The sequence below is a fragment of the Papaver somniferum genome, unplaced genomic scaffold (genome assembly GCF_003573695.1).
Source record: "Papaver somniferum cultivar HN1 unplaced genomic scaffold, ASM357369v1 unplaced-scaffold_29, whole genome shotgun sequence".
In the NCBI taxonomy this organism is placed as follows: domain Eukaryota; kingdom Viridiplantae; phylum Streptophyta; class Magnoliopsida; order Ranunculales; family Papaveraceae; genus Papaver; species Papaver somniferum.
Window position 1 is genome coordinate 634,343 of NW_020639929.1, and position 72,089 is coordinate 706,431.

The 72,089-nt window shown below is 34.7% G+C and overlaps 5 protein-coding genes and 1 long non-coding RNA gene across 8 annotated transcripts; all 6 read right to left on the reverse strand.

Annotated features, from left to right (window-relative positions):
• Positions 1-474: 474 nt before the first annotated feature.
• LOC113341352 (uncharacterized mitochondrial protein AtMg00810-like) lies at positions 475-1,629 on the reverse strand. Its single transcript, XM_026586260.1, has one exon. The coding sequence runs from the start codon at positions 1,627-1,629 to the stop codon at positions 475-477; it is 1,155 nt and encodes a 384-aa protein (XP_026442045.1).
• A 63-nt stretch (positions 1,630-1,692) lies between these two features.
• LOC113341353 (uncharacterized mitochondrial protein AtMg00820-like) lies at positions 1,693-2,034 on the reverse strand. The gene has a single exon (XM_026586261.1). It carries the CDS (start codon positions 2,032-2,034, stop codon positions 1,693-1,695), a length of 342 nt encoding a protein of 113 aa, XP_026442046.1.
• An 11,851-nt stretch (positions 2,035-13,885) lies between these two features.
• On the reverse strand, positions 13,886-17,702 carry LOC113341304. 3 transcript variants are annotated; one of them, XR_003355867.1, is made up of 15 exons: positions 17,619-17,702; positions 17,476-17,519; positions 17,231-17,312; positions 16,988-17,136; positions 16,771-16,893; positions 16,566-16,650; positions 16,326-16,430; positions 16,161-16,225; positions 15,930-16,057; positions 15,762-15,843; positions 15,155-15,691; positions 14,950-15,079; positions 14,688-14,864; positions 14,392-14,590; positions 13,886-14,175 (listed from the first exon to the last, which is right to left on the reverse strand). It is a non-coding gene; the product is annotated as an uncharacterized LOC113341304 (long non-coding RNA). The 3 variants fall into 3 exon arrangements; XR_003355868.1 differs by having other exon boundaries at positions 13,886-14,128; positions 15,930-16,225; XR_003355866.1 differs by having other exon boundaries at positions 15,930-16,225.
• A 10,248-nt stretch (positions 17,703-27,950) lies between these two features.
• On the reverse strand, positions 27,951-30,614 carry LOC113341451 (MKI67 FHA domain-interacting nucleolar phosphoprotein-like). The gene is made up of 8 exons (XM_026586329.1): positions 30,442-30,614; positions 30,229-30,346; positions 30,084-30,139; positions 29,950-29,997; positions 29,761-29,858; positions 28,981-29,050; positions 28,745-28,855; positions 27,951-28,319 (listed from the first exon to the last, which is right to left on the reverse strand). Exons 1-8 carry the CDS (start codon positions 30,571-30,573, stop codon positions 28,269-28,271), a joined length of 684 nt encoding a protein of 227 aa, XP_026442114.1. The 5' UTR covers positions 30,574-30,614; the 3' UTR covers positions 27,951-28,268.
• Positions 30,615-30,757: 143 nt separating this feature from the next.
• Positions 30,758-60,593, reverse strand: LOC113341354 (pentatricopeptide repeat-containing protein At1g53600, mitochondrial-like). The gene is made up of 4 exons (XM_026586262.1): positions 60,521-60,593; positions 32,320-32,416; positions 31,277-32,142; positions 30,758-30,975 (listed from the first exon to the last, which is right to left on the reverse strand). The coding sequence occupies exons 1-4, from the start codon at positions 60,591-60,593 to the stop codon at positions 30,758-30,760; spliced, it is 1,254 nt and encodes a 417-aa protein (XP_026442047.1).
• Positions 60,594-65,896: 5,303 nt separating this feature from the next.
• LOC113341355 (F-box/kelch-repeat protein At3g23880-like) lies at positions 65,897-67,039 on the reverse strand. Its single transcript, XM_026586263.1, has one exon. The coding sequence runs from the start codon at positions 67,037-67,039 to the stop codon at positions 65,897-65,899; it is 1,143 nt and encodes a 380-aa protein (XP_026442048.1).
• Positions 67,040-72,089: the final 5,050 nt, after the last annotated feature.

Below are 72,089 nucleotides of genomic sequence, written 5' to 3' on the forward strand. Positions count from 1 at the left end.
GGTACGTTTTGAACCATTTACCACTCCGTAATTTCCTAACCAAATTTTCCACACAGGGGATCCGAATCATGCCAAACCAAGTGGTCTGGTGGTCTTATTCTGCCTCCCATGGCGGGGATAGGGGTTCAAACCCCGTAACCGAAAGAATGACACAGAAATGATATTCAATTATTTAGAAAATGTTTTCAGATAAACTGATACAAACTGTCTCAGACAGTATTAATATGAAAGAGAGAGACACAGCTGCACAGCTGTACTGGTGAGAACATACCAATCAAGTCAAGTCAGCAGACCTTGACTTGACAAACAATATTTCTAACACACCCCTGCAAACTGATACAGGCAGACTGTGAAGTTTGAAAGGCTAAAAACAAAAACAGCAAACAAGAAAGCAACAGCCCTGTGACCAGGAAGCAGTGTGCAGAAAACTTAAAAAAAAACAAAACAAAGAATCTTTCTCAAAAAATCAAAAAACTAAGTAACTGGAACATCCAAGAGTAAATGAAGCAATATGGAGTGAGATGGAAAGCACAGGCCTTTTGTGAATATATCAGCTATCTGCTCTTCACTTAAAACATGAGAAACAACCAGAAATACGGATTCAATTAGCTCCCTGACAGTGTGATATTTAATCTCTATGTGTTTTATCCTGGCATGAAAAACAGGATTAGCAGACAAAGCAATAGCACTGGTATTAACACAATGCAGCTGAACTGGTAATTGCAGAGGTACATGTAGATCATTCTGTACATAAGAAATCCATTTAAGCTCGGCAGTTGCAACAGATAAATCTTTATATTCGGCCTCAACAGATGACTTAGAGACTGTATGATGCTTTTTAGAGGACCAAGATATCAGAGATGAGCCTAAGAACACACCATACCCACTAATGGATCTTCTAGTGTCAGCGCATCCAGCCCAATCAGGATCAATGTATCCTTTCAGTGAGGTTACATCACCAGGATGAATAGTAAGACCTTGACCAATACTGCCTTTTAAGTACCTGAGAATTCTCTTGACAAGAAGAAGCTGACAGTCTGTAGGTGCATGCATAAATTGACTGACATAGTTAACACCAAAACAAATGTCAGGTCTATTATGAGTGAGATACTGCAATCCTCCTATAATGGTTCTAAACTCAATTGGATCCTCCAATAATGTATCATCATGAATGGAAGCTCTATGTGTCTTAGCTACTGGAGTGTCACAGGGTTTGCATTCTAACATCTTGTCCCTTTCCAAAAGTTCCAGAGTATACTTCTTTTGTTTTAAAACTAAAGAATCTGAATGTCTCACAGGTTCAATACCCAGAAAAAAATTCAGATTTCTCAAATATTTCATAGCAAATTCAGTCTTGAGAGAAGCAATAAGTTTTCCCATCAAGCACTTAGGATTACCAGGTAAATTTATGTCATCCACATAAAGAAGTAAAACTAAGATATCTGAAGCAGAATGAAGAAAAAACATAGAGTGATCATTCACAGACTTAACAAAAACCAGCAGACAGCGAAAAATGCTAAACTTGGCAAACCATTGTCTTGGTGCTTGTTTTAATCCATAAAGACTTTTCTTTAGATGACACACATGATCAGGAAAATTTGGATCCACAAATCCTGGAGGCTGTTGCATGTAGCCATTTTAATTTAACTCACCATGTAGAAAAGCATTTGACACATCTAATTGTTTGATGTGTCAATTGTAGGTGACAGCTAATGTAAAAACAATCCCGACATGACTGAATGTCTCTGTATAATCTATACCATCTAGCTGATTATACCCCTTTGCAACTAGCCTAGACTTAAATCTATCCACAGTTCCATCTGCCTTTAGCTTAACTCTATATACCCATTTATAACCCAAAATATTCATATCAGGTGTAGGCTTGACCAAATCCCATGTTCTAATATTATAAAAAGGATTTTTCTCTTCCTTCATAGAAACCAACCATTTTGGATTCTTAGCATCCTTTTTAAAGGTTTTGGGCTCAGGGTTACTAGTAAGAAGAGAAGCAAAGGCAGAACAGATTGGATGCATAACAGAGACATGAGCAATATAATCAGGAAATTATTTTGGTTTTGAAATTACATTCCTAGATCTAGTGATAATAGAATTAGAAGAAGATGATGTAGAAAATGGGGTGCATTCTTCAACAAGAGAAGCAGAAGACCTTGAAGATGAGAAATAAAAATTAGTCTCATCAAAAATGACACGGCGAGAAATATATGTTTTCCTAGAAATGGGATTGAAGCACTTATAGCCTTTATGAAGTAAGGTATAACCAATAAACACACATTTTACGGATTCAGGTGACAACTTATTTGCTCTAGAGTGACCTAAGAAAGGGTAACATAGAAAACCAAAAAAAATTAAGAGAGAATAATTTGGAGCAGAGTTAAACAAAACTTCAAAGGGACTTTTATAATTCAAGAGTTTAGTGGGAGTAGTATTAATGAGATGAGAAGCAGTAGAAAAAACATCAAACCAAAATTCCCTAGGACAAGAAGCTTTGAACAAAAGTGAATTGCCCATTCCAGTGATATGGCGATGCTTTCGTTTAACAAGTCCATTTTGTTCAGGTGTCTTAAGACAGGATATTCTAAGTTGAATTCCATGAGACACAAGAAAATATTTAAAAGGACCTTTCACTAACTCAGATGCACCATCAGTTTGAAAAGAAATATTTATTGTGGAAAATAGGTTCTCACTAAGGCTTTTAAAATGAGAGAAACATTATGCAGCATCAGACTTTTGTTGCATTGGATAGACCTTATTAAATCTACTATAGTCATGAATGAATACAATGTAATACCTATATCCAAGCAAAGAAGAAACAGGGGAAGGTCCCCACACATTACAGTGAATAAGTGAAAGTGGATTGAGAGATTGAGAGGTTGATGAAGAAAAGGGTAGTCTTTTACTTTTTGAAAGTTGACGGGATTCACACAAAAAGGATGAAGGAGATGAATTTTGAACAATATGATGTGAATCATGCAAAATTTTAATAATGTGATGATGGGTGACCTAATCTATCATGCCACACAATATGAGAAGCAGATAAAGTGGAGGTTAATGAATAATGAGGAGATGAAAATTTATGAAGATTTGAAATGGAATACAAATAATTGATCATAGATCCCTGTTCCAAAAGATTATCATGTTTTATATCCCTAATTTCATAGTCATATGGGTAAAATTCGAAGCAACAATTATTATCTCTAGTAGACCTAGCAACAGATATCAAATTATGCTTCATCATAGGAACATGTAGAACATTCTTCAACATGAAAGAAGCAGTTGGTGTAGATAAAGTTGAAGTTCCAGTCAAGGAGATTGATAAGGACTTACCATTTCCAACCACAACTCTTTCCTTGCCAGCATAAGGAGAAGCATTTTGCATTATGTTTTGATCTCCAATCATGTGCGTAGTAGCACCAGAATCATACAGCCAAGTAGAACCAGAAGCATCAGAACTTGAAGAAGGATCACTCATTGTAGGATTGTGCATTGTCATACTAGAAAAAGATTGATCCATAGTAGCTATATTTGCAGAAGAATCCATATAATGAAAACCATCTTCTTCAGAAGCAAGATGAGCAGAGTGATTGTTGTTTTGCTTCTTATCTGGAGCATATTTATAATAGCACTTGTTTGCAAAGTGACCAAATTTTCTACATATTTGACACTCAACTTTGGAAAAATCAATTTGAGTTCTTCGACCACCAAAATTTGGAGTACCACCCATGTTTGTAGATCCACCAGAATAGCCACCATGTAACCACCTTGTGAATGTGAATTGGAAGATGAACCAGATTAAAATTGACTATTCACAAAATTATTAGAATTGAATTTCGGTTTCTTTTTATTACCACCACCAAAGTTATTGCCATTTCGACTATAAAATGCTAAAGGATGTTGTGGATCAAAATTACTAGACATATCTTGTTCTTGATCAAGTAACCACTGCTCATGATTCAAAAGGCGAGGTTTTAGCTCAGCAAATGTGAAAGGTGTTTCCCTATTGTTTGCAGAGATGACAAATTTGTCATATGTTCTTCCTAAACCATTAAGAACATACATAGTAAGATCTGCTTCACTGACTCGTTCACCAATTACCGCAAGAGAATCAGCCAAAGTTTTAATAGTTTGCAGGTAAACAAGAATTGACAAATTTCCTTTTCTAATACCACTCAATTGATACTAAGCATATTTCTACGAGCAGAAAATTGATTTCTAAAGCTAGTCTCTAAGTAAATCCATATTTCCCTAGCTGAAGAGAGACCAAGAATATCACATGAGGTAGTATCTGTGAATGTAGCCTTGAAACAACTTGCAACAAAGCGATCAACCTTGCGCCAATATATCCATCTACGGTTGATAACGGAAGATCCATTAACAATTATTTCTCGAGCTGGTTCATGAATTTCACCATCAACATAACCAAGCAAATCGACTGATATTAAGACAGTTTCGAATTGATCTCTCCAGATCAAGTAATTATCAGGACCTAGTTTAGCAGAAACAAAATTATGTAATATTGGTGAAAGGTAGAGAGAATTGGATATGGGGATCTGATTGATTTGTAGCGGAAGAATTTGATTGTGCTCCCCATGGATTTTGAGTAAAGTTGTTGATGTTATTGTTGTTAACATTTTTGAGATTGTGTTGTGCCATACTTCGAGTAGTTTCTATTGAATAATGAGATGAAGAAACAAAGTATATTGATAAAGAAAAACCATATATAAATCAAGAACTGAATTTGTGAAAAAAATCATATGTTTAATTGATGAAAAACAACACAGGTATTGAATTGATGATAATGTTGAATTGATTTGATGATGTTTAATTTATTTATGAATGTGAAAATGATGAAAAATAATCGGATCGATCTTTGGTGTCTGATACCATGAAAGAATGGCACAGAAATGATTTTAATTATTTAGAAAATGTTTTCAGATAAACTGATACAAACTGTCTCAGACAGTATTAATATGAGAGAGAGAGAAAGAGAGAGATAAATAGTTGTCAGTTGTACTGGTGAGAACAGGCCAATCAAGTCAAGTCACCAGACCTTGACTTGACACATAATATTTTTAACAGTAACGTAACTGCCAAATCTAACTGTGTCTAACTGCCAAATCTACTTCCATTTGAAGGAGTTTGGATGTAGTCAAAGGAAAATTATATTACCGTATAGAAAAAGAAAAAAATATGAGTCATACCATAGTTTTTAGGTAAACTAGTTTGTCACCCGTGCGATGCACGAGTCTGTTCATTTTTTATGGAATATTGGATGCTAATGCTCTTTTTATATAGATAATATATTACAAAACCGAAGTAATTCCAATAAGCGTTCAAGAAAATAAAAATATTAAAATTTTATTAGCTTTATCAAAATTATCTTTCCTATAAACTATTGTCAAACCAAAACAAACTCTAAAGCACAAGCTAAAATTATTTATAGCAATAAAATTTTATTATTTTTTTAGTTATGCAGTGATTGACACAATTTTGTGTTTGAATTGTCCTCAGTGTCTGTATTGTTAGTGCTTGATTTTATACTTATTATAATGTTTTTATGTTGGCTTAGGTATTTTTGGAGAAGTACACTTGTGTGGAAAAAGTTGCTCGAAAAGTGCTTTTTGGACACTCGAAGAAAAATTACTAAAGACACCCTCTATTTGGATAAGGGGCACCTCAGTTGGACACCTGTTATTTGCACCCCGGTTTGGTTAGGGGGAGGTCACCTTTTTCACCTTTGAATGTGGAAATTGGCGGGAAAACTTGGTGTTTTAATGGAAGAATTAGGGTTCGAGTTTTGGTGCTCTTCCGAGGAGACTCGATGACTGAAACTGATGGAAAGCATCTGTTTGGGCATAACAGGGATAGTAAGAGTGAATTTGTCGATTCAATTTGGCTAGAACTCGAGTTGGAAGGAAACAGAGATGTGAACTTTTCACGGGTATTTCAGGCAAGATTTTGCTGGAGCTTTGGCCGGATTCAATGAGTTCTTTGGATTGCATATACCCTGTTTCGACTAAAAAGGGTTGGTAATCACTCCAGATTCGATAAAACAGGGTTTAATTCTTGTATGAAGCAAAACAGGGGAAGAATATTTGCTCGAGGATATCACGGGATTCCTGGTTATGTTTGGGAAGAGTTCATGTGGCCTGAGCGTGTTTGATACAGGCTGGGATGTGTGGAAGAGTGTTTGGATGGAGGTTGACTACAACAGACGCATGAAGAAGACAAGAATGTGAAGAAAACTTCTCGGGAATATTTTCATTGACTGCCGAGTAATGGGAAGATTTCTTGGATTAATGAGGAGTTATTCTTGGTCCAAAGGTGTATAAATAGGTTGCTGGGGTCGAGCAGAAGGGGGATGGAGAGTTAGGGAGACATTGAGCACATTACAGAGATAGGAATTTAGAGTTGCAGAGAATAGCCATTTTATGCTGTTGTGAAGAACATAAGACGCACATAGAACAGTCGTTGTTGCTACAGTGTCAGCGACAGTACTCATTTATCGTTCTTTGTAACAGCTGGTTTGTAACAGAAATAAGTGTTACAAACCCGTTTTTAATTATTTTCTCCCATATTATCATCCTTGTGAGCACCTTTTGAGCAATGAATTATCTTTTTGAGTGTGTTTGCATCATGAGAAGCTAAACCCATCACTGGGACGATGGAGGAAGCTGTTTTTCATCCACCTGGTAATTAAATTAAATCTTTTATAACTATGTGCATAGAATTTAATTTTTTTATGATTTCAATTAATTATTTGTTATTTTGTCTGATGTCGCGTGCTTAGTTTTGATTACTTTTGATGCGTCATGCTCACAACTTATAACTAATGTTTTATGAAATCTACTTTGGCAAAGAATAAAGTTATTATTTCTTTTATTTTGAGCTATATTTTTCTAGGATTAATTTCTGAACCACTTGAATATGAAAAGCAGTGAAATCCCGAGTCCCAGTAAGTTCTTTATCCCGTGACATATTTTGAATATATTTTCTTATTTTTAGTATTTATGCCTAGAATTAATCTCAACAAAGTCTGAGTGAACGACAACCTTTCTTACCACTTTATAAAATCCGATCAAATTTTGGCACCGCCGACGCGGATTTGTTTATAGATTTGTTTTTAGGTTTTATTTTATTTCTTCTTTTTACGCGTTTTGGTATTTTTGTTTGCTTTCAGATTTGGAGCTAAGCTAAAGGAAAAAGAGAAATTGTTGAAAAGAAATGAAAATCCCAAAAAGGAAAGAAAAGAGAAATCCAAAAGGAGTGAAGAAGAAGATTTTGTAAATAATTTTATTTTTTTATTTTTTTAGAAACTGTAATTAAGTTTTTTATTTTTGTAATATTTTATTTTTGGACATTTTTTTTCTTCTTTTCTTTTGGACATTGAACATTGGACTTTATCTTTAAAACCTTACGGAAGGGTAGTTTTAAATAAACTGTTTGCAGAGAAGGACGGCGATTACGATATCGATTCGGCCCCTCGGGTTCGTACATGACATAGGAGTCGTGCCCGAGTCGACTTCAATGGTTCATCCCCCGTCCGGAATGGGAGGTAAGAATTCTAAACACCCGTGAATCCCCTGTCAGCAGGTTTACTGGATGATTTTGTATGCATATATGTTGAGGACCTGAAATCGGATTTAATTTTATAGTAAAGGGCAAGGCCTGGCCAAATCAAGATAAGGACTCGGATTTCATCACCGTTTCCTTCTTGCGCGCCTTAGGAACACGTAACCTACGCGAACCTAAGCCTTAAAATTTGGACTAGAACGAGACCGATAGGGAAACGAACTTATTAGGAAAGTCGTTCGAAAAATATTGGTTACTATTTTGAGCATACTTTGAAGTTCATGATGGTTACTGTGAGTTGAATACGCCGCCTTGTAACGCCGGTGAGGCCTTGGGTATCGAAGCTCCACTGAGCTTCCCTCGTCTCTATTCAACTTACTTTAACTCGGATTGATTCCAGAGAGGTTTGCTCAGATTGTAGCGAATTCTTTTTCGAAATAATAGAAGCTAGTCTAGAAACAATCTAAGTGGAGCCATCATGCTTTTTTTTTGCTAGATAAAATAGGGTTGTTGTGGTCGAGTCAGCCTTGTTTGTGCTTGTTTAGAATTCCCTTGCAGTTAGGATGTCGAACCGGTATAGCCAATACAATGATTATCCAACTGAACAACATGGAAATTACTCTTTTTATGATCATAGTGTGAATAGTGGTTGGGAACGCCAACCTTTTCAAGGTTTCGGGTCATACCATGGTGAGCCCAATTACTATCCACACGCGCATCGGTCATACGGGAAAGAAGATTATAATACTGGTTCTTCGTCTTTAGAGGATACAATCAAACTATTGAAAAGTAGTCCTTTTTATGATCCTTCAGTTCCTATTCCTTCTCTAGAAGAGTCTCTCAGGAATTTAGCTGAGTCATCACGTAAGTTAGCTGAATCGACATACAAATTAGATGAGGTGAACCACATAGTTATTGACGAAAGAACTGCAGCAACGACTGAATCTTCTTTGGAAGATATCCTCAATAGGTTAAGTAAAAACTTAGATCCAACACTTAGGGAGCTTTCTTTAGAAGAGACCCTTGAGAGGATAGTTGAGTCGACAGGTAGACTTGAGTTAGAGACGAACGAAAGTATTGCTCGAAATGACTTGAATTTCCAATATAGTGTATCCAATAATACTCTTGAAAATGAGGATAGTTATTTGCATAATCAAGATGTCGAGGTCAGAATTGGTGACACTCCTTGTGTAGATGAGGTTCAGTTATTTCCATGTTATGATAATGATGAGTATGATGTGGACAATGTTGATGAAGAATCTGAAGTATTTAGGCATGGTGATCAGGAATTTGTTACTCCTATTGATCTTGATAATGATAATGATATTTCTGGTTCAAATCCCGATAATTGTAACTATTATCCACCTATTCAAAAGGACGGGGATTTGACTAGAGATAATACCGTTTTAGAAGAAGTTGTACTTCCTTTTGATTACGAAACCAATGATGGTTTAGAGGAACTAGTTTATCCTGAGAATATTTTTTTCGAGTCTAGAAATTTAGAAACTCTACTCTTAGAAGAAAATGAACTCGTAGGGATGAGTGAGGATGAACCTGACTTAGAAGAATCAATTGACCATTTCCAGGAATCTAATGATTTAGAAATTAGGTAAATTGTGACTAGTCTACCTAGAGACACTAAAAACTCTAAGTTTGAGGGTGATTATCACTTTCCAAGTGCCTTACCTTTAACTTTTAGAAAGTTCCCTTGTGTAGGACTTGACATTTGTTCCTCAACCATCTTACAAGATTATCTTCATACACTTTTTCATGAACCTAGTTGTGTCCATAAGAGAGCTCAGTTGTTAGAAACCCATCCTCTGGTGATGTGGTTAACTCAGGCTATGATACCAAGATTGACTTTGTTTTCCCACCAAAAACTTTTCTTCCAGTTGTAGGAACATATGATTTTCAGATGTGTCGGTTATTAAGTTTTGAGACTAAACCTAATTACTTTAGGAAAATAGGGTCGACACATTTTCTTAAGGAAGACCACCTCTTTTATTGTGGTCGGTTGTGTGAGTCAAATCTGATTGATTTAGAGGATCCCCAATTATTCAGGCTTTTGCTATGCGCTTCTAAGTTCTTAGTTGAGTATTTCCAGACTCTTCAGCCTGATCTTCGGAATGCCTTTGAGGAAATCCAACCGATGAAATCTTTTTATTTAGACCCTTTTATAGAGCCTGAACCTGAATCACAACTAGATGTAGTTGTCTTAAACAAGGGTATGTTCGATGTCTTCTTGGATTGTTGTAGTTTCCTCTTCTTGAGGTTAGCACTTTTTGATCCAGATGACCCACATTTATTACAGCTACTGCTTTATGATTCTATGAGGTGATTAATTCCTTCTGATGTCTGGCTGAAGACTTTAAAATTAGCACTTCTTGGGAGGTAACCCAATCTCATGCAACACGGTAATATCTTTCCTTAACTTTTTTGCTTCAAGTGGTAACAGTTTCTCCTTGTTCATGCTTTTAATTTTATCTTTAAAACATTGAGGACAATGTTAGATTTAAGTTTGGGGGTATGGAGAGACTTTTTAGTTTCCAATAAATAAACTCCAAAGCCTAGAAATTTATGTTTATTAAGGTTGGCACTAACCAATCTAAGTGGATGGGAACATCTTGGTTATAGGAGTTGAGGAACCAATCTGATTAGATGGAAACATCTAAAGAGTCTATTCATAAAAGCACAGAACTCAGGTGTTAGAATTAAAAAAAAAAAACATGGTAGTTTCGCCACATCTCGTTGAATCCTAATCCTTCTGTTTTTATTTTTTACGTGATTTGGTGGGGCACACGATTCAAGTTATTACCATTGCTATGGTGAAATAGAGTGATTGAGATACCACAAAAAAAAGACCAGACCATCATACCAACCGGAATAAATTCAATAAAGTCGACCACTGGTGCCCTTGTATATGCCAATTGTGTTGGCCTAGAGTTAGGTTTAACGACCACTGGTTCCCTTGTATTTGCCAGTTATGTTGATATTAGTCAGACAGGTATCTCAGTCCATTAGGATAGGTTCATCTTGGCAGAGGCTTTCAGACAGATATGGGAAACACCGTTCACTTTAAACCATATATTTTATCTTTATCCATCTTCTTAATCTTTCCATGTGATTGGTTGACTCTGGTTATGATGTCTAGAAACTATCTGAGTAGAGCTCTCTCACTTATATATGAATTATAGTATGCTGAGTGCAAACTCGTGTACAACAATTGGAATTTCGCATCAGGGTACTTCCTCCTATAGTCAATGTTTGTATGTCAACCAAGGAGATTCTTTAGTGCCTTCCATGGTTCCGCGTAGATAGCTAGGGTCTGGAGCAAAGGTTTTGTGGGTACACCTCTGGTAAACCCTCCGGAGACAACACTCCACCGCTAGGGCCACCTAGCGGTTTAACGGCTTGCTGCACGTGCTAAGTGTAGTCATTTTATTTTCTAGATTTTTTTTTGGTCGAGGACTAGTAAATAATAAGTTTGGGGGTATTTGATTGACACAATTTTGTGTCTGAATTGTTCTCATTGTCTGTATTGTTAGTGCTTGATTTTATACTTATTATAGTGTTTTTATGTTGGTTTAGGTGTTTTTGGAGAAGTACACTTGTGTGGAAAAAGTTGCTCGAAAAGTGCTTTTCGGACACCCGGAGAAAAATTACTAAAGGCACCCTCTATTTGGATAAGGGGCACCTCAGTTGCGCACCTGCTATTTGCGCCCCCGGTTTGGTTAGGGGGAGGTCACCTTCTTCACCTTTGAATTTGGAAATTGGCGGGAAAACTTGGTGTTTTAATGGCATAATTAGGGTTCGAGTTTTGGTGTTCTTCTGAGGAGACTCGACGGCTGAAACTGATGGCAAGCATCTGTTAGAGCATAACAGGGATAGTAGGAGTGAATTTGTCGATTGAATTTGGCTAGAACTCGAGTTGGAAGGAAACAAAGTTGTGAAATTTTCACGGGCATTTCAAGCAAGATTTTACTGGAGCTTTGGCCGGATTTAATGAGTTCTTTGGATTGGATATACCCTGTTTCGACTAAACAGGGTTGGTAATCACTCCAGATTCGATAAAACAGGGCTTAATTCTTGTGTCAAGCAAAACAGGGGAAGAATATTTACTCGAGGATATCACGTGATTCTTGGTTATGTTTGGGAAGAGTTCTTGTGGCCTGAGCGTGTTTGATACATGCTGGGATGTGTGGAAGAGTGTTTGGATGGAGGTTGACTACAACAAACGCATGAAGAAGACAAGAATGGGAAAAAAACTTATCGGGAATATTTTCATTGACTGCCGAGTAATGGGAAGATTTCTTGGATTGATGAGGAGTTATTCTTTGTCCAAAGGTGTATAAATAGGTTGCTGGGGTCGAGCAGAAGGGGGATGGAGAGTTAGGGAGACATTGAGAACATTACAGAGATAGGAATTTAGAGTTGCAGAGAATAGCCATTTTCTGCTTCTGTGAAGAACATAAGACGCACATAGAACAGTCGTTGTTGCTACAGTGTCAGCGACAGTACTCATTTATCGTTCTTTGTAACAGCTGGTTTGTAACAGAAACAAATGTTACAAACCCGTTTTTAATTATTTTCTCCCATATTATCATCCTTGTAAGCACCTTTTGAGCAATGAATTATCTTTTTGAGTGTCTTTGCATCATGAGAAGCTAAACCCATCACAAGGACGATGGAGGAAGCTGTTTTTCACCCATCTGGTAATTAAATTAATTTTTTTATAACTATATGCATAGAATTTAATTGTTTTATGATTTCAATTAATTATTTGTTATTTTGTCTGATGTCGCATGCTTAGTTTTGATTACTTTTGATGCGTCATGCTCACAACTTACAACTAATGTTTTATGAAATCTATGTTGGCAAAGAATAAAGTTAATATTTCTTTTATTTTGAGCTATAATTGCCTAGGATTAATTTCTGAACCACTTTAATATGAAAAACAGTGAAATCCTGAGTCCCAGTAAATTCTCCATCCGGTGACATATTTTGTATATATTTTCTTGTTTTTAGTATTTAAGCCTAGAATCAATCTCAACAAAGTCCGAGTGAACGACAACCTTTCTTACCACTATATAAAATTCGATCAAATTTTGGTGCCGCCGACGCGGGTTTGTTTATAGATTTGTTTTTAGGTTTTATTTTATTTGTTCTTTTTTACACGTTTTGGTATTTTTGTTTTCTTTCGGATTTGGAGCTAAGCTAAAGGAAAAAGAGAAAGTGCTGAAAAGAAAGAAAAAGCCCAAAAAGGAAAGAAAAGAGAAATCCAAAAGGAGTGAAGAAGAAGATTTTGTCAATAATTTTATTTTTATTTTTTTAGAAACTGTAATTAAGGTTTTTATTTTTGTAATATTTTATTTTTGGACAGTTTTTTTCTTCTTTTCTTTTGGATATTGAATATTGGACTTTATTTTTAAAACCCTACGGAAGGGTAGTTTTAAATAAAAACATACCATTCTTATCAAATCGAAGATTCACACCCCTTTCGCCTATGATTTCTTTGTCGTCTTTGTATGTCTTTTTTTTTTTTTTTTTTTTTTGTGAAGTTATTCAAGGTAGAGATAAGTATACTTTGTTTTTTCATATTGTTCCGCAAGTCTTCTTTGTTCTTCTTTTTGTGAATCTGGTGTTTTCTGCCATTTTTGCTATTTTTTTTGATTACCGCATGTAGGTTTTCTAGCTTCACTATGTGTATTTTTTTGTGCTAAAATGGCTTACATTTGGTTTATTTATATAGACTATAACTAAGGTGTAATTTTTCTTTTTTCCATATTTTGTTTCAATATTTTATTTAAATTCTGAATTATATTCTGAAGATATCTTATTTTGTTTCCATATTTTTATCTAAATTGAGGAACCCTAATTATTATTTAGGGTTTTTGTCGGAAAAAATTTTAGACAATATATTAACTCAAATTTACGGCAGCAAAAATCTAAATTCATATGGTAATAATCCCATACCATGTTGCTACTAAGATTTATATGGAAATAATCCAGAATTTATATAAATAGGAAATGCCTGATTAATCTTATGTCCAGTAGAGCTGCTTTTGCGGAAATATGCATCTACATAAAAAAAATTATTGTCTGGGAGGGTCATTTCACTGGGAGGGTTTTTCAGATGCGTTATTTCAAGAATAACCACTTCACAATAGCATATCAAGTAGAACAAATGATTCTGAAAATTGTAGCATAAATGCAAAATTATAAGAACCATAAAATTTACTAAAAGATAATCCATAACAAAGTTGGAATTGTTTGTGATTTACAAAAATCCCATCTAAACAAATCTATTCCTAAGAAAAATAAAACAAATTCATTCCTACGAAAAAATAAAAGAAAATCTCTAATTCAAGATATCTTAACCTTTCTGGAATCTGTTGATGGAAATTTTTTTTGGTATATCCATCTGGTAAATCATTCTTTCTAATGGTAATGATTTTTGTTTTTGATGGATCCTTAGCTGTATTTGAAATGCCAATGTATGTGGGATTGTCATTTTCATCGAAAGCCTCATCGATAGTCCCTGGTTTCAAGTAAAACCCAACACTGTGTAAGCTCTGTGCCTTGCATCTGTCAATGTGCATCGCAAAGGAAAGTTTTACTGGAAACTGACATCTAGTTAAAAATTCAGCATATACCACAGATTTGACAGTAAATTTAATAGTTGGAGTGATTTTAATAACCAAGCTTAACAATACTTCATAATAAATAGAGTATCATAATCCATAAAAAATGAATCGCATCTATTGAAATGAAATAACACAAACTTGTCAATAAAACCAATACCTAAATATAAGTAAATTTTAAACGCTCCAGATGAGCGTATTCCCAGATTTCTTATGCTAAGCGTCATCATTGTGTGCATGTTCTTGTGATCCTTTTTCCTGATGTGTTAGGTGAAATCCCGCTTGCATCCTTGCCCAACAACCTTTTTCCATCTTTTAGAAAGAGTGAACTCAAAGTCTGCTCTTGGATTCCATCACCACTTTTCCATTATATACTTATGATTAGTATTACTCAAAACACTAATCAATGAACATGCTTATGAACCAAAAAGTTAAAAAGTTATATGGTATCATTACCTTGTCCATGGATTTAAAGGATCCTTGCTTGGTCTCAACTTCGTTCTTGAATATTTTCATGACAGTGAAATTGTCGGATTGGTACTTTACATTGTAGTCTGTGATCATTAACTTGAAAACCATAGTCTTGCCCTTGATTCGGTCAAACATCTTCACTTCCTTTTCCTTATCGTTAAGCTGCAACTTGGAAAATATTATCTAATGAGAACAATGTTAGCACATAATATCATTACAGTAATTAATCTATGTAAGAATGTCCTACCTTATCTAGGTGTTCCACGCGCTGGAGTTGATCATCAGCACCATATTTCATCAACCTTTCTGCTGCCCATCCAGGGCTGTAAAAACTAAAGTTGTGCCCTTCTTGTCCCTTAATCTCATATTACATGTACCTGTAGTTACATAATTGTTCCGATTAAAAATACGGTGCACGTAACTAATTTCTCACAATAAACTATTTTACTCACTTTGCAACGGCTTCCAGTACCCATCCCGTGTTATAGTTTTTGTAGGAAGGATTTATGCATCAAGGATAATTGTCTTTATTATACTTGACTTTCTTATTACACTCTTGGCATGCCATATAATACCATTATCCATCGTCAACCAAACCGAGTATTGTGGCTTCGGAGGTGAGAGTCGTATCCTAATTAAAAATTTCCACATACACCACGATTTTAGCCACTAATAGTTCACTCCATTTCTTTGTATCTTATAATTCTCTGTCTTTTTTGTGGGCTTTTCGATCTTGGTTGTTGTATTCGCCCGCACAGGGCTTGTGTGCATTTTAATCTATTCTCTTTGATCGATCAAAAAAAAAATAATTCACCCCATTGCATACTAATGACAACTGAAACATGCATCGCGTACACAATCACTTATTTAACTTGCTTTCGTTGAATTCCACCTTATCCCGTTGCTTTTTGTATAGTAAGTCCATTTTCAATTGGATCATCCTCCTTGGATACTTCGATTGTTCGACTGGAGTATTTTTGGTGTCCAGCCTACATAAAAACATTCCACATTAATTACAATGCAAAAAATGTGTAGATACAACTACTATCATCCACTTACATTATTCGAAATTCCTGGATATCTAGTACATCCAAATTAACAAATATGCTCGACGCTGGTGATGTAGCAAGGAAAGTTCGCCCTATTAAGCCAAGGAGATGTTAGGAAAATACAATTTTGTCACCTCAAATTATTGATTTCATAAGGATTAATATTCATAGTACTTACCTAGGCGTTCTGTTATGAAGGTTCCTGTAACTATGACAATTATTGGCTCAGTACCATCACCTCCTATCATTCCATCATGTATTGCTTCGGTCAATTCATCCCATAAAGTCACATCCATAGTAATGTCACTGCATCAAAATTATACTGATTAGTCAGAGACTTCAAACAACATATAGAATATTCAACCTTAGATAGATCATCAGATTTTTCAGTTATCTCTTGACGCCAGACCATTGCTCCACAACCTGGGCATGTGTTGCACGGAGATCCGAGATCGTTTATTTTGATACCCAATTCTGGTGAAACACCAAAAAAATATGTTGTTTTGTGGATTGAAAATAGTATAAATACACAAAAAGAGGTTAAGAAATTCATGTCATAAAAAATCCAACTCACTGGTAGAATGCTCGATCACTTCAATCTCTATATGGCCACAAATATCTGAACCACCCTCGGAGTTTAGACTTCCACTCCCCATTACACCATTTCTCTTACGTACCCCTTGATTACAAAACACCAAAGATGAATGTGCATAGATTTCTTATTATTGTGCTATAAAAATAAACATTTGATTTAACACTGCATCCAAAAAATAGGTAAAATAAAGAATTGTAGTCCTAATGAATATTAACTAACCTGTAGAATGTTCAACAGTGTCCATTGAACCACTCTGGGGATCCAAGATCACTTTTCTCTAATGCCCTTTTCCTCTTAAGCACCCCTTGAGTACAAAACAACAAACATAAATTTCACGGATTAGTCGCCAACTCACACATAGCCATTAACAAATATAATTAAACAAAGGAAATAAATTACGTATATAATCATCGGTGGAAATAACCTGGACTTGAAATTGTTTTGAATTTCCTTTCCACCACTATAATTTTACGCCTATGGAGATTCACCCTAGCCTGTTCTGGTTCACAACTTGGTTGTCCTGGCATCACTTTCGACTGTAATCTTTCTGTGGGCATTAAAAATTACAATATTATAAAATCAAAAAACGTTTTGGAACATGGTCTTATTATGTGATGTTATTCGTTGAAACATGCATGTACCTGCATCTTTACTTTCGAACAATCGACATATTTTCTTGTTTCTTCTCTCTAGTATCATTCCCTTACGCTTCATACGATTCACCCTTGCCTTCTCGGGAGTCGTTGGACCTATATCCAAAGCGGGTTTCACAGTTCTACCCACGGATTTTCTTGTTGCATGGATGATACGTAAGAGTAAAAAATAACGATTATGTTTATAAACCCACAAAATATCAAAGCATGCAGAAAAACACAATTTAATACCTGTATTTTTTTCTCTTGCGCACTCCGCTCTCAATGTTGGCGCCCCATCTATCACCAAGTCTAAGGAACTCGACCCACTGTCCTGCATCACATTCTTATCTTATTTTAGATCATTTTAAATATGTATTTTGTGAATTGGATCCCACTGTATGGAATCAAAAGGATCTTCGAATCCCGTTTGATACATATACATGATCAATTTGCGATATTACGAATAGTAGATCAAAAGTATGGGTTTTTCTCACCGTGATGCAACCTGGAGTTGACGATCCAAAAAATAAACTTGTTTCTGAAATCAAATCAATGAAACAATGAAGACTTTCATCGCAAGAAAACCCAAGAAAAAACAATCGGTTCATCATGATTTCAAAAGTGTTGAGTTTCTTACCGTGATGTAGCCTGTAATTTACGATCATAAAAATAAACTTGTTTCCTGGAACCAAATAAATCAATCAATGACCGTGAGTTTTCATATTGAATGCAAAAAAAAAATGGGATTTTCGCGGCCTTAAATAGAGAGAGCTGATAAACCCAAAAAATTCCGGAAAAAAAACTTCTTTTTAGGAAATAATGTACGTATCATTCTATTTTGATATTCACATTTATTTCAATATCATATTCCAATATTTTGTTCCTTGTTATTTTGATATCCATATTTATTTTGGTATTTTTCAAAATTATATTCCCATTTATTTATTTTTTTGTTAATGATAACGTTTTTTTTAGATATCATTTTCTTCCTTGTTATTTTGATATCCATATTTATTTTGGTATCTTTCAAAATTATATTCTCATTTTTTTTCTTTTTGTTACTGATAACGATTTTTTTCCTTTGGAAATCACTCCTAATGATTATTTTTTTTTGCCGATTGTTTTTTTTCTTGGAATTCATACTCTTAATGGTTTTGTATTATTTTTATTTATACATGATTAACAAACCCTTCACTCTATGTGCGCGTGACTCCCTCAAATCAGGTATTTTCTTTTAATCGCTGATGTAAATTATTTTTTCTTTTATTCGGGTTCATGTTTATGATTTTGTTTAGGTATTTAATACCAACAGAAAGTGTAATTGCAATCATTTTTGTTTTACCCGTAGTTTGGAGATGTAATTAGGGGGATTTTATTACAAAAACTATAAATGGACGTTGGACACTGGTTTATTTATTTTTATTTTTCTTATGAATATTTTTTTTAATCATATGATTGATGATTGATTTAATTTTGATTTAATTTTGATTTAATTTTGATTTAATTTTATGATGAAATCATGATTAAACGTTTTATTTTATTTTATTTTATTTTGGTAATGTTTTATTTGCTTATATTTGTTTCTTAGATTAAATAACATTTAGTAATTTCAGAAAATTATGATTGTTCAAATAATATTTTGTGGGTCCAAAAGCTTCTCCTAGAATTCTATTGGATGAAATTTAGAATGGTGAGGCCAGAATCAACCAGAAGCTCCGATTAACCACGTCGCTTAAAAAAACTCAGTTTTTATATAGAGAATTCTTCCGATCTGACTTTGCATTTCATATGTAGAAATGCCATCGAGACCTCAATACCTCATAATCTCAAACTACCTTATCTAGTCGGTTTATTTATTTTCAAAAAAATTCTTCCATCTCGATTAGGTAATGTGATTTTGTTGATGTTTTTACAACAAAATCGATATCGAGCCACGATATTTTCTTTGGTGGCTTCGTAATCTTTTCTTTGTTTTGTTTGCTATCTACTATGTCCCACATCTAAAACTCAGATCTAGAAATCTTAAACGCTTTATGAAAAACGATGGTCCTGAATGGAATATGAATCCAACCATTTATTTGATCATCCAACGTCCCAAGAGCCGCTTAAACGGGAGGTCATGCTGCAAAGTTGTGCGCGATTTGTCAATCTAAAATATTTTTACACGGAACCAAGTATTAAAAATAAATGAATTGGAAATAAAAGAATCAAATACAAATTCGATAATTATATTGGAATGTTTTGTAACTCAACAAAATTACGTTTACACGATGCAGTCTTAAATTTCATGGACATGCATGATTATATTTTCGTAGGGATTTCAATGGTGTTTATCGAAACGAATATGGCCTCTACCGTATCCGTTACTGGTAAGGATTACCGAATATCTGATAGCATCCGACGGATATTCAAAAATATTTTTGTGTCCGTTCTGATGACAGTTTCGGATATCCGATAATATCCAATAATATCCGATAGTAATTCATTATCATTTAGTCTTTCTCTACATTTAATAAATTACCAAAAAAAAAAATCAAAGAAACGCTAAGGTAATTCAACTACATAAAACCAAATACCTTGATCAAATGCATAAAATTCACTTTATAAATTATTACATTAAATTAGATTTAAACAAAACTCAAATCTTCTCCACCAGAATTTAAAAATTCTTCGCTTTTCAACCAATAAAGTTGGTTGTGTTTTAATATTCTTGTTTCCACATTTTTCATATACTACCAAGTTAACAACTAAATAAATTGTTCAAAAAAAATAATACTTCAAAAGTTTCTGAAGTTGTTGATTTTCCACCATGCCTGCCATCATTGGTTAGCCATAATGTTAGTAGTTTTCTTTTTAAACATATCACCACAAACTAAATAAATTAAATTAAATCAAAGAGTACAATATAGAAATTGCAAATGAAGTGTTACATCAATTAAGAAAAAAAGAAGCAGTTCATACCATACAGATACCAGGATAAAGCTTGAAACCTTTGGTATATATGAATACGAAATTTGATATGAAACTTTTTTTGACAATGATACGCATCTCTTGTAAAACTTCTTTTTTTTCTTGAGCTTCACATATACGTTTGATATCAACTCTTCACTGCCAGGAGGCGTAAGTAACATCTATAAATCAAATCACCAAAAGTACAAAAATAAACATAATTTACGTGATTAGGAGAAACAGACCCGTGCATAAGAGAACATCAAGTATTAATATATCCACGACATTACTGGGGGTTGATTTGCATCGTTATAATCGTTATCCCCTGCAAACCAAAAACCACCATTAGTAACTGAATGTTGGGTATAAAGACCTGCAATTTAACATTGGTATAAAGACCTGTAATTTACTATTAAAAATAATAAACCCTAACAGGATTTAAAAGAATTTACCACGAAAAAATAACCCTAACTGGGTTAAAAAAGATTCACCACGAAAACAATGAGAACTTATCTTTGCTTCAGCACTTTATATAGAGAGCATCCAAGGAAAAAAATTTACAATTAAAAAAAATCTCGAAATAGTAAAAAAAAATCAACTTAAGAAAAATAATACCATAATATTGACGAAACTCTTGAAAAATTAAATATCCTCATATTGCCGCAATTAGTGCCTGTTACACAACGTAGGAAGTAATATCCGTATCATTATATTTTTTATATCCACATTTATTTCGATATCTTTTTTTTTCTGTTATATCTTGATTTCCGCATTAATTTTGATTTCTTTGAGTCATTTTTCTTAGAAATTTGGAAATAATGTTATACTTATCGGATTGTATCTTAATCAAAAAATACAACTTGCCTAAATTTCATTTTTCCTGATAAAGTTGACGAAACTGCTTTCCTAATTTGTGGCGTTGAGAATCCTTAAGAGAATATCAAATATTAATATTCTTTCTTTTTGTTTGTTTCATTTTTTTTCCTCTTTGCAAATTTATTGTTTTTTTTATTTTTACTCCTAACGATGTTGTATTATTTTTATTTGTACAGGATTAATATTCTTTCTTTTTGTTTGTTTCTTTATTTTTTCCTCTTTGCAAATTTTATTATTTTTTTGATTTTTACTCCTAATGATGTTGTATTATTTTTATTTGTACAGGATTAACAAATCCTTTTGTAAACCATTGAAAAAAGATTTCTTGATTTATGTGTGACATCCAAAAATCAGGTATTTTCTTGTAATCGTCAATATAAATTTTGTATTTTCTTTTAATACCAACCTTAAGTGTAATTGTAAGTATTTTCTTTTACCCGTAGTTTGGAGTTGTAATTAGGCATATTTTATTACAAAAGTTGTATATGTATATTGGACAATGGATTTTTTTTAGTTCATATGATTGATCCAATTTCATGATGATATCATGACGCACATTGCATATTCAATTTTATTTAATTTTATCATGATGAAATTGTTTTTTGTTTTTTGGTAATGTTGAAGTTGTTTATATTTGTTTTGTTATGTTTCCTAAATTAATAAGATTTAGTAATTTTCATTAATTATTTTCAAAAACTGTGATTGGATAAATAATATTTCGTGGGACCAAAAGATTCTCTTGAAATTCTATTGGCAGAATTTTAGAATGGTGGGTCCAGAATCAACCTGAAGCTCCAATTAACCACGTCGCTCGAAAAAACTCTGTTTCTATATAAAGAATACGCGTTCTGAATTTTGAGGTAAAATTTTTTTCTTTGGCAAGAAATCACAAGATACCCGATTAATGAAATACAATATATACTCTCGCCAGTCAAGATACAAAAGACTAGACCCGACATACTTCGATGGGGTGACATTGTTTGTGCTTTAGTGAATCAACATTTCCAACCACAAAATTTATTTAGTCGGATTAACACTATGCTTAGTCAATCTAGCTTCTTCAAGTTAACAGTTATTTTGTCAAGTCCAGTAGATGCGGACAAATGTGTTAATTTGATAAGCTAGGTGGATAGGCAAATCAGGGTTGGGCAGTGGAGAAAACTATACCATCACAGTATGAGTCGACCGTTGGAGATTGAGACGACCGTCTTCAGTTGAGACGAAGCTAAGTTCCATAGCAAAGCCAAACAGAGATTAAGAAGAAATAGAATAAAGGCGCTCAAAACTGACGAAATGTTTGTTTTAATACTAAAGAGGAAATTGCTAAGTGCATTACTTAACATTTCATAAACTATCTATTACTATTGCTCCTGAAGTTGACCAGAATACTGAAATACCACTGCTAAGAATTTGAAAGAGGAGTTTAAAAAAGTCAGTGACCTGATACTTGTACACAATACATGGAATCTAGACAAACTGGTGAAGTGCTTTGATGCTCGAATAATAGAGAAAATTAAGAAAGTTAGAATCCCAGTAGAAGACAAGATGGACACACTAAGGTCGACCTTAAACAAAAACATATGTTTTATGTGAGATTGCTTTATATATAATTCAAATGGAAATACTGATACAAATGGAGTAGAATATGGAAAATGGAGACCACTCCGGTTGTTAAGAACTTCATCCGGAAGGCAACGCACTCTGTGTTCAATAATAGTATGAGAGTGACAGCCATTATTTCTGACATAAATACCACATGTAAACTTTGTAATGAGAGAAAAAAACTCTATCTCACTTGTTTCTGCAATATAACTATGTTGCACAGGTACGGATGTACTTTAATTTTGACATGAATTTCATTAGAAATGGAACTATAAATTTCCATGATTGGTTAACTGACTATTTTTCAAATCCATAATGAGGGGGAAATGACATAGATTGACATGTATTATATAGCATAATAACTTGGTTTATCTGGAAAGCAAGGTATAATGTGGTTTTTAAAAATGAAAAGAAAAATCATGTTGTAACAACAAACATTATAATAAAGTTCATAAATAGTTATAATACTGTAAACAAACCAGGACACAATATAACGGAGGATCTTAATTACATTCCTCAGATCGATGATGTTCTTCAGGTTATTACTATCCATAGGAGAGAGAGAAAAGAAGCATGGCTCTTAAAATAAACATTGCTTAGACAATGATGGACTCTACTGCAAAAGCTAGAATTGTACTAACCTTATGTGACCATACAGGTACAATTAGAGAAACAAGAGGTCTCTATGCCAACTGTACAACCAGACATGAGTTAGAGAGGATCGGCTCTGAAACAACTTTCCAGTGGGAAACATGTTGGATTGGACATAGAATATCGTTCAGGAGCGATTCAGAACCAACTCTGGTGTTGCAGATAGAACGAGTGCAAAGGCACGTAGACAAAGTGACTAGATTACTACAGACTTTAGAAACACTACAAAAATTTGATATGAACTTATTAGCACAGGATTTCGTCTTAGTTATGAGAACAAAATTGGGAAACAAATCTCTCTGTTTTTTATATTAAGTATGCAATTAAACATAACCGGGTAGACCATAGCTTACGGGAAATTTTAACTTATCTAAATATTCAGACTTGGAATGAAGATGTAATGGTGTATCATGGTTCCAATTATGGTACCTTTTTATCAATATATTGAGGTCATCCTCTTTTTCTAACAATTGGTTTTTGAGACGGTCATCTCAATCTCCTACTACAACGGTCGAATTTTTACAGTCAAATACAAACATAATTTATTTACCTACAAATACGAAAAACTCATTTAATTTTCATCCCGCACCAAAATGCACTCTTCTCTTGAATTTTTCTCTACTAAAATCTCTACAAATTTTTATTCAACCTCTCTAAATTTGACAACAGAAATGTCTCTATATATTAGGAGCAAAATAAATAAAAAATCACCTATGAGTAAACTCAGTCAACATATGCCGGAACACAAGAGAACTCTGACGAAGAGAATGATCCTACTCTACTTTCCATTCGAGAATTTTTCGAATATCAAGGTTACCTGTCTACAAAAGTCGAGCGACATAGTGATGCTCAAAAACTAAGAAGTGCTTGGTATGATGTTGGCAAAGTTTATGGGGATCTACCTCCAACGTCTAAGCTAATTGTCCATAAATTTCCTTGGATTACTTGGTACCATATTGAAGCGAAGAAACATCATTCCAAATCGGTGTTTGTATCGGTGCAACATTGGTGGTACACTACACATACATTTTATTTTACAAACCTCGACATAGGTATGTTGAATATTTTGATTTATAGTTTTAACGCAATCAATACGAAGATGCGAATAACACCTTTTGATTTGTATTTCCTACTTGGAAAGGGATAATGTTGTTTGGTACCACCATAGAAGTTAGCGAAACACAAAGTACCACAACTTAACATAGTAGCGTTCTATTTTTCTGTATTATTAATTCGCTCCCAACAGAACAAATAATATATATTCATATCCTCGGACTTGGGGTCGCACATACGTAATTATATTTTTAGATTCACTGGTATGATTGATTTGGGTTATTGGAGATTAGAGTTTTCCAATTTTCAGGCATCACTTTATCCAGCAAAATTAAGATCTAGCACAGAGACGGTTAATCTTTTTTTTTTATCGATAAAATAGATGGTTGTAATGAAAGAGTATTGACTTGGTCGGTAAATTTTTGATTCAGAGTTTACAGTTTAAAAAGTTTTTAATTAGACTCGTGATGGAAAATCTTGGATGATCCTTTAAGATTCTGATCAGAATTTACATCGTTTCTGTGAGGTTCATTTGTTGAATGACTACTTAGGATTTCCATTCATGTAGTTGAGCAGAAGCAAGTTTGTGTTGCAGACGATTAACTATATGGTATAAGAAAGTTTAAAATTGATTAGTTATGATGATTCGTGTGAACCTAAAAAACAATATATTGTGTAACTGATTTCAAATCTCTATTCTTGAGACTTCAATAGGATGTTGTTTCAATTAGTTTTACTTCTTCTTCAAATAGTATAATCCTTAATGCGAACTAAAAACAATATCCATTAGATATTAATTTTTCTTAATCTGGCCATTAAAAACAGTGGCATACACATATATCTTGGGTAACGAGAAACAAGAAAGACGCGAATATGTCATAAATTAAAACTCTTTCATGTGTTGCACATCCATCTAACAAGAAACGTAAAAACCTTTAATCAACTAGGTACACTTCTTTGAGATTTGTGAGAGAAACCTATTCTCAAAATATTAGGTACAAATTCTTAAATGTTTGGGTTTTATTTACAAAAACAACGTCTAATGTGTGAGATGGTGTGATAAAAGTGAGAGGGTCCTCCCTCTTTTATAATTCTCAGATTTTACCACCACTACAAACATAAACACTCTAGAAACGTGAATTGTCTCGATTATCATCTTCAGATTTTATAATTCACAGATCTCGTCAAAACATGTCATACCAAATATAAACAAAAAATAACTCCCGTAAAATCAGTAAAATACTCTCGGAGCACTGGAACGCATTTAAAATTCACAGAATTTATACCTCTTGGTGCGTTTTTGATCAAAAAGTGCAAGAAGCTCAAAAAGCTTAGCAGCAGGAGGAGTTTTATTAGCTTCATTTCGAAAGAGGATCACCACTTTCAAAACTACAACCCATTAACAGATCAGGTTTAATATAGGTTTCATATCAACATACATCGAAAAAAAATCACCTATAATTTCAGAAGGACAACCATCATTACAGGAACCACCAACACCCAATTCATCACCAAAACTTATATCATCTGGTGAACTTAGAATCTCTGAGTGTGCTGTTCTATGCCTTAGATTTTTACATGGTAAATCTGACATACCTCTTGTCAAGAATAAAATTATGATGATGACCCAACTTTGTAATGGGGCTGAGATGCAGTGCACAAAAATAAGAATGAACTACAGTGTGAAGATGTTGTAATGGAGGTGGCATATAGACAGCGTTACTACAGCAACCAGAAGTTCCAGAGGCTATATATGCAGGCCACAGCGACCTATGGTTTTATAACAGGGAAAGGTATCTCCTCTGACAGCTTCAACAACTTTTTCACCTGGAAGCTGGCTGTCGACAGAAACAAGCAAAGAAGGGCCAGCTGATGACACTGTGAGTTAAGGATGTTTTACCAGATGTATCAGAGATTTATATGCAGGACAGTAACCAGAGTTAGCCAAAACGTAAGGTTGATACAGGTGTGGAAGTAGGCAGTAAGTGTGTGAATAGCCAGTTAAAGTGCAAACTCATCTATGAATGAAAATGCCAAAATCCTAGCTACCATCAGAATCATTTATCTGAATCCTAGCTGTATCCCTGCAAGGTAACTGGCTCGTTGATCCTTCCCAGAGAGGTGGAAAAGTAGCTTGTAGATGGTAAACAATTAGGTTGGTTGTAGTTAATGACACGATGGAAATATAAACCATGTTACGGTAAAACTTCGTTAAATTAATCCGCGATACATTAATAACTTCGCTAAAATAATATTTTCTGCCGGTCCCAACTTGGGTCAATGTGTTTAATCAATAATCCCGCTAAATTTATAAGATAATAAATTTTTAAGTTTCTAAGGGCATTTCCTATGGCAATCAACAAACTTATATTGTTTTGTTGAGCCACGTGGATGAACAAACTGCATTCTCCACTATAGGAAACAAGGCAAAATGAACAAATCTGATGTTTTAGGGTCCCACTAATGATTTTATTAATAAAAAACTAATAAAAGTTGAGTCCCACTAATGATTTTATTAATAAAATAAAACAAATAATAAAATAGAAACCTCACACATAATAACGGTATTTGGAGAGAGAATTTATTAGGGGCGTTGGAAGCTTGACCGCCCGCATTTGTGGCACCACCGTGCGGTCTTCCATCACACGCGTGCTAGGGGGTCCAACTCAATGTTCAAATCTACAGATTTGTTGATTTGAACATCCAATTTTCATGTTTGTTGAGTCCATAGTGGGAGCAAAATGAACAAACTTGGAGTTTGTTCATTCCGTAGGAACTGCTTTAATAGGGCCCAACTAATATATAAATTAATAATCAGTATAATAACACTACATTATGGTGTCTTATTAGAATAGAATTCAAAGTTGTTTGTTTCTTGTTCACCATTGTATAACATTCGACTTCATCTTTAATTTTTTGTAGTCCCTTGAAAAATTTCAGAGTGATTTTGTTATCTTTTTATTGTATGAATTTTAATTTCTAGATACTTGTTATTGTACAAAAATGATATCCACATTTATTTTTGAAATTCAAATAGAAATTTATATGTTTCGATATATAAATAATTTATTAATTTATCGATAAATTAATATTTCGTTAAATTGATAGAATTCAGCAGTCCCAAAAATATTAATGTATCGAAGTTTTAATGTAGTTTTCACGGAAAACTATGCCTGACTGAGTAACTGTTTCCTATGAAATTTAATAACGGATGAAAACAAACTTCAGGGCAGTTTCCTATTCAAATTTATAATTTTGCTTGCATATGCTTATTCGACCCCCATGCATAAACGGAAGAGGGCATTACTGGGTACATCACTCCCTTATAATTGGATGGATCGATGATATAAAAAGAAATCTATATATAGATGTATACACGTATTATTACTCACTAACATAATGTCAAAAACATTGAGGTCCACTCAGGGGTTGCTTGTTAATGGAACTCATAAGTCTGCCAAAACTCGATGAAGATTACCAGTTTTAAAGTATAATGCCAAAGTTATCTTTGCCAACAGAACCATTGTTCTGAATCCTGGTTGTAGCCTAAACGGAAATTTGCTCATTGATCCTTCACATAAAGATGAAAAATAACTTGTTGACGATAAGCAATTAGGCTGGTTGCTGCTGATGACACAATGGAAACGTAAATAAATCATGTTAGTTATCACTTATCGCAAAGAAGTGTACCTAGTTGACTAACTGTTCTAGTGACATTTATTGACAGATAAAAACAAATTTCAGTGCAGTTTCCTATTCAAATTTGTAATTTTCCTGCATATGCTTATTCGACCCCCCAGTATAAATGAAATAAGCCACTACAGTGTACACATACCCATCGAAATAAGGTAGAATCAATAACAAAAGGTACAATTCGCAGAGCAATACAGTTGAAGATAAAATAGAAAACACTCCCATAAATTTGGATCAAGGATATAAAGACGGAATAAAAGAAAATCTATATATGATATAAATTTGCCAAGAGTTTCATGCTAATCCTATCACAGTTACATAACTATTGGGTGTTCAGAAACTAGAACCGACCCATACTAACGCAAAACAGAGCCAAGGATAGGAAGAAAGAGACTGACAGGGTATATGTCCGCCACAAGCCACCAACACTGTGAATGGTTTGATTGGTATATTAGTAAAAGTCCTAATCTTCGGTAAACTTGATCTTCTTTGGAACAGCTTGGACACTACCCACCTGTAAAAACAAGGTCACACACATAAGAAAAAATGCGGCTAAATATACTGGATCAAGTCAAAACTTAAAGCCAAGTTACATTGAACTTTGAATTGCATCTGAGCAAAGAATTGTATTTGGATATCCAAACTAGCATATATATTTTTGGTCCCAAATAATCAGCTCATAGCAATACCAAATCAATGTTTTTATTATGATTTTAACATAAGTTTCTGAGATTGCGTGTCAAGATTTTGAGGCATAAAAAGAAGTCAAGTAAATAAATGATATAAAAAAGGTCATTTGAGGCAAGTCTAATTTACCTCAATTCACCATGTAAGGGAAAATAGAGTACTAGATCAATGAAGTAACCTATCAATCTATTATCCTAATGAAAAGCAAAAGCAGAAAGAAGAAAGTAGCAGAGAGAATAATGTGATTCTTACAATTACTGGGCACTCGTAATCAATACCAGCAGCCTCTATCTTCAACCTTCGCTTCTTGTCTCGCTTCATGATTCCCTCCACCAATTTTCTATGTTCTTCCAATGTTCTTTCCTGTATGCAAATCAGTGTGGAGAGTTTAGAGTGACATGAAAACAGTGAAGTCTGATTTGGTCGTGTAAAGCTTGGTTGGATACTAGTACTTGCAGTCAACAATGTGTAAGTCAAAATTACAATACCTTGTTATGGTGGTTGCGTTCAATTTGAGTCCAGTTCAACGGTTTGTATCGGTGGGTAACACCATACCATCTATAAAAGAATACCAGAAAGATTAGCAGGCTTTCCAGCAAATCAAGAACATTATTGGTGCAACTCAAAGAAGGGCCTTGGTAAAATAAGACTCAATGAATCATGCTAATGCTTAAACTCAAACTCAGACTCTTGCTTTGGAATAACACTTCTGGCATAACCAGATGTGACATTGGTGATGCCATGATGGTCATGAAAACAGGCAAACAGAGTTATGTGTGAAAGTTTAGCCGCATTAGAAAAGTTTTATGGCAACAACAACAACAACTAAATTCCAACTTTTCCCTCTAAGATTGATACTATTAAGAAGTCTAACAACACAGGACCCAAGTCATGGGTTGAGCTCTCGAAGTTGTAAACACTTCATCTAAGTAGAACCAGTTTTCCTTATTTCTCACTTTAAATACAGAGGGCAAAAATCCAAGTATATGACAAACAATGCTAGTTGTCATTTCGACACTGGGCATGCAGATAATGAAAATGTACAGATTCATACAATATTTGTCGTGCGCAAATAATAGTATCAAGTACAAACATCACAAAACAAAGTAAGGATAGGTCATGTGTAGGTTCTGCTATTCAGGGGCTTGTTACATAGAATCTTAGATAACCCAGTATCCAATACTCTTAATGCACAAGGTAAAAGCTTCATACCCAGCACAACCTCTTGTTTTATAGCCAGTACCAAATAAATCGAAAGAATTACTTACAGTTTAGGGTGAACTTTCTCTGTTGGAATAATATGAACTTGCAACAAGTGCTCAAAGAGCAGATAATTATGCATACAGTCTGCAACAATCTTTGCCACCTACATTTGCCAACAATTACATTCAGTTCCAACAACGCAAACTTGAACAAGTTATACATACAAGCAAAACACATCAAGTACAAGTACAAACCTCAGGAGATTCAAATTCGATAAACCCAAAATGCTTAGACTTTCCTGTCTATAAAACACACAAAACTCAACAATCAGTAAAAATTACAAAACAAATCAACTAATTAAAATCCTAAACTAATAAACCGAACAAACCTTCTTATTCCTGGCAATCCTTAACCGCTTCATAGAACCAAATTGCTTAAAAAATTCTAAAAAATAAAAAAACCCAAATTCAAAATCAAATTTCATTCCGAAAATAACAACTTGCTGAAAAAAATAAAGAGATGACAAATTATACCTTCCATTTCCTTTTCATAGAAACCATGAGGAATTCTACCAATATACAAAACAGCAGATGAAGTATCCAATGGTTTTCCACTCTTTGGTAATTTTCTAGCTGGTCCACCTTCTAATGGCTGTATCAAACAACAGAATCAAAGTTAGGGTTCTTCATAATCTTCATAAATTAATTTAAAATATCTGATTTTGATTAAGGTTTTGAGATACATACCAAGAAATCAGCCGATTCGGGTTTCTGAGCAGCAACCACCAAATCTGATGATTTTGACTTAGATTTAGAGGCAGAAGCAGTAATCCTTTTAAGGGTTTTCTTGTTGGTAGCTGTCTTTGCTTTGGCACCCATTTTTTTTTGCGGTTACAGAGCAGAGAGACAGAACGAAAAAGAAGAACTTCAGCTGGTTTCTAGGGTTTATATGAGGAGGAAGAGAAAAATCTAAAACCCCATTTGGCACGTGCACCAAAAGCGTGTGAAACGTGAATGGGTCCCTTGCCAACTTTCGATAAGGGCAACCACTTGAACTAACATGTCAAGTGTCACATGCAGGCGACACAGGAGACTGTGAAGGAGGAAGAGCAGGCCAATCAATAGGGTTAGATCCACAAGAGGCAGAAGCTATAGGAGTGTTGCAGGCGGCTAATTGGTTCAAGGAAAGCAGATTCAAAACTTTAGTATTGAGGGAGATTGTGAAAGTATCTTCAACTGCATCCATGGAAAAAATGCAGACATCTCGTGGTGAGATAAAGCCTGTCTTAATAACGCAAACAAAATAGTTCATCTTTGCACCAAATTTTCGGATTTCTTCTGTGTTCCTAGACTAGGAAATCAAGTTGCGGACATTTTCACAAAGTTTGTTGGGCCTTTAAATTCAACTGTTGAATGGGAATACTCTCCACCTGTTTGTAGTCTAAGGAAACTTTTAATAGATAAATCTAATATTGGGGACTCTCGCAATCCTAAACTCTGCAATATATGTTGATTATTGAATTACTCAAATAGACATCAAATTCGAGCCTCGTTGAGAAAACCATTCCATGTATCTGAATACCTTCTTTAAATCTACCCAAACTTGTACAAGTATCCAAAATTACCGTTATGGTAGTAGGATTTACTTCAACGTGCTCTTCTCTTCTCATCTTCGAAAAACACTCAAACCCCTTTACCCATTTCCCACTCTTCATATATTCGCTGATCATTGCAGTCCACGAAACAACATTCTTCTCAGGCATCTTCTGAAACAATACTTCTGCATCACTAACCTTGCCATTCATACAATACCCATCTGAAATCGAACTCCACGAAATGACATTTCTCTCGACCATAGAATCGAACACAAAAACCGCTCTCTCCAATTCACCAAGCTTCAAATACTCATTAATCATTGCATTTGAAACAACCAGGTCTCTACCAATTTCAGGCATTTCATAGTAAATCTTCTCAGCTTCATTTAACATTCCAACACGAAAAAAAACCGTTATCATAACAGCATATGTAACCACAATTCTTTCAGGAACTTTACAAAACAATTCATAAGCTTTATTAACGTGACAAGTATTGCAAGTATAAGCTGCAATCATAGCATTGCGAGTTGCAGTATTTCGTTGAGGCATTTCATCAAACATTGGCAATCTCCGTGCTTTTGTAATTTCGTTGTTTTCAGCAAAGGTAGTGAGCATTGATGTCCAAGATATGATGTTTTTAGTAGGTAACTGATTGAAGATTGATTCTGCTTCTCTAAGATTTCCATTTCTTCCGTTTTTTGTTATCTCGGAGTTTCTTTGAACAAAAAATTTGGTGCTGATAATTTTACTGGAATTGGTTTTTGAATTCGTGAGAGTTTGGAATGAAAGAGTTAAATAGTTAGGACTAGGAGGAGTCGAGTGCTCATAAGTCCACAGAATCATATGGATGTAACTGCCAAAACTCAATGAAGATTACCAGTTTTAAATAATTCCCTTGAATTAGTAAAATCACTAGCACGTAATAATTCAAAACACTTAACTGTAAAAACGTATTTCAAACAAAAAACAAAATACTGCAATTTTAGATCTCCTACGACTGGGACGCATTTAAAATTTGCAGAAATTATACCTCTTGGTGCGCTTTTGATCAAAAAGTGCAAGATCAGAAAGCTTAGCAGCAGAAGGAGCTTTATTAGCTTCGTTTGAAAGAGGATCAAATAACTTTTCTAACAGAAATTATACCTCCTGTCATTGCTAACAGGAGTAATACTATGAGAAATGTGAATAATAACTTTTCTAGTTACTACCCAACAACACGATTTTTTCGTAATATTAAAAATAAGGTTATTTAATTACTCTAATAAATAGACCACAAGATAGCAACAAAAATGACACTTAAAATCCCCTGGAAGACAAGAAACAGGGTGAACAAGTTAGAAAGAAAGTCAATCTAACAAAGATTTATCATTAAACTGAGAGGTATGAATACAAAAGAAAACTGAAACCATACATGCATGATTAGCAAAAGAACACAGAAAAAAAGCATGCATAACAAATTCATTCTAAACGTAACAAGTACCCTTAATGGATGTCATGGTCTGGATTGAAGGACCAATTTAGTAGGAATAGCATTTTTGACATCCTTTCATAAAAATGGTTAAATACGATGTGGAATTCTAATTTACCAAATGCACTTTCAAAGTTTACTATTTGGGGAAAGCTTTCTAGCTCTAATACTTAAATATGCAGATTTAGAGTTAATTCTTTCATTCTTTGAAATCTCTCTAGCTCTCTTATCAGGAGCGCAGATCTGGCTTAAAGGAATGGTAACAATCTTCTTAACAAAAATATTTTCAAAGTGGGTGTTTAGTCTTTCAAGTTATATTTCATGATTGAAGTAAGAAACTTTAATATTATGGTCTCGAGGAACCCGAAGATTTGGTTTATCAGAGTCCAAGTTTGGGGTGCACTTATCACACCAGGGTTCAATAAATTTATCATCTCCTATAGTCCATAAGATGAAATTTTTGTTGCCCCCCTTTATAGTATGAAGCCGCCTCCAGGTCTCATAGCAACTACGTATATGTAGCATTCAGAAAATCAGTATTTGAAAATATTTAGTTTTAGGAACTATAACTATAAGACAATTAGGATTTAAACTAGTTTCCAAGCATAACCAGTTTGGTCCACTCAACTTTTTAAAAAACAAGACCACCTTCAGACTCAGGAGAACAAACAATACCCCACCCAAGAAGATTAAGGTTTTTTTCTTAATCTGTTGGATCGAGTGTTTCACCCCCACCAAAACTGACAGAGGTGAGAATCCATTTCTCTAAAGAGATACTTGGGACAATAAAGGAAGTCATCTAGTAGATATGGATAGGTTAGCCTATGTGTTTGACCAGAGATGTTCTAACAACCTGAGAAAGGAGTTTATGGTATCAAGTAGTAATTTTAGCATCAAAATATTGAAGGATACTCATATGAGTTTATATCTTACAGGATTTAAAATATATGAGAATACCAAAATACTTTTACCATACGTCACGAGTATGGATATTCAATATCAGGGACAACTGATCCATTGTATAATCAGTATTTTTTCTCTAAACAGAATACCGAATATTTATCAAAGTTGATTTCATTGCCAGAGGATAAATAGTACTTTTGAAAATATTCTTTTATGTTTCGAAAATCATTGACAGTGGCTTTAGCAAAAAGAAGATAATCATCTGCAAAAAAAAAGGTGAATAATGGCATAAGAATATGACATTAATCCCTTCAATAACACCAATCTTAGTTAGTTTATCAACGTAAGCAGACAATTCCTCGTAATCGAGAATATAATCATTGGAAGAGAAAGGATTTGCATGTCTCAGACCCCCTCTCTGGTTTAATTAGACCAGTAGGGTCTCCTTTAAGGAGGTAAAAATAGAAAACTGTAGAAAACATTTAATCATCAAATCAATCCACTGGTAACATATTCTCATCTTCCTGATTAAGAACCTTAGAAAAGATCATTCCACATAGGCTATGGACACGTCAACTTTTATAGCCGTTATTCTTTTTTACCTTTATGATGATTAACCAAATAAATACATCATTGGCAAGAAGGATGTTGTCGGATATACTACGTTTTGGGACAAAAACATTTTGATTTTGAGATATTAGTTTATCCATAATAGGTTTCAACTTGTTGGTTAATATTTTAAAAATGATATTTTAAACAAAACATGCTAATGAGTCTGTATTAATTGAGATACAAATCATCCATAGGGGCCTTAGAAATAAGGGTTGTGTTAGTTTGGTTCAAAAATTTGACCACATTACAGTTCTAAAGCGAGTCTGAACCATTTCAATGACAGACTCTCCTATAATATCCCATTTTAGCTATCCATGTGTTAGTTTTTCCTAATCCATGTAATTCTAGGATACCATGTTCACGACATTAACAGGAACGGGATCACTAATAGTATTGGTAGAATTTTCGCTAACAAGGGGAAAAAAATTGAGAGATTTACCGGATTGGTAGAGTCCGTACTACCATCAAGTCGAGAATTTGCAGGATCACCACTGATTTCAGAACTTTGCGCAATATTCAGATCCAGAAAGGAAGCATCATGATTAGAATTATCATGGATAGCTGATGAATTGCAGTTATGATACACAAGATTCTCGTAGGGATTGACAAGAAGGTGAGTAGTTAGTGTGAGCTGAGTTATATTTTGTGATAGGTGATAGAGATCCAAGATTGGTAATTAGGGGACAACACTTGGTGTAATCATGTTTAGAATTGTCATGTGATTCTGTTGGAATAACTATCGTACTTGCCAAACTTGGTTTAGCAGTTCTACTACACTTTCTTAGCTCAATTCTAGGACTGATTTTCCATTTGAGACTTTTTGAGCATCATATTGAGCAGCAAGAGAGACAAACTTTTCTACTGTTAGGGATGATGGGTGAGCTACGATAATAAACGCCTTACTAAGTTGGAAGTAAAAACCAGACAAGGTATCACCTGTTCAACCAGACCTTTGTTGAGTGATATAACACCGAGGATTATCAAATAATTGGTTTGTCACTTGATTATGGATAACTGGAAGGCCCTTATCCACTATGGATGAGGAGTGGGCTTATAAAAGACCCACATAAAAAATCTTCAAAGTTGGTGACCTATTGGAGAAAGGGCCCATATAGATTTTTTTTTTCAAAATATCATATTCCTTTTCTCTAAAACATTTCAACAACAATTTTCTTCTTTAAGTTATTTCTGGTAACCAAATTATCGTCTTAAGTATCAGCTACCACATCAGGACGAACTTCAGTGGGATTTACAACTTCAGCATTAGAATATGATTATGATGATGCAACAACTAGCGGTACTATTTTTATGTAATTTTATGCCCTCCTATTCTATACTTCTGGTAGAACAACTGTACATTCTTTTTCCTAAAAAGTCTTCCCTATCTAAAAAAAATCTGCGAGCACAAAACGTGGTTTTATTTTAAGGATTTTTCTTAGTGTAAAATAGGCTTTTAAAATGGGCTTTTAAGCAGTCTGAGTTAGCTAATTATTGTACAATAAAGTTTTATTATTAAATACGCTATAAATACATTGCGAACTTGCATATGTACTCAAGATAATTCAAATATTCAATAAGAAAAAAAAAGAATACTGAGGTAGGAAAATGTGTAAAAGCACCTCTCGGCGCTCTAACTATGGGCGTACTCATGCTCGGGTTGTCTCCGGTAAAACAATCCAGTTTATGTTCATTCTCAAAGATCCAACATGAGAATTTATCACATTAAAGTTCAAGCCATGATTAATTTTTCTCTTTGTGATAGAAGCCACAATGTACCTTGTTCTCTTACACTCTTTTTTTATCTTTTAGAGATGACTGTGACAAGATACAATAGTTACAATAATCAGATCCTAGAGATGTTAAAATAATACCAACATAATTTCACTTTACTTTAATCATTATCATATGAAGTTTCTTACATTGATCAAGCTCCTCCAAGAACTCTACAACTCAAGTTAAATGCTAAAATCCGAATGTTAAAACATTAATTTCCACATTAATCTCCAGGAACTCCAGTTTATCTATCTCGGATTCCCAGCAACAAGCCAACATTCTCAAGTTACTTTGAAAAAAAAAGGCCCTGCATACCCAAGTTATGTGGAGTTACGCAGAGTTATATAATGTCTTAAAGATATTTTTAGAGTCATAAGGAGTTGTAAAAACAAGTTTTATACGGAAACACAAATATGCAAATTTATCATAGTTTATTTATCATACTAACTTCAACTAAAAAATAAAATAATTATTATATATACAACTTTATTTTTATTTTTTTCAATAAATAAATAGTAATAGTAAAAATAAATATTAATACACATTTGTACATACTAACTAAATATCAAAAAGTGTTTAATAATATCATATAATTTATATGCATCTATAATATGGATTTTATTAACTGTATATTTATGAAATAAAATAAAAGAGAATAATAAATACTTTTAAATTTTTTAGAAGTCTTCCAAAATCTTATATATTTTGCAAGACTTTCATCAAGGCAAATATATGCACAAAAGTCTCTCAAAGTATTGAAAATAGAAAAGGATGCCAAGTCTTTGAATTTTCAAGTTTACAACGAGTAACACAAACTTTAGAAGACCTTTTTCTAATCTTTAACCAATAACATAAACTTTGAAAGAGATATTAAAAGTATAAATCCAATAACGCAATACTTTGGAATTCCATTAAAGTCTTTTGAAATCAGTAAAAGTATTTACTGAGTAAACCTCTGTTATATTAGGACTTATATATCCAAAAAAAAGTAGAGATAAAGTTAATACTCTAATCTCATTCTTAATTTTCTATCTCTGAGAAAATAAAATAAAAATAAAACTTGTGTGAGATGCTTGAAAATTTTTTGATAATGGAAATCTTGATGATGAGCACAATTATCATCCACTCATTCTCTAGAGTCGTAAGAAGAGCAGATCTATTTATTTTCAAGATCATATTTTTTTTTCTCGACCAACAAACCTGATTTTGGTTGTTTTCACCGGAAACGTGGTAATTACAACACTGTCGATATATCTCATTCGGCTTCACTTTCTTGCAAATATTCTTCCTCTAATTCATCTCTTTTTCCTGAGATAATCTTCTCATTTTCTTACCTATTTAATGATTCTCTGGCTCTTACTTAGTTTGGTTTCTTGGTAATTTTTTGAATCTTTGCGACATTTCTTGTTTAACTTTCATCTTTATGCTTATTTCGTTATGAAAACTTTATATTATAGTTTGATTCCCAGAATCTACACTTACATTCATTAATTGATTATTTGATTGTAACATATTGGGTTCTCTTAAATTACATTATCAGATCTTAAGGTAATCTTGTTTCACTAGAAAATGGGTTATTGAACCTCAATAATGAGCTAATTGCGTCCCTTTTTTATCCAAGACTAATCAAGAAATCGGATCTTTTGCAGTTTTAACTGATTAGCCTCTATGGAAATTGCAGAATAATGCTGTAAATACTGAAATTCTATCTCAAGGAACGCGTAAGTTAATCTTAATATGGTCACTGTGTATTTCGATTGTTTTCGATATTTTAGTTCAATCGAGGACGTCCAAGGTGGAATTTGAGTTGAAAAGGGATTGGTCGTTTGGTCAAGAAACTCTACTCGTTAAGATGATTCGACCTTCTGTGTTTCGGACCCTGCAAGTGTCATACCATTAAAAAGGTTGGAATGACACAATTGGACAACAACTGAACTTGTAAGACCGAATCTAGTTAAGAACAACATGGTATAATTTTGATAATTGTTTTATGTTCTTTTTATAGGATCTTCCTGTTGATAAAACAATCAAGTTTAAGTTCATACTCAACGATCCAAATACATGAGAGGTTATATGGAAAACTTGACCAAACAGGGTTCTTAAAAAAAGGGAAACCACTGATTAAATCATTTGTCTTATCGTAGAATGGGACTATGTCATTTGGCGGTTTTGATTCTAGATAATTTCAATGTACTTTACTTCAATAGTTAAAGAATAAAAAAAGAAAACGGAGTCTTGCATAGGCAGGCATTTACTTTGATCCTGGGGACAATGTATGATGAACTCTAATACTGGCAAGTGTGGTCTTGTGTCTTTACATAAACTTCTTCGTTGAGCCACTATCTGTTTCATCCTATTTTTTTCTTAGATACTGTTGACGACGTCTTTGTGAGATAGTAATCAGCCACATTCCAATAGATTGTTTTTGCTTGCATATATTTTGTTGATTAGTCGTATCACTGAAATGTCACCTTCGGTTTTTACTGATATAATACAGAAGTAGCTACGATAATTGTTGTTAATTGTTAATTAAAAGTTAAACCAAAAAAGTTCACTTGATTTTGCAAACTACCACAATACAAATAACCAAAATGAAAAGCCACCAACCTAGTATGTTGGTTAATTACTTATAGGAAATATGCAATATTTGATTTGTAAATCTTTCGATAGGTATGGAAACCACGGGAAAATACCACATAATCCATCACAACCAAATGTCCGCTGTCCTATACATAGTGACAAGGGTCCATCTGCTCCAAGAATACTCAAAGATTTTTTTTTCTTTTTTTTTTTTGGCTTTCAAATATACATATATAGTATATCATTTCTTGCTTTTACATGTAGGATTTCCTACATCAGAAGGTGGTACATGGATTTGGACTCTCCACTTCAACTGATACTTATACCAAATTTGCATGAAAGTATCTTAACATGTAAAAAAGAATCTTGCAACATTAACATAAGAAAAGAGAATCCAACAAAAAAGAAAAGGAAAAATGAGAAACAAACTGACAAGAAAATAAAACATATTTCTAGTGTGTTGTTGTTATGTGAATGCTAGTTATGTACCTGTGATTAATAAATCTCGCAACATGGTCCCTAAACAGAGTGCGTCTTATCCTCCACAATTCTGAACCCCAAGCAGCACATGGAACGCCGATCAATCTCTAATTTCGTTGTTTCTTCCATAATGAAATATATATATATATATATATATATATATATATATATATATATATATATATATACTAACAAGGATTGAGATACAAGTTAATTGGCGTTACTTATTGATATAGAATATCTTTATTGTTCTTTCCTTTCTTTTTCCTTCTTTATTTACAGAGTGTCAATGACTTGTTTTACAAGTCTTGTTATTTCCTTTTCATGGTATTTTTCTTTTTAGAGTTTTTTTTTAGTTTAGGAATCCTAATTCCATTCTTAGTATTCGTTTATCTATTTATATGCTAGCTTATAGTTCTCTGGAACACACTATTATTATTTAATCGAGAATTATTATTCAACTTACTTGTTCTCTTCAATTTCTCTTCCTGTTTCGTTTCATTCTTCTTGTTCGTATCTCTTTCATCTCTTTGTATCACTTGCAATCTCTTCCAGAGATGAAAGAGATACCAACAAGAAGATGAACAAGAATTGTGGTTGTGGTACCAACTGATGTAGAACTTGTAGAATTTTTCATACAAATTCTACAAGTTCTACATTAGTTGGTACCACAACCACAATTCTAGATTCTCATCCAGAATAGATCTTTGGTTACTCGCTTCCGCAACCCTAAAATTTTCCTCTTTTTTTCTTCCAGAAATTATCTTTGGTCCTTCGGTCGATGGAAGACTATTACTAAAAAAGATTTCAGAAAATCGATAGAGCTAACTAATAATAGGTTAAATCAGTTAGAAGAAAAATTTGATAAGTTTCTCGTACTTTATAAGAAACAAACAAAATTTGGAGACGGTGAAGGTAAATCTGATGGTGATGGTAAATCAACATCATCCAAAGCTAATTCTAAAGAAAAGAATAAACATTATTTATTTCATGATATTCATATCCCTGATGAGATATTACAGTATATGAGAAAGAATAAACAATATGAAAATTTTCTCATCACCCCTACTAAGAAAATTTCAAATATTAAGTTTGATAACGGCGATGATGATACCCTAGAAGATGAGTTAGAGAAGAGATGGACGGAGGATAGACGTCTCAAATCTGGAGAAAACCCTTATGTAACCATTCCAGAGTGTAAACTAAAATATGATATTCTTAACTTTAATGGAAGTTTCAAAATTGAAGATTTTTTGGACTGTAACTATGGAGTTAAAGCTTTCTTTGAATTCATGGAGGTACTTGACCATTCTAAAGTGAAACTTGTAGTTTACAAACTCAAAGGAGGTGCCATTGCTTGGTGGGAAAATCTATGTGAAGATCGTTTCAAGTATATGATAAGCCACTTGTACGTACTTGGGAAAGGATGAGGAAACTTCTTAGAGATAAGCTTCTTCCAAGAGACTTCAAACAACAGTTGTTTTGATTGTCAAGTTACAAGCTTGTCAACAGGGTGCAACACTAGTAGAAGAACATGTATATGAATTCTATGATTTTATTGCACGCAATAAACTCCATGATTTGGTTAAATAGAGTGATTAAACATGGCATGACTAAATATGTTTACACTGTGGTGGAAGATATTCAACAAGCTCTCAAGGTTAAACGTTGTCTCTTTTGTTCTCCAAAGACTCAACATCCTAGACAGAGTAACCGTTTCCAAAGTAATTACAGAACTTCTTTGCCTTACAATAACTCTTACAATGAAGCTTATTATTATTCTAAAAAATACAAGTTACTCTTTTTTTTTCCACAACATCAGACACCCAACTTTTCTTACACTCAATCACCTATCCCTCCAATTAGTTCACCTATTCTACCAAACCCAACAAAATCTTCAACTACTCTCCAGTGTCATTGTATTGCTAATCGTCCAAATAATTCACCCAATGCTCGTTTTCTAGCTAAGAGTCAACCACAATTTCCACCCCGCACAAAACAACCAAATCCCTACTCAAAATTTTATGGAGAAAAGTGTAACAAATGCCAATTTCCAAGACATACATCATCAGAATGCCAAAAATTCCATATCTTAGTTACAAACAATCAAAATATTGTTCATCAAGGAAATAGTTAGCAATTAAGTGGTCTTGTTAATGAACCTAATAATGAGTTTGAAAGAACACAAGAGGATGACTTTTTTTTTTGACGATCACAATGAGGTACATGAAGCCTATATTGAGCATTACATGGGAATGATTCTTCCACTTTTCTTAAATCAACAGACCTTCTCATAAAGGAACAATATTTTCAAATCAAAATGCATTATAGGAGGAAAATTGTGTGACATGATTATCGAAATTGGGAGTATGGACAACTATATTGCCAGCTAGTCATGTGGTTGAGAACCTAGGTTTTCCAATTACTCAACATACTAATACATACTCTGTTGGTTGGGTTACTAGCACAATGACTTTCAGGCTACAAAGATTGAGTTCTTTGTGATATGATTAATATGACAACAACGCATCTTCTTTTGGCAATATGATATATGTGTTGTTCACAATTGCTATGAGAATAATATACTTTTTACAAATATGGAAAAAGGAAGGTGTTGATTCCTTCTAAATCATATTTTATTTATAAAGAGCATGGTGATGGAAATACAAGTGCTTTAGCATCTATCATTGTGAAAAGATACAAACACATACTTTAAGTTCACATAAAAACTCTAAACCAATGATAAAAAATTCCTGAGAAGATGCAACCTTTGCTAAAAAAAATAAAGATTTATTGATGAGATACCTAGATCATTGCCTCCTTTACGTGATTTGCAACATCAAATTGATTTCATTCCAGGTGCATTCCTTCCCAATCATCCTCATTATCGGTTAAGTCCTTAAGAACATGATATTTTACAAGGTCAAGTGGATGACTTGTTAGAGAAGGGTTTAATCAGACTTATTAAAAGTCATTGTGCTAGTCCAGCATTTATAGTTGATAAGAAATATGGAGGATGGAAAATGTGCATCGATTGTCGAGTTTTAAACAAGATCATAATTCCACACATGTAGATTTTGAATTCCAAGACTGAATGATATGATTGACATGCTTGTTGGTTCAAAAGTGTTTTCTTAACTTGATCTACGCAGTGGTTATCATCAAATTCGCATTAGAGATGGTGATGAATGAAAAACATCTTTTAAGACACGAAAAGCCTTATATGAATGGCATGTAATGCCATTTGGGTTATCTAATGCACATAGTACCTTCATGTGATTAATGAATCGGGTACTGCAACCTTTCCTTGGTAAATTCATCATTGTTTATTTCGATGATATTTTAATTTACAATCACAGTGAAGAAGAACATCTCTTTCATCTCTCACAAGTATTTCAAGTTCTTGCTGATAATGCACTATATGTGAATCTTATTGTTAGAGCACTGCTCGGCCGAAATCGCAAGCGTTGCTATATCAAGCTTGTTTTCCAAGTTTAGTTTCCAAAACTATAAGTCTTTATTTCTAGTCTACTTATAGATATGTCTCGGATTAGGATAGTAAGTGTAGTTGAGCTTTAGACTCCACGACGTTCATTGAATGAAGACGAAGAACTACTCAAGGGAACTTGTGGAACTTCATCAACAAACGGTGTATGGAGACTTGGACTTATCTATCACTCAAAAGTATATCTATTCTATCTCCTATTTTGAGACAAAAGTCATATTGTTATATAGACTTCAATTATACACATTTGCTATTTCGAGCTGAGTTTAACTCACTTATCTATTTCTCGAAATGTGTTGGTAAGCTTTCGCTTTAACCAAGTTCATCTTTACTCTTGACGAAAGTCATATTGATTATTTCAATAACTTGAAAATCGCTTTGATGCTAATAGTTCGTGGATAACAACTGTCGCCATCCTCTAAGAAAGTTTCAATGATTGAAATAAGAATTTAGAACAAGTAACCATGTTAAGATATAAGCATAGTGTATATTCACATTTGTGTAAAAATCCAAAACCGGGAACCTTGGAAGTCCGAAATCTAGGTATGCGTACCCGTACACGTACTGGCGGAAGTTTGTGTTCCGTGATTTTCTGCTGGAGTTTGGAATGTGAGTTGGTATGCGTACCCGTACGCGTACTGGCGTAACCAAACTCGGTCAGGCTACTTAGGTATGCGTACCCGTTTGCATACTTAAGTAGTTTTCTTTCTAAAATCGGTTTGTTCATGAACTAAAACATTTATATAATGAGGAATGCAATCTTTTGAAAACAGTGTCTATGATGTTCACGAATTGATTCGAGTGAATCAAAATCGATTTTGCTTCAATTGTGTCTTGTATACTCCTATGAGGTCTAAGCAATTAAACAACTCTCTAACTAGTTCATTTGAGTCATTTGAACTAGTTATGGTGAAGATGAATAAGGTTGATATGAAAGTGCTCATATGGCTAACCATTGGTTAAGTATTGTTGAACAGACTAAGTTTACACGTTTAGGTACGGTTACCCAAACCTAGATGAAGTTACATTTCATTTGTGTATAACAAGCTAAGTTCTATCTAACGTTTGAAAGATATTAGCTTGAATATAATCAGGTTTTCATCTAACGCTAAATATTAAATTCTTTGTTACCAAGGTAACTTAGATTGTAAACCCTGATTTGAATTCTATATAAAGGAGAACTCTAGCAACTGGGAAACCTAATCCCCACACCTCCTGTGTGATACTAGTTGCATAAGCTAGAGTCGATTCTCCTTTAACCTTTGGTTTTTCAGGAAACCCTGTAGGTTAACGACTTGAAGACTTCATTGGGATTGTGAAGCCAGACCCAACTATTTTCTCTGTAGTTGCGTGGTCTGATCTTACTGTTTTCTATCTTGATTGAGTACTATCTTCTTTAAGACTTGCTCGATATTTTATCTCCGATAGGCAAGACTGAAAAGTAGTCACAAACACCTTCATCTCATCGTTTGTGATTCCACAATATCTTGTTTCGTTAATCGATTAATATTGTTGTGAGGTGATTGATAATACTAGGCTGTTCTTCGAGAACATAAGTCCGGTTTATCAATTGGTTCCTGTTCATCTTGATTTATCCAAACACGGAACAAAACTCGTAGGTTTATCTGTGGGAGACAGATTTATCTATTCAATAGATTGTGTAATTGAGCTTAGTTTTCACGGCGTTCATCATTTGAAGACAAAGAACTACCAAGGGGAGCTTGTGGAACTTCATCGAAAAAAGGTATGTGGAGACTTGAACTCATCTATCACTTGGAAAGTCTATTTCTACTCTATCTCCTATTGATACATAAGTCGTATTATGATATAGTTTTCTATATACACATTTGAGATTTCGACCTGAATTTATCTCGCTTATATATTTCTCGAAATATGTGTTGGCAAGCTTTCGCTTCGACCAAGTTCATCTTATATCATGAGAAAATTGCCAAGTAACGTCTTACATGGTTTGTGTGATAAAATCCTTTGGTGTAGACTTGGAATGTTTCGATAATGATTATTTCAATATCTTGAAAACTGCTTTGATGCTAATACTGTGTGAAAACGGCTATTGTCATCCTCTAAGTCTGGTTTATCAATTGGTTCCTCTTCACCTTGATTTATCAAAATACGGAACAAAACTCGTAGGTTTATATATGGGAGACAGATTAATCTATTCAATAGACTTTTCTGTGTGATACATGTTTGTTTATCAAGTATTCGACTTTGGGTCGTAGCAACTATTAGTTGTGGGTGAGATCAACTAAGGGAATCAAGTGCGTAGTATCCTGCTGGGATCTGAGACGTATGGAACACGACTGTACCTTGAATCAGTGTGAGATTGATTAGGGTTCAACTACATTCCAGTTCGTATTTCATTCGTAGTAGGCTAGGTCCCTGGTTTTTTTTTCGCATTTGCAGTTTTCTCGTTAACAAAACTTCTGGTGTCTATGTTATTTCTTTTCCGCATTATATTTCGTTATATAATTGAAATATCACAGGTTGTGCATTGAATCGATCAATTGGTAAATCCAACCTTTGGTTGTTGATTGAAATTTCTAGAGCACTGCTCGGTCGAACTCGCATGCGTTGCTATCTCAAGCATGGTTGTCAATGTTAGTGATCAAAACTATAAGTCTTGATATCTAGCCTATCGATAGAGGTCTCGGACTAGGACATAAATTGTGTAATTGAGCTTAGTTTTCACGGCGTTCATCATTTGAAGACAAAGAACTACTAAGGGGAGCTTGTGGAACTTCATCGAAAAAAGGTATGTGGAGACTTGAACTCATCTATCACTTGGAAAGTCTATTTCTACTCTATCTCCTATATTGATACATAAGTCGTATTATGATATAGTTTTCTATATACACATTTGAGATTTCGACCTGAGTTTATCTCGCTTATATATTTCTCGAAATATGTGTTGGCAAGCTTTCGCTTCGACCAAGTTCATCTTATATCATGAGAAAATTGTAAGTAACGTCTTACATGGTTTGTGTGATACAATCATTTCGTGTAGACTTGGAATGTTCCGATAATGATTATTTCAATATCTTGAAAACTGCTTTGATGCTAATAGTGTGTGAAAACGGGTATTGTCATCCTCTAAGAATGTTTCAATGATTGAAATAAAAATCTTAGAATCATGTAACCATCTTTGGATATAAGCATATAGTGTGTTCGCACATTTATGTATAAGTCCAAAACCGGGAACCAAATGTATACATACTTGTGTGTGTACTAAATGGTTAATGGGGACTGGCTAAGTATGTGTACCCGCATTTTCTCTGTAGTTGCGTGATCTGATCTTGTTGTTTTCTATCGTGATTAAGTGCAATCGTAAGATTGGATTGAGATTAATTTCTCCGATAGGCAAGACAAAAAAGTAGTCACAAACACCTTCGTCTAATCGTTTGTGATTCCACAATATCTTGTTTCGTTAATCGATTAAGATAATTGTGAGGTGGTTGATAATACTAGGCTGTTCTTCTGGAATATAAGTCCGGATTATCAATTGGTTCATGTTAACCTTGATTTATCAAAAACGGAATAAAAACTCGTAGGTATTTCTGTGGGAGACAGATTTATCTATCCAATAGACTTTTTTGTGTGAGACGGATTTTTTTATCAAGTCTTCGACTTTGGGTCGTAGAAACTCTTAGTTGTTGGTGAGATCAGCTAAGGGAATCAAGTGTGTAGAATCCTGCTGGTATCAGAGACGTAAGGAACGCGACTGTACCTTGAATCAGTGTAAGATTGATTAGGCTTCAACTATATTCCAGATCGAAGTTAGCTTTGTAGTAGGCTAGCTAGTGTCTGTAGCGGCTTAATACAGTGTGGTGTTCAAATCTGGACTAGGTCCCGGGGTTTTTCTGCATTTGCGGTTTCCTCGTTAACAAAACTTCTGGTGTCTGTATTTTTTCTTTTCCTCATTATATTTTTTATATAATTGAAATATCACAGGTTGTGCGTTGAATCGGTCAATTGGTAAATCCAACCTTTGGTTGTTGATTGAAATTGATTGATCCTTGAATATTGGTCTTTGGTACCGTTCAAGTTATTTCTCTTATATTCAATCGGGCTCGAAAATTCACATTTGTTTGATTGCGGATTGAATTGAGAAACATAGATACAACTCTTTGATATACTTTTCTTAAGATTGAGTCTGACTGTCTAGTTGATTCTCTTGAAAGTATATTGGAGATTGTCCATACAGATTGCTAAGCGAAATATTGGGTGTGGTTGTTAGACCCCCGCTTTTTCACTTATGAATGCACTTTTATCTCCAACACAATCACTTTTTTAGGTTACATAATTTCTGATCATGGAGTTGCAGTTGACTCCTCGAAAATTAAAGCTATTTCTGATTGGCATATTCCAACATGTATTAAATATGTTCGGAGTTTTCACGGTCTGGCATCGTTTTATAAGCGTTTTATTCACAATTTTCAGTTATATATCTGTTGTAGCGACTGATTGTTTGAAACAAGAGAAGTTTTTGTGGACTGAAGAAACAGATAAGAGTTTTAATCTCCTTAAAGAGAAGTTGTGTAATGCTCCAGTACTTGCAATGCCGTATTTTACTGAACCATCTGAAGTTGATTGTGATACACCTATTATGAATCGGTGTTGTATTAGGGAAACGCCTATGGTATGGATGTTAAAACATCCACATCTCAAGGAGAATCCATATATATAGGGATCATCAGGATTTTATGGAGATTCAACAAGGTCTTCTTATCCGTTAACATGAATAATACCCACGTAATAAATAAATGTGGAATACAACTACTGATCAAAATAAGAGTACCTAAACTACCCAATAGAGTCCTCTTCGTATAATCATCCTGCTTGACATAACAAAATCTTCTCCCCAAATAATATGTTTTAGCCTTAGAGGCAGACTACGTCTGTCAATGGGTACCCATTACCCAGAACCGGACCCGGTAAATTTGGGTCCGGTTGCTAATTCTAAATTTGGACCCATTAACAACTTTGGACCCAGCGGGTAATTACCCGATTAGACCTAAATCTAAACAGGTCCAAATGGATAGTACCCGATGGGTACCCGCCGGTATCGGGTACCCGATTATTCACTCTTTTATTCATGTTTTTAGAAAAATTACATATATTTTGCTAGTTTTGACTTTGATTTTTTTTTCATTTTTCATTTTTCATTTTTTATTACATTTAATCTTTATTTAGTACATTAATAAAGAAATAATAATATTTTGTAAAAATAATTTAGATCCAAGACAAAAAGAGAAAGATATTAAGTTTTTGAGGTTTTTTTATAGTTTTCTTAATACCCAATGGGTACTCGGAAACGACGGGTACTTGGGATTCTAAACGGGTTCGGTTCTGGGACCACAATTTTAGGAACCGGACCCGACCTTTATAAGTACGGTATACCCGGATCTATTGACACCCCTAAGGCATACCATATGGTTGAATCACTTGTCCAGTCTAACCTGACCCATGCATCTTCATCGGTGGCCTACCTTCCTTCCTTAATTCTGAGCTTCAAGTCTCTTCTTTTTTTTCTTTCCAATTTTTCCAGATAATGTACAGCTACACCTCAATCAGATTGAAATTCTATTGGATTCTTCTGCCTAAGTTTCAGGACAAGATGCTTCGCTATCGCCACCCAGATCACTTATAATGTAGTCGTCTTATCTGTTGCAAATACTGTTTGCATTAGCTGGGTCTTTGCATTTGCTATTACGACACGAATGTATATAACCGTAATGAAATGGAAGTTTAACCGGATTACATCGGACACGGAGATGAGAGCAAACAAGGTTTTCAGCAAGTGTTACACCAACATTATTCCCTTGAATACTTGATAATAAAAAAGACATCCAACTTCCGAGAACTAAGATGAAGCAATGATTGGCTCCCCTAGCTCATTGCGTACAATAACTCCATATCCTCCGTAGGGTTTTTTCTTACTGAAGTAAACGTACACATGAATCTAATTCTCTTCCGAGAATTCTAGAAGAGAGTAATGGGAAGAATGGTCAGGTTATTTCTGAACACATTCATAAGTGGATACCAAAGAAAGTTAATTATGCTTTGAGTGTGAAAAGGAATGATCTCCCAGAAAATTTTATGACTATGGAGAAGGCAGTATCCATGATGTTGGAACTTAAAAAAAAATTCTTTGGAAAGATGGATTTGGATGTGAAAGGTTCTAAAAGTGATCACTTTCATGATAATCCAAAGGTCACTCGTGGTGAGCAAGACATTGTTCACCTCAACACAACTTGAGTGTGTTGTAAGTGCATCCTCACCAAGGAATGCCCTGCTATGTATACGGTGACAGAAGCACAAGAATTGGGGCACACAGATTATGTTCGGTAAGGATGTAGAATTTGAGTGGATTCTTCGGTATGTCAATAAACATGAGCAAGATTTGTGTTTTTATTTTCTTAGAGTACTTATAATGATCCATTTACCTTTCTTATCGTTCATATCTACCAAACTTGATCTCTGTTTAAGGTTCTTAAATGTTTAGGTTTGAAAATAGTAGTTCGGGATGTTTGGACTTCATGGTACGCATACCAAGTATGCATACCATCATTTAAAATCAAAATACAGGGGTTTTAGTACGCAAACCTGTTTGTATAATGCTCCAGGTCACGAAAATTCGTCTGCAAACCCGTATGCATACTGGCATGTAGATGTCGATTTTCGGTAAACTTGTTTTGGGAGTAACTTCTTCGTCCGAACTTGGAATGACCTCATTCTTTTTGCATTCTATTTTTCTCTGAATTCTCTTCAAAGTGGAGATGATAATTCCTTAATTTGGAAGAGTTACGATTAGTCTTTGTCCCCGATTCTTGTTTTTGAGTGTTTTGCTCCATTTTCATTGCTTTTGTTCCACTTCTCTTGGAATTGGGCACTTGGATTCTTGGAGTACTTTCTTCTAAGATCATTTGTATATTTTAGAAGATGATTTTTCAGTATTGATATTTATTGGTTTTATATATTGCAAATTGTTATGGAATATGTGTGTTTGCGTCCGCGAACTATAATTGTCCCAAACGTTGTCAAAAGTTAAGTCTTTCACATGTCATTATGCAAGTATTGATAAAAGATTGAATGATATTTTGACAAACAAAAATTAAGCCTATTATGTCATTATGCAAATATTGATAAATATAAGATGAACTTTTGCTTACAAAGATTAAGTCTATTATATGTCTCTATGCAAATAGTGATGAAAGATATAATGAATCTTTGTTTATTCCGCAGTATTGATCTTCCCTGATCTACATATTTATGTAAATACTATGCGGCTCCGTAAGTTTTCTTATGTTTGAGCATTTCCGATTAAATTAATCATCGGTTCTCTTGTGGTTAATTTAATTGAGTATTTTGGATACAAAATCCATATTTCATGGAATTCGTTAATGTCCAAAGAAATCCTTCTTTTCTTGTAAAAGCAAGGCCGCTCTTGTTGTTCCGTTTGGAATGCCATTTTATGGGGGATAGTTCTTAATTGAACTTGTGCTTAATTTCCAAATCTTTGTGGGGGGTGCGGCTGTGGAATATTATAGGGGTTATCTTGTATCTTTATAAACTCCTTGATGAATGCATTTAGTTTCGGCGATATGATTGCATCTTAAAAAATTGATATGTGCTTCTATTTTGGTCATGAAGTGTCTCTATGGAAATTTCATTAGGATCCCACTAATTTTCGTACCTTTGCCAATTTTATTGACAAAAAGGGGGAGAATTAATGTGTAGTTCACACTACAAATACATATGGTTTACGGATCATTATGTAAGGAGGAGTGGTTTTCATGTGAGATGATGTATTGACTAAGGGGGAGTGATACATATCACCATAGTATTGTTGTCGAAGTTGCGATACAATTGAACTTTGATGTTGTGTAATAATTACTATGACACTGTATAACAATGATTAAGAGCTACTGTTTTCTCATTGTTATAGCTAAGAATCTTCAACAACAATGATGCGGAATTGAAAACATTTGGAATCATTGCAGAACTTGGAAGTGACGAAGATTTCGAGTAATGTTGAATAACCAAGAAGATCAAGCATTTGGATGAGAAGCTACAAAGTTTATTTATTTTGTATTTCATATATATTGGTAGTTTTGTCACTAAAATTGACAAAAGGGGAGATTGTTAGAGCACTGCTCAGTCGAACTCGCAAGCGTTTCTATCTCAAGATTGTTTGTCAAGTTTAGTTGCCAAAACTATAAGTCTTGATTTCTAGTCTACTTATAGCTATGTCTCGGATTAGGATACTAAGTGTTGTTGAGCTTTAGACTCCACGACGTTCATCGAATGAAGACGAAGAACCACTCAAGGGAACTTGTGGAACTTCATCAACAAAATATATGTGGACACTTGAACTTATCTATCACTCAAAAGTCTATTTATTCTATCTCCTAATTTGAGACAAAAGTCGTATTGCTATATAGACTTCAATTATACACATTTGCTATTTCATGCTGAGTTTCACTCACTTATCTATTTTTCGAAATATGTGTTGATAAGATTTTGCTTTAACCAAGTTCATCTTTACTCTTGACAAAAGTCATATTGATTATTTCAATAACTTGAAAATCTCTTTGATGCTAATAGTTTGTGGATAACAACTATTTCGATCCTCTAAGAAAGTTTCAATGATTGAAATAAGAGTTTAGAACAAGTAACCATGTTTGGATATAAGCATGGTGTGTATTCACATTTGTGTAAAAATCCAAAACCGGGAACCTAAGTATGCGTACCCGTACACGTACTGGTTGGTTATTGGAAGTATGGAATCTAGGTATGCGTACCCATACGCGTACTGGCGGAATTTTGGGTTCCGAGAATTTTTGCTGGAGATTGGAATGTGAATTGGTATGCGTAGCCTACGCGTACTGGCGTAACCAAACTCGGTCCGGCTACTTAGGCATCCATACCCGTTTGCATACTTAAGTAGGTTACTTTCTAAAATCGGTTTGTTCATGAACTAAAAAATTTATATAATAACGAATGCAATCTTTTGCAAACAGTGGCTATGATATTCATGAATTTGTTTGAGTGAATCAATATTGATTTTTCTTCAATTGTGTCTTGTACACTTCTATGAGATCTAAGCAATTTAACAACTCTCTAACTAGTTCATTCGAGTCATTTGAACTTGTTATGGTGAAGATGAATAAGGTTGATATGAAAGTGCTCATATGGCTAACCATTGGTTAACTATTGTTGAACCGACTAAGTGTACGTACACGTTTAGGTACGGTTACCCAAACCTAAATGAAGTTACATTTCATTTGTGTATAACAAGCTAAGTTCGATCTAAGGTTGAAAGATATTATCTTCAAACTAATCAAGTTTTCATCTAACAGTGAATATTGAATGCTCTGTTACCGAGGGAACTTAGATTGCGAACCCTGATTTGAAATCTATATAAAGGAGAACTATAGCAACTGGGAAACCTAATCCCCACACCTCATGTGTGATACTAGTTACATAATCTAGAGTTGATTCTCCTTTAACCTTAGGTTTCTCACGAACCCCTGTAGGTTAACGACTTGCTGTTTTCTATCGTGATTGAGTACAATCTTCTTTAAGATTTGCTCGAGATTTTATCTCCGATAGGCAAGATTTAAAAATAGTCACAAACACCTTCGTCTCATCGTTTGTGATTCCACAATATCTTGTTTCGTTAATCGATTAAGATTATTGTGAGGTGATTGATAATACTAGGATGTTCTTCGGGAATATAAGTCTGGTTTATCAATTGGTTCCTCTTCACCTTGATTTATCAAAATACGGAACAAAACTCGTAGGTTTATATATGGGAGACAGATTAATCTATTCAATAGACTTTTCTGTGTGATACATGTTTGTTTATCAAGTATTCGACTTTGGGTCGTAGCAACTATTAGTTGTGGGTGAGATCAACTAAGGGAATCAAGTGCGTAGTATCCTGCTGGGATCTGAGACGTATGGAACACGACTGTACCTTGAATCAGTGTGAGATTGATTAGGGTTCAACTACATTCCAGTTCGTATTTCATTCGTAGTAGGCTAGGTCCCTGGTTTTTTTTTCGCATTTGCAGTTTTCTCGTTAACAAAACTTCTGGTGTCTATGTTATTTCTTTTCCGCATTATATTTCGTTATATAATTGAAATATCACAGGTTGTGCATTGAATCGATCAATTGGTAAATCCAACCTTTGGTTGTTGATTGAAATTTCTAGAGCACTGCTCGGTCGAACTCGCATGCGTTGCTATCTCAAGCATGGTTGTCAATGTTAGTGATCAAAACTATAAGTCTTGATATCTAGCCTATCGATAGAGGTCTCGGACTAGGACATAAATTGTGTAATTGAGCTTAGTTTTCACGGCGTTCATCATTTGAAGACAAAGAACTACTAAGGGGAGCTTGTGGAACTTCATCGAAAAAAGGTATGTGGAGACTTGAACTCATCTATCACTTGGAAAGTCTATTTCTACTCTATCTCCTATATTGATACATAAGTCGTATTATGATATAGTTTTCTATATACACATTTGAGATTTCGACCTGAGTTTATCTCGCTTATATATTTCTCGAAATATGTGTTGGCAAGCTTTCGCTTCGACCAAGTTCATCTTATATCATGAGAAAATTGTAAGTAACGTCTTACATGGTTTGTGTGATACAATCATTTGGTGTAGACTTGGAATGTTCCGATAATGATTATTTCAATATCTTGAAAACTGCTTTGATGCTAATAGTGTGTGAAAACGGGTATTGTCATCCTCTAAGAATGTTTCAATGATTGAAATAAAAATCTTAGAATCATGTAACCATCTTTGGATATAAGCATATAGTGTGTTCGCACATTTATGTATAAGTCCAAAACCGGGAACCAAATGTATACATACTTGTGCATGTAGTAAATGGTTGATGGGGACTGGCTAAGTATGCGTACCCGCATTTTCTCTGTAGTTGCATGATCTGATCTTGTTGTTTTCTATCGTGATTGAGTGCCATCGTAAGATTGGCTTGAGATTAATTTCTCCGATAGGCAAGATAGAAAAGTAGTCACAAACACCTTCGTCTCATCGTTTGTGATTCCATAATATCTTGTTTCGTTAATCGATTAAGATTATTGTGAGGTGGTTGATAATACTAGGTTGTTCTTCGGGAATATAAGTCCGGGTTATCAATTGGTTCATGTTCACCTTGATTTATCAAAACACGGAATAAAAACTCGTAGGTATTTATGTGGGAGACAGATTTATCTATTCAATAGACTTTTCTGTGTGAGACAGATTTTTTTATCAAGTCTTCGACTTTGGGTCGTAGAAACTCTTAGTTGTTGGTGAGATCAGCTAAGGGAATCAAGTGTGTAGTATCCTGCTGGGATCAAAGACGTAAGGAACGCGACTGTACCTTGAATCAGTGTAAGATTGATTAGGCTTCAACTATATTCCAGATCGAAGTTATATTTGTAGTAGGCTAGCTAGTGTCTGTAGCGGCTTAATACAGTATGGTGTTCAAATATGGACTAGGTCCCGGGGTTTTTCTGCATTTGCGGTTTCCTCGTTAACAAAACTTCTGGTGTCTGTTTTTTTTTATTTTCCTCATTATATTTTTTATATAATTGAAATATCACAGGTTGTGCGTTGAATCGGTCAATTGGTAAATCCAACCTTTAGTTGTTGATTGAAATTGATTGATCCTTGAATATTGGTCTTTGGGACCGTTCAAGTTATTTCTCTTATATTCAATCGGGCTCGCAAATTCACATTTTTTTGATTGCGGATTGAATTGAGAAACAGAGATACAACTCTTTGATATACTTTTCTTAAGATTGAGTCTGACTGTCTAGTTGATTCTCTTGAAAGTATATTGGAGATTGTCCATACAGATTGCTAAGCGAAATATTGGGTGTGGTTGTTAGACCCCCGCTTTTTCGCTTATAAATGCACTTTTATCTCCAACACAATCACTTTTTTAGGATACATAATTTCTGATCAAGGAGTTGCAGTTGACACCTCGAAAATTAAAGCTATTTCTGATTGGCATATTCCAACATGTATTAAAGATGTTAGGAGTTTTCATGGTTTGACATCGTTTTATAAGTGTTTTATTCACAATTTTCAATTATATATCTGCTGTAACGACTGATTGTTTGAAACAAGAGAAATTTCTGTGGACTGAAGATACAGATAAGAGTTTTAATCTCCTTAAAGAGAAGTTGTTTAATGCTCCAGTACTTGCAATGCCGTATTTTACTAAACCATCTGAAGTTGATTGTGATACACCTATTGTGAATCGGTGTTGTATTAGGGCAACTCCTATGGTATGGATGTTAAAACATCCACATCTCAAGGAGAATCCATATATAGGGATCATCAGGATTTTATGGAGATTTATTCCACTATGGAGATCTAGAAAAATATCCATTAATTGGGACCCACATATATTTTTTCTTGTTTTTATTACATTAAAATACTAAAAAACAATTTGGTAATGAGAATAAAAAAAAAGAAAAAAATATATATGCGGATGAGAAAAAAAAAGCAATATATATATATATATATACATCCGGGTATTAAGTGTCCGGATTGGGTATCCGGTCATTCTATGACCGGATGGATGCTCCATATGTACCTCCACACATTTGAGGAGGCTCCTCTCGACTTCATAAACATATGGATGTTAAATCATCCATAACAACACTTTTTGGTCCATAAAATATGGATCATCATAAATATGTGGATGATTTCTGGCTCCATAGGAGTTGCCCTTATCTCAAGGTGATCACCCAGTTGCCTTTTATAGTGAAAAGAATTCAAAGACTAAAAAGAAGTGGTCTACCTATGAGCTTGAATTGTATGCTCTTGTTCAAGCTTTAAAACACTGGCATCCATATTTAGTTCATACTGAGTTTGTTGTTAAAACTGACAATCAAGCTTTGAAGTTCTTACAAACTTCAGCTAAGATCAATTGAATGCATGATAGATGGCTGTGTAAAATAAACTGACAATCGAATTGCATGAAATACATGGCTTGTCTTGTTACGAAAGAGTGAAGTTCATAAATCACAAGAATTGAACTCAGAGGAAAAAAAGAAAACCTATCGTTAGAATTTAGGATTTGCTCTTGATTCCATGGAGTGCTTAAATAGATGAAATCATGCCGGTGGAGACTGGAGAGTAATTCACCCGGATTGAATATGAATACATCCATTAAAACACCAAATGATATTCTATAAAATGTGCTTCTCAGGCATGAAATGCAAACATTCTTAATCAGCTGCATATGCTTGGATTTTCTGCCATGCATCTTTATGTTGAAAAATTTGGTTAACTTAAAAACAGATTATATAAACCCATATTTAAAGTGAACCAAAATTTTCAACATAGAGATACATTGAAAGCAATTCAAGCAATTTTTCAATGACCATTTAAAAATGCAACCAAGTCTTTCATTTTATAACATAGGCATGGTATCAGGACTCGTAAGCTCGTCTATAGTATAATGTAATACTTGAATAACATAAAAACCTATTGCACATTAAGAAAATAGATCCTGATCCACACAAAACAAGTAGCTATAACCAAAAAATCTTACTCTACGTACTAATTATTCCATCAATTGTTTCCAACATTGAAGTAATACTGCTACATCTAACCATCTAGTAATCCAAACATGGATAAAGCACGTGTTCCATATAATAAATATCATATAAAGTAAAACATATTATAAAGTCTCCGTTAACATGTAAAACATAAAAATCCCAAAAGAAAGACTTGATAAGATTCAACAAGGTCTTCTTATCCGTTAACATGAATAATACCCACGTAATAAATAAATGTGGAATACAACTACTGATAAAAATAAGAGTACCTGAACTACCCAATAGAGTCCTCTTCGTATAATCATCCTGCTTGACATAAAAAAATCTTCTCTCCAAATAATATGTTTTAGCCTTAGAGGCAGACTAGGTCTGTCAATGGGTACCCATTACCCAGAATCGGACCCGGTAGATTTGGGTCCGGTTGCTAATTCTAAATTTGAACCCATTAACAACTTAGGACCCAGCGGGTAATTACCTGATTAGACCTGAATCTAAACAGCTCCAAATGGATAGTACCCGATGGGTACCCGCCGGTATCGGGTACCCGATTATTCACTTTTTTACTCATGTTCTTAGAAAAATTACATGTATTTTGCTAGTTTTGGCTTTGATTTTTTTCATTTTTCATTACATTTATTATTTATTTAGTACATTAATAAAGAAATAATAATATTCTGTAAAATTAATTTAGATCCAAGACAAAAAGAGAAAGATATTAAGTTTTTGAGGTTTTTTTTATAGTATTCTTAATACCCAATGGGTACTCGGAACCGACGGGTACTTGGGATTCTAAACGGGTCTGGTTCTGGGTCCACAATTTTAGGAACCGGACCCGACCTTTATAAGTACGGTATACCCGGATCTATTGACACCCCTAAGGAAGACTATATGGTTGAATCACTTGTCCAGTCTAACCTGACCCATGCATCTTCATCGGTGGCCTACCTTCTTTCCTTAATTCTGAGCTTCAAGTCTCTTCTTTTGTTTTTTTTCCAATTTTTCCAGATAATGTACAGCTACACCCCAGTCAGATTGAAATTCTATTGGATTCTTATACCTAAGTTTCAGGACAAGATGCTTCGCTATCGCCACCCAGCTCGCTCATAATATAGTCGTCACATCTGTTGCAAATACTATTAGCATTAGCTGGGTCTTTTCATTTGCTATTACAAAAAGAATGTATATAACCGTAATGAAATGGAAGTTTAATCGGATTACACCGGACACGGAGATGAGAACAAACAAGGTTTTCAGCAAGTGTTACACCAACATTATTCCCTTGAATGCTTGATAATAAAAAGAACATCCAACTTCTGAGAACTGAGATGAAGCAATGATTGGCTCCCCTAGCTCATTGCGTACAATAACTCCATATCCTATGTAGGGTTTTTTCTTATTGAAGTAAGCATACACATGAATCCAAGTGAAAGGTTCAAGTCTTCCGGCATCTGACTTTGTACATGAAACCATCAATCCTACAAGTTTTTCGTCTGACACGGGCCAAGTATCAAACCATTCAGACACCATACATCTAAGGGAAAAGGGACTTGTACGGTTCATATCCTCATCCTGCAAACATCTTTATTGTCATTATATCATCCAGAAATATACCAGAAAGATATATAAAGTTTGGGGCTGCAAAGGATGTCATATACGTGCTTCTCAATTGTTTATTCATAATTGCATCAAAATAAAATTTGATATTTTATTTTGAGTTATTATTATTACTCACTGTGTTTTGTTCTGTTGTTATCGTATCTTCTTCATCATATGCCTCACCTTCTCTTGGGTATTCTTTTGAGGAGGAGGAATACTATATAGTACTCGTAGTAGAGAGGGTATCTTATTCCGTTTATAGTTGTTTACTAGATTCTCCAATCGTCATAGATGGAACAATTAAATTCATCTATTTCACAAGATTCTAACGCCGTTGAGAGGCCACGTACTTTTGGTGGTTTTTGTTTATTCTTTGGTGGTTATTTTTCTGTTTGAAGTTGTTTACCGGAATGCTTATTCTTAAGATTCCTTTTGCCCTGTTTGCTGAAGATTAAGATAAAATATAGGACACTATGAGCAATTCAAGTTTTGTTAGGGTTAGAAAATAGAGTAAACCAAAGTTTTCGTACACACTTACATGCTAAGATGGAATTGACGGATAGTTTCACAAAGGTCTCTACTTGAATATCTTTTGGTGAAAATATAACTCTCTTAAACGAAAGAAATCAAGACTATAGTTTTGATCAACTAAACTTGAAAAACAAGCTTGAGATAGCAACGCTTGCGAGTTCGACCGAGAAGTGCTCTAACAGTTAGGCTCCAAAATGGTATAGCTCGCCAGTTTGATTAAAAGATATATATTAAATTAGTGGAATTTTGTTTACCCTGACCGTCTTGAGCTTTGGGTTTACATATGCTTGACCAGAATTTTGTATACCCCATGTTTGCCTTTCGATTTATCTCTTTCCCACAAGAAATCTCTCTGTATACGGTTCAGCTGATCTAATGTTGTCTTTGGAAGAGAGAGGCATTGCATTTGGTAAGTTGGATAAGTTTATACGATAAATTGGATGAGAACTATTCACCCGACTTGGTCGGCTAAAGTAGATTCCAGACTTTTGAAGATCAACCATCTTTTCCGCGATTTACCAAACTTAGTAAAAATACACCCAGAAGATTTTAGGCTTCTCCCATGTCCGCGCGCGTGGAAAGAAAATATTCATCCTCGAAGAAGAGGTGAAGTATATTAGGGGGATGGTTATTAATTCTAAGACCATTTTTTTTTCTTCAAAAACTGCTTTATGTATGAGTCTGGAGAGGGTTTCCATGCAGATAAGGAATAAGTATGGAAGAAGGTCGCCATGTCTAATCTCTCTGGAGGTATTGAAACTGGGTCCGGGAGAACCATTTAGGAAGATGGAGGATGAAGCGTATGAGATGTACCCATAATTCATTAAAACCAAAAAACTAGAAAAGGTCATTCTACATGATCAAAAGCTTCAGAAAGATCTAATTTTAGGTAAGAATCTTCTTTTAGCTTTATAATTTTTCATAGAATGTAGGATCTTATGGGAAATAATTATATTATTGGTGATCTGTTTACCGGGAAGAAAAGAGTCTGATTAGGGGTTATTAATCTATTTAATAGAGGCTTAGGCTATTATAAAAGAATTTTTGAGATTTGTTTGTATATTGTGTTCCTCAAGCTAATGGGGTGGGAATTGATAGGATCCGGAGATGCCTATATGTGTATAACCGTAATCGCATGGTGTCTAACTAGTAGACAGGGGCAAGTACGGGTCGTTCCCGCAGGGAGAGATGGAAATATCAATAACCAGTATTCCTAATTAATATCAAGAATAAAATAATCAAATTCAATATTTTCAGAAATTTGTGGAATTAAAACAAAATAATAGAACGTGACCAATGATTATGGAGGTGTTAGGGTTCCGAGAATCCATTGTAGGTAAATTATTGCATTCAATCACAAATGGTATTGACACAAAAGATATTTCGTTTAAAATGTCGACAATAATTACCAAAAAATTGTTTGCTCTCTCCTAAAAATAGAACTCTTAATTAAGCACTAGATATACATGACATAACTAGTCAAACGAAATTCAAAATTCTATTATTACTAAGGTTCAATAAATTCTTCTACTAATCTAACGATGGACTATACATGGCATAGAACATGAAAAATCTAGCTAGAAGGTAAATCATCGATAGAGAAACAAACCAAATTTATTAAACTCGTATTAATGAAAACCCTTGTTCATGAAAACAAATAAATCATACAACTTCATTCTTTCACCCTAACATGGAATTAGCTAGCCATGACTTTCTTAAAAAACCATAAATAAATATCAATAAATCCCTAGCTAATTGAAATCAAATGGAACAAATGAACTTCAAACCCTAATCTCTGTTTTGCGGCTCCTCTTCCGTTGCAGCTCTCAGCCGACCTCCAAAGAATCCCAGTCCGGCCTCCCTTTTTCTGTCTGTTTTTGGTGAAATATATACTCCTGGGAATTCACGAGTCGCGACAACTAAGACCTAGCAGCTTCCTAGGCCCAGTCCACTAACAACTTCTAGAGTCAGGTCCTTCTCCAAGCCGACCACACCAACTCTTGGCTATACATCTTCACAAAGTATGGCCATATCTCCAGTCTTTTCTTCTCCGTCCGTCCAACTCCCGTGAACCAGGTTTCCAGTTCTAAAAATATCACCACTGCCAATTGATACAACAACAAACTTCTCGTCTCCATTTTATCTCAGCTGAGAACTTGGTGCTGCCAAATACCTTCAGAAGATCCATATCTCACGTGCAAACCAGAAGCATCAGACTCTGCGAATACGAAACCAAGAAAACCCATTGATCTGCACCATCTATTCTAGCTTCAATGAAGGTATTCTCAGCCGCGGATTGGCTTAAATCTCGACCCCAAGACAATGTTACTTGTACCAGCAGTTCTATGTAGACCTTGAACTCAAAAAATTCTTCAAACCTTCCTGCATCCCCATAGAATTCATGGCTATCACAAACAATGATTTACCCGGAACTCAATATCGAGTCCTTGGTACTCGATCCAGTACCGACAACGATCATTTTACCTGTCTTCCTCTCAGACTAACAGAAGCATCACCAGCTCCTTGTCTCCTTCCATCTCAGAGCTGAGCTCCATTTACTTCCTCTCAACCAATCGATACCACCGTTCCCATTACCAGCAGCTGCCATATCGAGTCCCTATCTTAACCATTGCTACTGCCAAATACTATATGCCCATGAAACCCCATCGAACTCCAGTTCCATCTGTCGTTGTTGCATAACCAAATCCCTCAGCTTCATCGTTTGAACACAGCCACCAACAGCAGCTATATCTTGAGTAATTTTTTGCATATGTATTCACTTCACTCGAACCAAGCTCTGGACTCCACAAATCAGGTTCAGACTCTTGGCAGTATGAACCACAGTACCACTTAGAATTAGTCTTCATTCACATCTCCATTCGACAGTAACTGCTTCGCCGAAATAAGCACAAACTCGGAACAACACCATCTTATTCCCGGCACAAGATCACCATTAGCTGCAACTGTTCCGCCATAACCCAACATTACTCGGCTGGAAGCTTCCTTCCATCTCCGCTCATGCTTTGTTTCACTTCTGCCAACTAAACCCATTACTGCCAGATTGGCCAACTACTTCTCTACGTTGTTGTTGCACAACACCACACAAAACCTACCAGTTCAACTGTTATATTGTTGTGTGCATTTCTCAGTCAAGAACCTCCATTTCAGTTGATGCCAAGTAGCACAAACACCAACGACTTCTCTTTCACCTGCGTTCGCCGACAGAATTTCATCTGCCTTCCCTCTACTCAGACTTCTCTTTTCAATAGGATAAGAACAACAGACTTTCCATTCATTAGTGGGTCGGTCTTGTTTGAACAAGCAAAAACAGTTCTTCAATTACATGCTTCGGGTGGTGCAGTGGTGCTGATATATAGAGATACCATGCCAGCCACGTCCACGGTTCTTTAGCTCCGAGTGACTTTGCTCATTTTTGTTGCAAACGTCATTTTGCCTCTTTTAGCCAGTTATTGTTCCGGTGATTGAACTTTCTTGTATTTCCTGTAAAGAGCTCAAAATGGTATTATTAGTCATAATATCGAGCTCAAAATGGTATTATTAGTCATAATATCGAGTCCTAGATGATAAAAATATGGATATAAAATATCGCACATACGTGCTTATCAGGAATCCAAGGGCGTTTGAGGAGTAAATACTTTGGGATAAAGGACATTAAGTGATCTTAATCAGTATGTAAAGAGATTCGTTTGAAAAAATCATGAGGTCAAGATAATATTAGGACCTAGAATATTCCAGTTAGCTTTGAGAAAAACCTGGCAAGAAGCCGATCGGATTGGGGGCTCCCCCAAGTTTGATGGAGTATTTGAAATTTCCTCTTGTTGGAAGGAATCTTAATAAGAGATAAATTTTCAGACTCGCATGGCTCTATTAAATTTGAAAAATAAATACGATACTCCAAGAATTGAGAAATGCTATTTGGTCTCTATCCAAAAACTCTAGGACCGGAGGTTCGCGAAGAGTGAATATCGTTTATTGTTTTCCTAGTAGAGGCTGAACCATGAAAATATTCTATATTTTGATCAAATTTCTTGAAGAATTTATCGCAGGGATAATTGATAGTAGTAGTCGTTCCTGATTTCGTACCATTTACCAAATTCTCCTTGTAAATTTTTGAGTTTATCAAATGGGAAGGAAAATTTCTTGATTTATGTAGAATTTTAATTCAAGAGTCAAAAATTTAATATTTTTATAAATATTCCCGAAAACTTCAAATTTCCAATGAGGAAGGTTGAAAAATAGGAGCCGGAGTTTCGAGAAGATAAAAAATATGACTTAAAATAAAAGTTCCGTATGAGAGTAAGAGGAGCCTTTATATCGGAAAGAAAAATCACGTCAGGGTTGTGAGAAAGGCATAGATAGATTTAAGTGGAATGGTAGTTGAATGGTGGTGGTGGTGGAATGGTAGTTGAATGCTGGTGGTGCTAATGGTGGTGGTGGCAGCCGTGAAGTGGTAGAGAAAGAAATTTGTTATATTTTGAATAATGAGAAACATTATATAAGTGAGGGTATTAAGGTAATTAACTTTTAAATGGATAAGGTTTTTAAATTATACGAGTATATTATTGTTGTATAAGGTTATATTTATTGGATGTCAAAATTATGGGTACATAACAAATTTCTGACGGAGTATCAAATTCAGATAACAAAATTCTGAAAGAAAAGGCAAAGCCCATTACAGATATAATTAGTGGGCTTGCAATACTTGCAAGAAATAATACCCAGTAGTCACACAGACCAGGTGTGAATCGTGTGATCAACAAAACAAGAAAAACAAAATGAAAGGTGATGATTTTTAACAAGACAGGAAACCAGAGAGGAGAGTTCAACAAAAACCCGATATCCAAGTACCTAATGATGGGCACAACACACCAGTATAAGAAGAAGATAAACCTGACAGAGATATACTGAAATTTAAGGAGAGTAACAGGATGGAAGGCAGCCAATTCAGAAATACTATGCACGGCGCACAAGTAGAAATAGCTAAAATGAGCACAGGAATAGCAGGTTTAGAGAACTCAGATACAGAAACAAGAAACAGATAACCCAAGAAATGCAGACCAGTAACGGTAAGAAAGGTAAATGATGAACAGGAGGTATATTAAAGCCAGAATATATTACAATGACCTAAACAAAGCAACAACATGTAAAGAACAGCTGCACCGAAACATTACACTAAAACAGAAAGCCTAGAATACAGGATAAGGAAGACTAAACCAGAAAAAAAAGAGAACTAACAGCAGACGCAGATGATCAATCCAAAACAAAAAGAGCTCATAGGCTCTGACAGCATCATTTTCACATTAAGTTCTTCAGAAAAAAAATTCAAACTGCGACTTATGGGGATATTTCATGGCACAGGATGATTGGAGGAATCACCATTTTCCTGTTCTGAGTTGCCATGTTGCACTTGAGTTGAGGAGGAGCCCTGACCCTTGCACCACTGATGAGGATGCTCATGAGGAACCTTGAACCGCTGAACCACTGATGAGCACTGCTGTTATTCAGCTGACAGTCAGCTGTTCAGCTAGCATTTTCAATTTTTTGTTAAGGAACTAACATCACACTGTTTTATTCTCATTGCCCTCAAATTTTCTCTCTTGGCCCTCTTTCTCTAGTGGACTAAAAAAATTTAAGCTCTCTTTAAGCCCAAGGCCGAGAGAGCAAGAACCAAGTGGAGGAGGGCCAAACACTTAAATTCCACTAATTTGTATTACTATAAGGAATGATGCTGATTCGAACAAAAAGGCAAGAGGTATGAGGGGATGAATATATAAGCAACTCTATGTTATCATGGTAAGATTAACATGCATTGTTTACTTAGCAGTAAACCCTATACTAAATTATCAATATGCAGAGTATTCATTTTAAGATTTTACTTAGAAAACTAACTCAGAAATTTCAGAAAACTTTTAGCCAGCAGGAAACGCTTTCTTAATTAGCTTCATTTGAACGAGGACCACCACTACCCATTAACAAATCAGATTTAATAAAACTATAAACATCCACCACAGATTACTAAACTCTCAAAATTCAACGAACTCATCGACTTCTCTTTCACATTTCTACTAGTACCAGTATTTTCATCTGATGCTGCTGAAGTATATCTATCTATATCGACATACATTGAGAAAAGATCATTTTCAGTCTCAGAGGGACAACCATCACTACCAGAAGGACCAATAACACCTAATTCACAATCAAAACCGGTATCATCTAGTAAACTTAGAATCTCTGAATGTGCTCTAATTATATGCCCTAGATTGGTAAACTGACATAACATTTTATCATTACTACAAGTATGACGATGACCCAATTTTGAATTGGGGCTGAAACTGATGATGGTTCTGTGACGCACAGGAAAAAGAAGGAAATGCAGTATGACGATGCAATGATGGACGTGGCATATAGACAGCATCAGTACAGTGACCGAAAGTACCAGATGCTATATATGCAAACTCATCTATATGAATGAAAATGCCAAAATCCTAGCTGCCATCAGAATCATCGATCCTTCCCACAGAGGTGGAAAAGTAGCTTGTAGAAGGTAAACAATTAGGTTGTGGTTAACGACAGAATGGAAATGTAAACCATGTTAGTTATCACAGAGAACTATGCCTGACTGACTAACTGTTTCCTGTGAAATTTAATGACGGGTGAAGACAAACTTCACGGCAGTTTCCTATTCAAATTTATAATTTTTCTTGCAATGCTTGTTTGACTCCCATGTGAAATCTATAATTATCCCACTACAGTGTACATCACTCCCATATAGTTGAGATTTTTTTTTTTTCCATATAGTTGAGGTTTACACAAAGGTTACTTGTTAATGAAACTCATAAGTCTACAGAATGATATGAATATAACAGCCAAAACTCGACGAAGATTACCAGTTTTAAAGTATAATGCCAACGTTCTCGTTGCCAACAGAACCATTGTTCTGAATCCTGGTAGTAAACTGAAAGGAAATTTGGGCACATGGGGATGGAAAAATAACTTGTTGACAGTAAGCAATTAGGCTGGTTGCTGCTAATGACACAATGGAAACGTAAATCGTGTTAGTTATCACTTATCGCAAAGAAGTGTAACTAGTTGACTAACTGTTCTAGTGACATTTATTGACAGATGAGAACAAGCTTCAGTGCAGTTTCCTATTCAAATTTATAATTTTCCTGCATATGCTTAATCGACCCCCATGTATAAATGAAATAAGCCACTACAGTGTACACATACCCATGAGATAAGGTAGAATCAATAACAAAAGGTACAATTCACAAAGCAATATAGTTGAAGACAAAACAGAAAACACTCCCATAAATTTGGATCAAGGATATAAAGACGGAATCTATATATGTATTACTCACTAACACAATGTCAATAACATCGAGGTTCACACAGAGGTTGCTTGTCAATGAAACTCATAAGTCCACAGAATCATATGAATATAACTGCCAAAACTCAATGAAGATTACCAGTTTTAAAAGTATGTATTCGGGGTCGGACCTCCTCCTGTAGCTACTTCAAAGGAGTATCACGGCTTTCTGCCTCCTTTATTTGACTTCAATTTTTTCGTCTGTTCTTCCCCCAAGTCTTTCAGCGATATGAAGGTGTTCTTGTGGGGGAATACTCGAAGAACCACTTCTTGCTTGAAATCCCAAACCCTTTCTGCGGTATTCGAGTAAGTTAAAACACCACCGCTCTTCGTAACGGCCAATAATTCATTATCGGCTACCCTTAACTCTTTACTCCATTCAAATGACTGATGTTTGTCTCCTTTCTTGTCGTGATTATCATTCTTCTTCTTTAATAGCCATATGTCATAACATCCATCTTCAACATAAAGTGCAATATACAATACGCCATCCAAAACCCCTATTGTCTGATTAATCAAATTCCTGTTTGGTGGCAAAGGAGGTGGTGCAAGATGTTCGCAGAACTTTTCCTCAACCAAATCGAAGATCACAATCTTTTGCACCTCATTGCCAATCCAGTAAAGAGCTCCATTAGCAAAGCTACCATGTACATCTCCATATCCATATTTGGGTCTAAATTCATCACTGAAGTTTCTTCCAAGATCTCTCCATCCGTTGGTGCCAAGAGTGTATATGTATACTTCTAGATAGCCGGAATCCGACCCATATATCCCTACAACTTTGTACTCATTTGTTGCAGAAATGTAACCAAATCCGAAGGACCAATCATCCCACTCATTTGTATGCTTATCTATTGACTCTATATGGTTCCTAAGTTCTGGAAGCATAACATATTCTCTGGTAAAAGGGTTAAAGATACAAACAGGTGATTCAATGTCATCTCGAGCAAGACAGATTAAGCCATTACAGGAGTAAGAACCATCACCAATGCATGCTGAATTAATCTCTCTAATTTTCTTAACTGGTTCGGTTAACTCATGATTCTGATCATCATTATATTCAAAATAGTAATATGCTCTCTCAGTTAAAGCAAGAAATCCCAACTTACAAGAATCCTCGGCAGCAGATGGTTGATTGAGACGATACAAGTGCTTCTGAATGAATAATGGATACCTAGAAACAATACGAACAATCTTTCTCCAATCTCTGCAGACAGATTTGCAATCAAGCACCGTGTCACCTGGTAAACGAGTTAAAATCTCAAATGCAGTCTCGAGTGGTAGTTTCTTGAAAGGATCCATGACGGAATCTTTATTAATCTTCGTACTGAGAAACAACAACTTGTTAGGGGTCCAAGAAATGGTGATGGAAACAAAATGGGGGTTTTGTTTGATCTGTAGAAAGAAATATTTGTACACAGAAACAGCAATTTGATTCAAGAAATTTGTTAGGGTTTTGAGAAAGGAATGGGAAAATTGGGGTTCTGTCTGGGAAGTGGAAATAGAGATTTGTGTGATTTGTTATGTTTTTGGGGAGAGATGCGAGAATGATTTTTTATCTTTTATCTTCACGGACGTTAAAAAAGATGTGGGGAAAATGACTGCTGAACTACCCACTCGGTAATTTCTTAGACGATATTTAGATACCGGGATAAATTTTGAGTAATTAAAGAACAGTAAACGGCTAGGTTGCACTGGACGCGGACACGACAGGGTGCGAATGCGGACACTACAAAATTTTCAAAAAATTAGGACGCGGACACGTATATATATATATTTTATTTATATATACAATTATGTATTTATACAACAAAGTCAATTGTGTTTCAATCTTAAAAATTAGAAAATGATGCTACATGTGTATAAATTTCAAAAGAAAAGAAGAGATCGCCTGTTTATACATGTCGAAGGTCAAGCAGTCAACCACTATTAAACACATGACACAATCAAAATGCATTCTTAGAACAACAAATGCCGAACCAAGGGTATACGTGATGTCATTTCCAATTACAAAACCCTAATAAAGACCTAACTGATTGATCTAAATGTTTGTCTTTCTTCATTTAGTTCAAATCCGAGTCATCAGTGCGTCCAAATCAGACGCGTGCAGGACGCGCACATTGGTGCGTCGGACACGTGTCGTGTAAATCTCCCACGCGTATCCCGTGTCCGACTCGAGTCGGATGCGGACACGGCTCAAAAAATGCAGCGTCCATGCAACCCATGTAAACAGGTTTTTAGGCAATTGTGAGACGGTATGTTAAAATGTAATTTTTGAGTCAATCAGAGGAGTCCATCTATGTGCACCTCTACTTAACCAGGGGTGCACATTCCTCCCTTCACAATTGGTTATGACTAACTAGGTAAACATGGTCCACACCACGTGTGAATTGGAGCATTTTTTTTTTGAAACATAATTAAATTGAATAATTCGCTTTTACTTTTTCCTATTTTTCTGCACCTACAGAGAAACATTGTTCATTTTTTCATTGACTTGCAATCTGGGTTGCACAGATGTGGATGCGTAGACGCGGATGCGTAGACGCGGACACGACACGATGCAGACACTACAAAATTCTCGAAAAATTAGGACGCAGACACGTTGTTGATGGTGATTTTTAGTTCAGGGCTAAAATTGTGAAACCATGTGTTTTAATGTGCTTTCATTCTGCAAAGAAACAGAGCCATTTAAAAGTGATGAGTGTCCAGGCCTCTTTACTTACATGTGTATTGAGCAGTTCAGCATATTTATATGAAATTTATCCAGAATGGTGCCTGTAGAAACAATCCCAAATATTTTGTAAATTTCTGAGTATTTATTCTATGCCATGTTCCCCAGTTGAACTCTTAATACTGACATGACATGACGACTAATGCTCGCTCCCAACCGAGTAGCATGAATCTCCCGAAGTGTCAGGAGATGCGTGTGGAAGTACTCAATCAGAGGCACGCAAAGTTATGCTTCCCTTTGATATTAAATTAGTGATTTTTTGTATTAGTATGCAAAATTTACCAAAAATTGATTGATTTTGTGGCGACCCGCAAAATTATGTTCTTTAACCTAATTTTATCAATTTACAAAAATTAAGTTTTTTGCCCCCTGCGCGATAGTTCGAACCATATTGGCCGAAACAAAACGTATGCAAACTAGGAAATTGATCCATCAGGTAGGAGCAAGATCCTACCAGAAATCAGAAAACAAGAAATAAAGAGGAACTGCGGCAAGTAAGAGCAGTAGCAAAAGGAGGCGTGGCCGCGCCACTTGGCCGACCGATTGGTTTCAGCAGGCACCATCTATGGCCGGCTGGCCACGCTCCATGTTGCTGCTTGCCGACACCCTTTCCCATCGGCCAATCAGATTGCTTTAAAAGCGCCACATGAACTTTCAATTAAAAGTGGAAGTTGGTTGGTCGACACCCTTAATTCTTTAAGGAATTAGACATAGGCTGCCCATGTGAGTCTCAAAACGATCACAACCGTACGTTTTGAACGACTGATTTATCAAGCTTGGTCACTCCCTGACGCGACCGGACAAGCGTCATCAGACACACCTGGTGAGCCCACTAATACTCTGCGAAAAGCCCAGAAACGGCGGAGGTTTTTTGTTGTCGTTGGAACAAGGAGAAGCCCCACCCCTATTGCTATAGGAACTGGAACGAAAGGTATGATCCATGCATATTGATATGTATGTTCCATAAGAAAATAAAACTTTTTTTTTCAATTCACCGGCTCTTATATCTTTCGGAAGGAGCAATAAAATAAACAAAAGACAGAACAAAAATAGAATTTTGAATTCTTAAACCTTTCTAATTCTTTCCCTCCAGAAAAGAAAAACTCAGAAGTTACAATAGGTCAAAAAAATCAAATCATTTTTAAAAAGGTACCGCTTAGTGATTAACTAGGATATTTATGAAGATACAGAATCAGAATATGCAATTTCAATTTCTTTATTATTATTATAATCCATATTCATTGATCAAGGAAAAACAATTAAGTAATTTAATTATAGTAAAAATTACTTTATTCTGGTATGTAAGATCCATCAATAACTTTATTGAACATAGGATCTATCAAAAACTTGACCCCCAAAAAAGACCTTGTGATTTGATTTAGTATATTTGTAAGACTTTACTAATTCTTCTCGGGTGGATTCTAGATTCTATTCCCCCAAAACAACGGATACTTTTAGAAAACTCTACGATATTCGACACTTTGATAAAAAACGTACTTAGTTAAATGGCTTTTTCTCAAGTGTTTATTATATTAACAGATTCCAATCAGTCTCATTCCTTTTTTTCTATTTTGAAAATTTCATTTAATTAAGGGTATTGTACTCTATTGAATCGATGAATTTCTAGAAAAAAGGTTACAGTTACAATATTCTTCTCTTAAATTAAGGTAAGCATTTTCCAATTTTTCTCTTTATTTTCTTAAATAAAATAGAATACGATGAGCCGTAACCCCCTTTTTTATGACGGTGACATAGATATAGATTCGAACGAAGATTAGTATATAAAAATTATTCTTTATTTGGATATTGTATGTAATAAAAATGTGAATTAAAGTATTCCGAAAATAAAGAAGAAATTAAGATATCCAACTTTTCTCCGAAAATCCTATATGGGACTCACACATCCATATTGTATATTATCAAGAAAGTATGATCTAGGGATAAATATATAGCTAAAGAAAAAAATGACCCGTTTTGAACAATACATGTCTTTCACATCCAACTATAACAATGAGTAACCTATTTATTTTAAAATGTCCGTTCCAAAGAAACGTACTTCTATATCAAAAAAGCGTATTCGTAAAAACATTTGGAAAAGAAAAGGATATTTGGCTGCGCTAAAAGCTTTTTCCTTAGCAAAATCTCTTTCTACCGGGAAGTCAAAAAGTTTTTTTGTGCAACAAACAAATAAACAAGTATTGGAATAATCTAAATCGATATGCCTCGATGAATTTGCTAATTAAATTGATAAGATGAACGATTCCCATTAACTTATATTTTTAACTGATCAATATGAGGTGGCACTTTCGATTGTCATATTTAGGATAGGAAGCCTTTCATTTCCTAAATAAAATGGTACTATGTTTTTTTGGTCAGACGAAAATACATAGTACTTGATAGAAAGTTTCACTTTTATTTTGAGGTTTTTTTTAATGACTATGGATAAAATAGATTTTTTCGTTTTGTTCGGACCCATGAAATCATCAAAAAAGAATCAATAAAGAAAGGGGTTTTTTATTTCTGTACCTGAATTGAGAGCAGAACTCTCTAGTTCCGACTAATCCGTTTTGGGAGAACGGAAACCTCTCGAAAAGACAATCGTTAAGACGAAAATCATCCTATAAGAGATTATTGAACGTTCAAATAGAAATGAGAGGGGGCCTTTAATTTGATTTGCATTTTTCCTAAAAAATATTACATTGAATTGACTCCTTACAATCTCGACGTTTGAGTGCGGATGGACTATTATGCTTTCGAGCAAGCCGCTATGGTGAAATCGGTAGACACGCTGCTCTTAGGAAGCAGTTCTAGAGCATCTCGGTTCGAGTCCGAGTGGCGGCATATTCTAAAAGAGATACAATAAATCCTATAATGAAAATGAAATGAATTACACATTTCCATTCCAGTGTTAAAGGACTCCCTTTTTATTTTAGGATTTTTTATGATATTTTCGACTTTAGAACATATATTAACTCACATCTCTTTTTCAATTGTTTCAATTGTAATTACGATTTATTTGATGACCCTATTAGTCCACGAAACCATAGGACTACATGATTCGTCAGAAAAGGGCATGATAGCTACCTTTTTTTGTATAACAGGATTATTAGTTACTCGTTGGATTTATTCGGAACATTTTCCCTTAAGTGATTTATATGAATCATTAATATTCCTTTCATGGGGCTTTTCCATTATTCATATGGTTCCTAAAATATGGAATCATAAAAATGATTTAAGCGCAATAACTGCACCAAGTACTATTTTTACCCAAGGATTTGCTACTTCAGGTCTTTTGACTGAAATGCATCAATCCACAATATTAGTACATGCCCTTCAATCTTAGTGGTTAATGATGCACGTAAGTATGATGATATTGAGCTACGCAGCTCTTTTATGTGGATCATTATTATCAGTATCTCTTCTAGTCATTACATTTCGAAAAAGCCTAGGGGTCTTTGGTAAAAACAATCATTCATTAATTGGGCCGTTTTCATTTGATTTTGATGAGATTCAATATGTAAATGAAAGAAGCAATGCTATACTAAAAAATTCTTTACTTTCATTTAGAAATTATCACAGATATCAATTGATTCAGAAATTGGATCGTTGGAGTTATCGTGT

Excerpts from the sequence above, each read along its gene's own strand:
- LOC113341353 (XM_026586261.1), bottom strand. The coding sequence starts at position 2,034 with ATGCATCCAATCTGTTCTGCCTTTGCTTCTCTTCTTACTAGTAACCCT.
- LOC113341355 (XM_026586263.1), bottom strand. The coding sequence starts at position 67,039 with ATGGATCCTTTCAAGAAACTACCACTCGAGACTGCATTTGAGATTTTA.
- LOC113341352 (XM_026586260.1), bottom strand. The coding sequence starts at position 1,629 with ATGCAACAGCCTCCAGGATTTGTGGATCCAAATTTTCCTGATCATGTG.
- LOC113341354 (XM_026586262.1), bottom strand. The coding sequence starts at position 60,593 with ATGGGTTTTCTTGGTTTCGTATTCGCAGAGTCTGATGCTTCTGGTTTG. Across the intron at positions 32,417-60,520 it reads GAGATATGGATCTTCTGAAG|AAAAGTTATTTGATCCTCTT; the intron begins GTATTTGGCAGC and ends AATTTCTGTTAG. Across the intron at positions 30,976-31,276 it reads TTTGGGTAGATTTAAAGAAG|GCTTTATCTCACCACGAGAT; the intron begins GTATTCAGATAC and ends TTATTAAGACAG.
- LOC113341451 (XM_026586329.1), bottom strand. The coding sequence starts at position 30,573 with ATGGGTGCCAAAGCAAAGACAGCTACCAACAAGAAAACCCTTAAAAGG. Across the intron at positions 30,140-30,228 it reads CTATGAAAAGGAAATGGAAG|AATTTTTTAAGCAATTTGGT; the intron begins GTATAATTTGTC and ends TTTATTTTTTAG. Across the intron at positions 28,320-28,744 it reads ATTACGAGTGCCCAGTAATT|GTGGGTAGTGTCCAAGCTGT; the intron begins GTAAGAATCACA and ends TTGTTTTTACAG.